This window comes from Phalacrocorax aristotelis, chromosome 1 (assembly GCF_949628215.1).
Source record: "Phalacrocorax aristotelis chromosome 1, bGulAri2.1, whole genome shotgun sequence".
Taxonomy (NCBI): Eukaryota; Metazoa; Chordata; class Aves; order Suliformes; family Phalacrocoracidae; genus Phalacrocorax; species Phalacrocorax aristotelis.
Window position 1 is genome coordinate 187,633,126 of NC_134276.1, and position 72,089 is coordinate 187,705,214.

At 37.5% G+C, this 72,089-nt stretch overlaps 1 long non-coding RNA gene across 1 annotated transcript; it reads right to left on the reverse strand.

The window, feature by feature from the left end:
- Window positions 1-8,786: 8,786 nt before the first annotated feature.
- On the reverse strand, window positions 8,787-31,016 carry LOC142051684 (uncharacterized). The gene is made up of 5 exons (XR_012658585.1): window positions 30,771-31,016; window positions 29,454-29,514; window positions 21,407-21,479; window positions 17,967-18,045; window positions 8,787-14,538 (listed from the first exon to the last, which is right to left on the reverse strand). It is a non-coding gene; the product is annotated as an uncharacterized LOC142051684 (long non-coding RNA).
- Between the last annotated feature and the right edge of the window lie 41,073 nt (window positions 31,017-72,089).

Genomic DNA, 72,089 nt, shown 5'->3' on the forward strand with positions numbered 1-72,089 from the left:
GGGCAGGAGTGGGAGAAGGCTCAGGGAAGGCTCTAGGGGAGGCTGGACCACAGAAGCTTAAATAAAAGGTCTGATTTACTCAACTACTGTAGTCAGACAGTGGCTAGAGCGCTCACCCCAAAAACAGAAGCATTAGTGTCACTCTCATTTCTGGCAGCAGAGATTTTAAACTAATTTCCTGAAAGTGCTAGACTGCATTGTGTTTTCAAGTGCAGACTCTCTTACTGATGTAATGTCATCCAAAGTACCAGCTACCATGGACGACCTCTTGTGTCAGTGGTTCTTTTCAGTATTATACTGATTTTTCCCCTTGTCAAAGGTATACAGTGAATTTACCCTAAATCTGTTAATAGTTCTGGGAACAAAACCAGTAATTTTCATGGATTCAGTTTTTCCTCAGGAAGTCAGCCAAATCTTAATTCTATTATTTTGTTTCTTAGCAATGGCATATGATCAAGATGTATCTTGTAGTACATTTGACTTGAGAAGACTCAGAAACCTACCTCTAGTAACTGTTTTTGGATTCTCACTTCAAATGAATGGAAAGCAGTTGAAATAACTCTACTGACAACAATGATCCATGAACCCACTTCTAGAAGGAAAGATAAGGTTTTATTTTTCTGCTCATTTTTCCTTAGACACAAAAATAGGTTAAGCATATTTGAATTATTCATAGATTAATGAGTAAACAATCAAACTATATAAAGGGATAAATAATGGACTTTTTCTGAAGGTTTATATGGCTGATATGTGTATGATGAGTATCTTGCTTACAAAAAAATTCAAGAGAAAGTCTGAGCAATTTTTGAAGCTTATTAAGCACTCTAAAAATATTAAGCACTCTATAAATAGCCTGAATCATCTATATTTTCTGCTAATTCTTTCTTTGTTTTCTTTATTTCTTACAGACAACTTCACTTAGTGACTGAAAACAGTAAAAGAAACATGCCCAAAGTAAAGAAAAATGTTATAGCTGATTTCTTTTAAGATAGTGCAATTTCTGTCTTAACGCTACAAATTTTTACAGGAAAATAACAGTTGTCTCAATCTGAATTCATATCCACTGGTATAAAGTGGCACTTTTCTGTGTACAGAAACTTATTCTTGTTTCAGGATTAAGAAAAACTTACTCTTTTCTGTAATGATTACATTGACTGGGTGGGGAGAAATTTGTCTTTTTCTATTTTTGTCAATCTGAAGCTTTTATGTCAGAAGAATGTAAACAAATGTCAGACAATGAGGGGTTGTGGAAAATAAAAAGACAGTTTTATGACAGCTTTCATTTTCTTTCAACCTTTCATTATATTTCCATGTATCTACTATTTCATAGAATCATCGAATCATAGAATTAGTGGCTCTGTTGAGATGGACATGGCAGTGCTGGTGGACAAGTTGACCGTTAGCCAGAAATGTGCCCTTGTTGCCAAGAAGGCCAACAGTATCCTGGGATGCATTGAAAAGAGTGCAGCCAGCAGATCAAGAGAGGTTATCCTTCCCCTCTACTCTGCCCTAGTGAGACCACATTTGGAGTACTGTGCCCAGTTTTGGGCCACCCAGTTTAAGAAGGATGTGGAACTGCTTGAGCAAATCCAGTGGAGAGCTTCAAGGATGATCAGGGGACTGGAGCATCTCCCTTATGAGGAAAGGTTGAGAGACCTGGGTTTGTTCAGCCTGGGGAAGACTGAGGGAGGAGATTTCATCAATACCTATAAATATCTGAAGGGTGGGTGTCAGGATGATGGGACTAGGCTCTTTTCAGTAGTGCCCAATAACAGGAAAAGGGGCAATGGACACAAGTTGGAACACAGCAAGATCCAGCTAAACATGAGAAAAAACTTCTTTCCTGTGAGGGTGCCAGAGCAGTGGAACAGGCTGCCCAGGGAGGTTGTGGAGTCTCCTTCCCTGGAGACATTCAAAACCAATCTGGATGCTGCCCTGTGCCCCCTGCTCTGGGTGTCCCTGCTCAAGCAGGGGGGTTGGACAAGATGATCTCCAGAGGTCCCTTCCAACCCCTACCATTCTGTGATTCTGTGAATGGTTTGGTTTGGAAGGGACCTTTAAAGATCATCTAGTTCCAACTCCACTACTGTGAATGAAGACATCTTTCACTAGACCAGGTTGTTCAAAGCTCCATCCAACCTGGCCTTGACCACTGCCAGAAATGAGGCATCCACAGTTTCTCTGGGAAACCTGTTCCAGTGTCTCACCATCCACATTGTAAAAAATTTCTTCTTTATACCTAATCCAGATCTACTTTCTTTTAGTTTAAAACCATTATTACCCCTTGTCCTACACTACAGACCCTCGTAACAAGTTTGTCCCCATCTTTCTGATAAGCCCCCTTTAAGTACTGAAAGGCGACAATAAGGTCTCTCTAGAGCCTTCTCTTCTCCAGGCTGAACTATCCCAACTCTCTCATCCTGTCTCTATAGTAGAGGTGCTCCATCACTCTGACCATTTTTGTGGACCTCCTGTGGACTTGCTCTAACAGGCCCACGTCTGTCTTGTGCCACAAAGACTTGTGGCACTTTGTGTCTTGGTCACAAAGCTGGATGTAGCTTTTGGTGTCACCCTGGATACAATCGGCTTTCTGGGCTGTAAGAGCATGTTGCAGGCTCATATCTATTTTTTCATCTGTCAATATCCCCAAGTCCTTCTCTGCAATGCTGCTTTCAATCTAGTCATCACACCTCCATACTGATACTGGTAATTTCCCTGACCCAGGTGCAGGACCTTGCGCTTGGCCTTATGGAACTTCATGAGGTTCACATGGGCCCACTTCTCAAGCCTGTCATGGTCCCTCTGGATGGCATCCCTTCACTCTAGCAGATCAGCTGCACTACCCAGCTTGGTGTCATCCACAGATTTGCTGAGGGTGCAGTGCCTATGTAATAAAGATATTGGACAGTACTGGTCCTGATATGGACTCCTAAAGGACACTATGTGTTACTGATCTCCATTTGGATATAAAGCAGTTGACCACTGCCCTCTGGATGCAGCCATCCAGTCAATTTCTCATCCATTGATTAGTCCATCTATCAGATCTATATCTCTCCAGTTTAGAGACAAGGATGGTATTTGGGACAGTGTCAAAGGCCTTACAGAAGTCAAGATAGATAACATCAGTTGCTACTCTCTTTATCCACTGATGCAGTCACTCCATCATAGAAGGTTGCCAGATTAGTCAGGCTCAATTTGCCCTTAGTGCAGTCATGTTGGTGGTCTCTAATCTCCTCCCTGTCATCCATATGCCTTGACATAGTTTACAGGAGGATCTGTTCCGTTATTTTACTGGACAAAGAGGTGAGGCTGACTGGTTGGTAAGTTTTGGGGTCCTCCTTTTTACCCTGTTTGAAAATAAGCATTATGTTTCCTTTTTTTCAGTCACTGGGGACTTTGCCTGACTGCCATGACTTTTAAAATATGATGGAAAGTGGCTTAGTGACTACATCTGCCAGTTCCCTCAGGACTCTGGGATGTATTTAATCAGGTCCCATGGACTTGCATATATTCAGGTTCCGCAGATGGTCTCAGACTTGATCTTCTGCTATGATGGCTGGGACTTCATTTCTCCAGTCCCTGCCTTGAGATTCAGGGACTCCAGTGATGTGGGAAGAGCAATTGCCAGTGAAAGCAAAAATGTTGTTGAGTACGTCAGCCTTCTCCATGTCAGCTGTTACCAGATCCCTTGTTGCCAGGTCAGCCAATCTGCCAGAGAAGATTATCCTTCCTCTTCTAAATATGTGGATCGCATCTCTCCGAAATAATCTGTAATCATCTAAGAACTTCCCATGAATGTAGAAGCCAAACCCCTGGTGACAACACCAGCCACATAGCCAGGTGTTGATCTGCATGATGTGTTGACTTCTGCCCACACCTCTGGCTCTGACTCGCAAGATAGAAGGCAAGATAACCTGGGCCCCTGTCTCCTTCACCTGTGCCCCCAGGGCGCTGGGTCCTGCTTGTTATTGCCCATGTTATGCTGTACCATGTCACTGATGCCCACATGGAGGACAAGGAAGGGGTAGTAGTCTCTGCTTTTTACCAGTTGTGGCAGTTTCTCTGTGATATCCTGGACCTTGGATCCTGACAAGCAGCAAACTTCTCTTGACTGTTTATCAGGCCAGAAGAAGGATGCCTTAGTGCCTCTCAGCAGAGTCACACACTACTAGCACTTGTTGCTTCCTTTGCACCTTTGGTTTGTCCCTGTGAGTCTTGCTCATTGGCTTAATCCACTACCAACACTTCATATCTGTTGCTGCTGAAGTGATACCCTGGTGCCGTGAGTTACCAGTGACCATGGCATCTCATTCTCCAAGGCGCTGTCTGTTCGCTGTTGACATTCTTTGTCTGGTGGTCCTTGGAGGTCAGTGCCATGGGGCCTTAATATTTCTTATTGCAGTGCCTTGAACGCCCTAATTCTTGTTCCCTCTCCCTAATACAAAGTAACCTGCTGAATTCCTCCTGCAGCTCTTCCATCCACTGCCTGAGTGACTCCACCACAGCACACCTTGCACAGGTGGAGCTTCCACCCTCCTTCACCCTGGTGTGTGGGGCATGGACTTTACAGGTCTCCACCAGGAGAGCAGCTTAGTCCCAGGCTAGCCTGGCTAGGTAGATGGTTCCCAGCTGCTGCAGAGCACACGCCCTCACGTGGTCTCTGCCACCATGCTTTTGAATATCTCAAAGCACTGCTTAATAAATCCTTCTAATGCCTTGAAGACCTCAAGCTACTAGGTAGGTTTGCACAACCAACAGCTAGCTGGGCAGTAGCCTAAGTCTGTGGGTGAGCAGAGCAGGCAGCAGTCAACAACTGGCAGAGAGTGCTGCCCTTCTTGCGCCCTCCCACACAAACTTCTGCACCATTCCCCTCAGGCTCTGCTCCCTGTTTGCTCTCCCTGGTCACAGTGCTCCCTAGGAGCTACTTATGTGTGGCTTCCTGGGGTTTGAAGTGTCCATAGGAACTGCCAGTACCATTCAGCTGCCTCTCATCCCTCTCATGAGACCAATTGCCTGTTATCTGGTCCATCCTTACACATAGCCCAAGGGTGCTTGGGGGGGCCAGTAACCTCTCAGACACTCCTAAGGGACTCTTCTCAGCACAAGGCAACAACTGCTGCTGCTCGCATTGGCTTCCCCATACGATAACCTGTGTGTTACACAGGTTGTTAACATTAATGCACCTGATAGACTCCCTATACTGAAATTAACATGTTCTATTTTGACATCAATTGTGGGCATGCTTGAAAATGTCTGTTATGGTTTTTTTCTGACTTTACAGTAGTCTCTTACTTGTTGGAAACCTGAAGTCATATTCTTATGAGTCTCTGTCCCAGGTACTGTGTCACAAATGGAAAGGATGCTCTTTTCACCAAGAGAAACTATTTATAAAATAATTGATATATTTTAACAACATTTTTTCTTCAGTAATATGTAGGGACACTAAACCATGGACTGTGTTGAACTAGACTGAGTAAGCACAGAAAAGAAAGACAATTCATAACCAAACACATGGCTATGTTGCATCTGTAGTGTCTGAAATTGGAGTATATCTTTACACACCTCTCAGGGCTAAGAGTAATGCCTTTTAATGTGGTTCATTTGTATATGATGGAGACTTGACCCAGCTCTGTGTCCCCAGGGCAACCATTAGGCAGACAGTAAATCCCAGCCAACATAAGTTCGGCTACTTTTGCTCTGCAGCTTGGTTTTCTATGTTTTAGTATTAATTCTTTTCTTGCCATTGAGTTATTTTCAAATCAAGGTTAGAGAGAGAGTGTTAATGTGGATTTTGTATGTACTGAAGCATCTGAATCAACATTAAAATGAGGTCACATCTGGGTTCTCACACAAATAATGAGGTTTATCTTATTTGACAGCCTTTCTGGCTCTTGTTCATGTTCTGGCCTTATTATGAAATGTGTAATGTTTTGTGACTGCGTTTTTTAACAAAAGCAGGTGCAAAGTATATGAATCTGCTTGAAAGATAAAATTTTACCATTTCTGATCAACAGATGGAAGCTGATGATTAAAATGGAGTCACTTTTCAATGTTAATTGATCTGAGATCACACTGTATAACAGACGTCAGCTTTAAAAAAGCTTTACACTGAAGTAGATTTTGGACACTGCATTTTTCATTACTATATAATTGAAATTATAAATTACTGCCTAAAAATGCACAACAGTTCCCAAAAGAGCATGATAAATTTAGTATCTTACACTCAAACCTTGTGAGAATGAAACAAGTGTTTGTCACATTTTTCTAAAACATTGCTTGGTTCCTTTCCCATTTTCCTCATGGAGGAAAGAGGAGATGGAGTAAGCAGAGGATATTTAGTTTGTATATACTTTCATATCCCATCACTGTGCATATCTAGCTGAGTTTTCTTTAAGATAGTTATTCTCACCTCTTTAGGAAAACGTTCTGAAGAATAATATTCAATGGAAAATTTTTGATTGTGGAAAGACTAAACCATGAACTAAGGTTATGAAAAAATATGAATATGATACTATATTTTAAACATGTCAAAGGTCTCTGTATCTGAGAAGAATCTTTGAGGTGCTGAGGGAGCTATAGAATCCAACTACTAACCTGTTACTTCTTTTTTATTTTTCTGAAATGAAATCTTGTATCCTATCTTTGTAAAATAGAAAGTTATGCTCAGGTTTAAAGTTTAAGGCAGTTTAAATGCTGTAGATAACACAACATATGATAATTCATGTGCTATTACTGCATGGAAAAAATCTCTAAGTGGATTATACCTTCTTCCCTTTCAGATGATACCATCCTTAGTGGATGCAAAGGACTGAACATTAGTTTGTGGCTTAGCATAATTTTATTAAGGAATACTGTTATGAAATTGTGTCCTCAACTAACCTGGAACAGTGTTATTTTTGTTGTAATTACACTTTCACTTTCTTTCCATTGACATCAGATAGGAGGAATGATTTTCTTAAGGTGGCTATCTTGAACATCTGGACAACTGAATGACTTGGCATACAAAACCTGTTACACATGAAATGAGATCTAAAAGGCCCTCTCATAGAAGCTGGGCCAAAATCCTACTTCTAGATATTTAACTGTGAAACACAGAGAAAATTTATAATGAGGATGCTTGAAAACTTAAATGAAACTTCCTGCTTACAACATATAAGACAGAACTTCTACTAATATAATTTTTTAGTTCCACTGTACTTAATGGAACTACGTTGATTTATACCATCTCTGAAGAACAAAGTACTGAGAAACTAAGAGATTTATTCTGAATGTGAGGGTTGGTAAAGTGGCTGAAATGTTCTACACCATGACACATACCTTTGGTACCCAAAAAGAAAAAATTAAACATTAAAAATATTTCAAGAGTAAAAAAACTGTATCCAGCCATGAATCTCACCTTAATATTTCTATTTTTTTTCCTAAACCATACCATGAAAATCAGCAAATTTGAGTATAAGGGAATAAATTTGAATATAAGGGGAAAAAAATACCAAAAAAAAAAGAGAGGTTATTTTACTGTACAGAATAAGTAGTCATAACAACTGTTATATGTTAATTGATTATTTCAATCAGAGAAATGTGAATATTTTTTCTATTTTAATGTAACTGTAAATATTTATAAATAGCAATTTGGTGAAAAATTACCATGACATTTTTCTCACTCACAGTATTGTGCTTCATGTCATATCAAAACCTGTTAAATTATATTTTACTGAGATCCCAGAGAAATTTAAAAACAAAATCTGGTAATGGAATTGCCATAGTAATTTTTCAACACTTTTTAAGTAGAGCTGCTTATCTGAAAAAGAATGTCATCGAGAAGGCAAGTTAGCTAAGAGAACTGCAAAGCTGAATAGTTCCAAGGTGAAACCAAAAATGAGATGAGGTACTTATCGGATAAGAGGCACCTACATTTCTTATTATAAATGTATTGCACATCATTTCAAGTATAAATTTATAAAATAAGAATTCAGGGCCTGATTTTTAAGAGTGATCAATCTTTTTGTAGACACGCTGTGCAAAGGTACTTTGGCATCATGCAAAACCTTTAAACATTTGAACAGAAATACAGGAAAATTCCTACACCACAATTTTTAGCTCACCCAAGAGATTGAGCAAGCAGGATTCAGAAACCTTTTCTAGTTAATTTTTATGTGTATAAAGAACAATTTGATGTGGAGAAACACTACCAGTAGAATAACTAATAGTATGATTAGCTCACTCAAATAGATTGTGGAATGTGGAAGTTCTGAATTAGAGAGCACAAAACCTTGTTATTTTTTCTTGTGAATTCCAGAGGAATATCAGAACCATTGCCCTGTCCACTTTTGACCAAATTCTAGCCTGAAAACCTATCCATACGTTTATTTATTTGTATGTATACTTCTATGTGTATATGTAAACATAATTCCACACAAATATCCATTTTGTTCAATTAAAAAAAAAAAAAGATTCCATGAATCCTGCCCTATTTTTCTGAACCAAAAGCACCATTAAATCTAGAAATTTTTCTGAAGAAGAAATAAATAGAGGAATGGATGCTGATTCTTTGGACATATTCGTCCTTCCATTCTTCTTGTTTCTTGCCACGGGCTCTTTGTAACTTGAGCAATACCTGTAGGGTACATGCTTGCTTCCAGGAAGTTTACATTGATTAAGGTTTGAATGTGTTAAGCAACCTCTTCCATCAGTACTCTCGAGACCTAAATTGTTAATGTGGAAAAAAATCAATAACAAAACTAGTCTGAAATAAGTAGCATAATTGTATTTCATATGAAATTTGATTTACATCTTTGATGAAATAAGAATTTGAGAGGTTTAAATTAGACATGGATTTTTGTGTGTGTTGAAAATGACATCAAATATTCAAATTGACTGGAACACCTGGGGCTAAATCTACACAAGGACAGAAGTACCATGGTACTTAGCAAAGCAGCAAGTGTTTAAGCTAGATACAGAGCACTTTATAAAATATTTGGAGACAGTCACATAAATGAACTAACAGCAAACATAGTATTGAATGAATAGCCACTAACATAGATTGTAAAATATGCTAAGTGGAGGACTTTGGCTCAGCCTCTGACACTCTTGCAGATGTACATGAATCACTGTACAGAGCAGAGAGGGAGACATCATCTTGAGGCGAAGTTCCCATTTAGAAGACCTATCACCAGCGCAATACGTCAATGCACTAGACTTACTGCAGAAGTGCTGCTCAGTTACCCTGTGTGCTCAGAACAGTCTCACTTAATTACATGCCCTGAGTGCACCATGGAGTTATGTCTTCAGATGTAGAGTTGCCCTGCAAATAACTTAAGACGGACTGAGGAGAAACAGTTGTCTCTAATCAAGATACAAAAATCTTCTTAAATCATGTGTGTTTCGATAGCTTCATGTTAAGGAGCAAGGCAAGGAGGCAGAGGAGAAATGGGGATAACTGCCTCTCCTGGCTGCAAAGATTTGAAATCACATTTCTTCTGTGAATACTTTTATTACTGGACTCTAAGGTATTCTGAATACCTTCCTGAAGATATCTACATGTTACTTGCAATAGTTCAACACTCATTGGACCAGAGAAGATGGACATGACTTTATACTACATTTAAGAAAATCACTTGGGAATACTCTGGTTCTACATCTGGCCCCTGCTCCATTAAATACTTCAGATAAAAATACAGGCCTTTGGAATCAGGGATGGGATTTAAGTTTACCTCTCTTAGGCAAATGCTCTGTTGACTAGGCTAAAACAGTGCATGCTCATTCTTTGGTTTGTTGAATAAATATATGCATACTACCCTGGTTTATCTAAAAAAAGCAAGCTTAAATTGCTTCAGGTAGAGTGAGGAACTGAAAGGACGTACCCTACATGCTAAATCAACATCCTAGCCCTTGAGGTGCTGGTTAGTTAAAGTTTCTCTTTCCTAAAAAATGACTACTCCTTCTTTGATTTTGAATAAAAAAAGGAATCGTTTAAAACTAGCCGAAAGACACTAAAAAGGGTGCAAAACCACATTATTTCCCTAGTCTTTCTTAGTTCCTAGCTTAATGCACTGAACTGTGCAATGGCTTTTGTGGCTCCCATTCCTAAAACTCTTTGTGTATTTCATAAAGAAGCTACTGCCTAGTCTGGCTGTTGTAAAAGTTAGGTGCTGCAGAACTTTGTGATGTGATGTCTCTGTTCCCTTTATAGACCTACAAGTAAAATGGAATGACGTGTAAGCAGTGCAAGTATCCTAACATAGATGGATCTAAAGAGAAACTGAGCCAGAAGGTAGACATTCTCCAGTTCCTCTCAGACAGGAAATTAATTCCAGGCTCCCACAACCTACGAGAAGGTTTCCCTACTCAGGTTTTGGGTTATATGGGACTTTACTGCCTTTTGCTTCTGTGCTCTGCTGAAGATCTATTTCATTTCTTATTTGAATCTATGCACACTTAAAAATTAGCCCCACAGTTTTTTCTTTTACAGTGATGAAGGCTTAGTTATAAAGGTATGGAAAAGCAAAGTAGAACAATTTTCATGTATTTATATTCAACATAAATCAATTCCTAAACTAGCCACAAAATAGGCAATTGTGATCTAATTGCTACTGATTCATAAAATAAAAAATATAAAGTACAATCAGAATAATTTTAAAAATAATTGTGTCACACATATTTGTAATTCTAATCTCTTTAAACTGTAAAAAATTTTGGGCAGGAAAACTGAAGGTATGGGAAAGCTGAAAATAAAAGGGAATACTTAGTGCATGAAGGAACTCTTTAAGGCAGGTTAAAAGTTGAAAGCAGTGGAAAGAGCATGACTCAAATACTAGGGCTTCTTGTGTATTTCATTATGGAGCTGAGCAGACAGAAGTGAGATCAATTATTTCAATAGACTTTGGATCGTGGCATAGACAATTTTAAAATAAATTATTTGAATGAATTGCTCCTGAAATATTTATTTATCATTTATTCCTTTTCTGGAATAAGTAAGAGAACTTAATATGTATGGTTTCTTTAAGGTTTTGGGATAATATATTTGTGAATAATTTTTCCATTATTCACATTCCTCTACCAGTACAGTCTGAAATTTATCAAACTGACTGCATAAAGTACTTCTGCACAACTTGTCTGACTTCAAGAGTTAGTAAATGAATGACTTAGACTTTTTGGAGAAAAAATAATCCTGAAGTACACTCGATTTCTACTATGCTTCTGAAAGGAAAAAAATGAAATGGCTTTTTTCATCAGTGAAAATGGCAGCGTATGGGGGAGTGAGATTTTGCAGAGTAAGAATGAAGAGAATATCCTACAGAATACTTTTTAAAAGTAAAATAATATAGAATAAGGCTTTTTGAACTCACAGATCCCAATATTCTACTATAATAATGTATATTTATGGAAAGAAATGGAAGAGCATGTGGGTTATGGGTCAAGGTTTGCCTGTGCAAGAGAAACTGGCTGTATCCCCAAGCTAAGCTGAAAAAAGGTTAGAACTACATCAGTAGAAATGATTTTGAAAAATTGTTAGTTTTAATAAGCAAGACTGTGAGCTGAATGAGTGTTGAAATTCCCAGAATTATTCTTTCTATTTTTTATTTAATTTTATTTAATTTAATTTTATTTAATTTAATTTAATTTTATTTTATTTTATTTTTAATTCTAAGCTTTTCAAACAGGTCAAGCAACTGAGTTGTTTGATTATAGAAAAATGATTAGTCACCACACAAACCTCATACACCCAGATCAAGTCTTTGTGAGGATCATTCAGTCACCATAAACCAAGGTACTGAAAGCTTCCAGTATTTCAAGCCTGGAGAAAAAGTGTAATTCATTGGACAGAAATAGTTTCTGATAATAGTTTCAAACATGGATCCTTAATAAATAGACCACAAAATCATAACAAAAGAGAAATGCAGAGATGAGGTAGTTAATTTTCCTTTTTGTCTCCACAAGGGTCTGTCACTTGATATGATAAAACTTTTGCACTATCTGTTTTTTCAGTCACCACAAGGTGTGATAATAAAATCATACTCCTGGTGTAATCAGGACTTGCCTATTGTTGTCTTTAACAAGCTTTTGGTCAAGCATGTACCCTGGCCTGTCAAATCTTTTGCTGTAAGTAGAAAAATCACACATTTGCCTATTTGCTCTGTATTTTCTATCTTCTTAGTGATAGGACTGGAGGGAATGGCAGGAAGATGTGGCAGGGGAGGTTTAGGTTGGATATTAGGAAAAGGTTCTTCCCCCAGAGGGTGGCGGAGCACTGGAACAGGCTCCCCAGGGAGGCAGTCACGGCACCAAGCCTGACGCTATTCAAGAAGCACTTGGACAATGCCCTCAGAGACATGGTGTGAATTTTGGGGTTGTCCTGTGCAGGGACAGGAGTTGAACTTGATGATCCTTGTGGGTCTCTTCCAACTCAGGACATTCTATGATTCTATGATTCTACAGTGCCTTTCATACTGAAGGCTGTTGTATCTTGGCATAAATCCTTAGCTATGGAGGGATTGCAGTGTTGCCCATCAGTGGCATTGAGCATGTTACTGATGATTCAATGTGAAACTCTACATTCAAAGGAGAAACTAGACAGCATATTTCCTGCCAGAAGTCTAGTATCCTAATGCAGTCTGCTTTATGACCCAGCATACTTAAGCACATATTGATCCGGTGACTCCTGTATGCACATACTGTACTGCACTACTTTCCCCTCCCTTTGGCCTTATTAGGAGATTGATGTGTAATACTATGCACGTGTTTTTAGGGATCTATGCATAAACAACTCTCTATTGCACTATGTGCTCGTGCATGCTGCTGGAAATTAACAATGAGGTTCCTTCTACTAATTTCTTACATTCAAGACTGCAGCTATAAATGTTTTGGACATGTTTCTGCCTGATCTGATCAGGTTTGAATCCTGTCCTTTTTCTTCTTTGCAGGTTCTGTTTTGGGGCATGATACATGGCTTTCCTATCCAGTCACTTTCCATTTATGCGTTATGTCCTCATACCAAGCCAGTATACTGCACTAAGGTGTCATGTTGGGGTGTGTTATCATATATGTGTAACCAAATGTGACATAATGCAATGCTGAAGGGCAGCTAAAATAACTCCAGACCAGGAAATTGTTGTCACTCTGAATATCCATTCATGGAGGATGCTTAAGACCTGCAATAAATGCCCACTCTCATGTTAATTCCTGTCTTACATAAGGATAAAGAAACCAGAGAAAAATGGAGTTACATAAGTATCATCCTCAGGTGGTTATCCTTCCTTTTATGATTCCAAATGATCTGACTTTTTCTATACTTTATCTTGATCAGAATCTTCCAGCTTAGAAGGAAGTGAGCCAAAATCATATGACTGCTGTTTTGGAAATTCTCAAGTGTAAGCAGTTATAATTAAGTCTGGACCCAAAAGACTCGGGTTATGATCCACTGAAGACATCCTGTGGAATTTTAAGGAAGTTACGTGGGATGGAATTCATTTTACCTAAACAATGTTTTATTTACCTAAATTAAATATAATTAAACCTAAAAGCCTTAATCCCTTCTACTTTCAGAGAAAAGACACATACTCATGGTGCTTATCCTCCTTAGAACATCTGAAAGTATCTCCTTTCTCTCTGCTTAGCATAGAGAAAACCTAGATGATGAGAATATGTGCCTCAGATTCAGTTCCATTTCAGCTGCCTTATTATGAAGAAACTACCTTGAGTCTTTACACCTTTTTTAATGCCCATCTTTGAAATGGTTATAATAGTTATTCTTTACTTCAGTGGGGTGTTATCAGAGCATAACTGTGGCATTCTAAAATTCAAAGGTAATGAGATAATTATCTGTAATAGATAAACAATAAGCATGTTAGCATGAAAAAAACAAGAGTGCCAAGATATTTTCTACATGGGTTATGAGCTGGAAGAAAAGAGAACATTTTAGTCAGAAAGAGATATAAGAATGCATGTAGGTGCTTTTTCGTTCTGACCATCAATAAGATTATTAGAGGGTCAATTACAATAATTAAACCAGGTTTCTTTTTGTTTTATCAACTTTAATAGGAACTTTGTAAACTGTATGCACCCAGAGAGTACTCTGACAGATACCTGGCCAAAAACAAAAAAAAAAAAAAAAAAAAAAGAAAAAAAAAAAAAAGAGAGAAACCTTCATTACCATTCACCTGGCAGAGACATGAGAAAGACCACTCACTGGTCTTTCTGTCTGCGCATGCACAAAGAACAATCTTTCTTCCCACCACGAAAATTCTTACTTAAATTAATATCTTTGCATTGGGTGCTAGTAACAGAGAGCATCCTCTCTGCTGGCTGTCAATATGTGCATTTGAACCCCTCCTTCAAGTGGTTAGATGACAGGTGGGCAGGAACTGTCAGTCTGGTCAACACTCATGATTCCACTATAGTTTGTAGGGATAAAACACTGCAGAGAATTGGTTGAAGGCACTCCTACAGTTCTTGAATGCAGAACCGTATGGACCAGGCAGCGTGAACGTGTCTTTCCGAAAGAGACGAAGAAAGCATGTGCTGTTGTTATCTGTCCGTTACCTACATTGTGGAAAAATGATGGAAAAGATACTTTTATAGAGCATTTTACAGTGCTTACATAAGCAGTAAGTTCACTAAAAAAGTGTGTTCTCTGAATCACAAGCAGAGGAATAAGAGCTGTGTAGCAGATGCCATGATTTCCAAAAAGCTAGCATTATTTCATGGCTGTCTGATGAAAACCCTGCCATAAAATAATCTCTTTCCTAGTTTGTCAGCACATTTATTTGAATAATGGAATCATTAGAGTGAAGTGTAATTTATTGTCTGAGATATGCTTAAATGCATAATGTAATGTCTTCTGTGTTTTAACAGGAATATGTGTACTTACGCTAAAAGGAAGCCATTTTGGGGTAGTTTGATAACATTATCTTCTACCTTTCTAAGAAAAAACTTTATTAAAAATCATATTGAAAATTTTTCTTTTCCTGTAATATTGAAAGCTAAAGTCACACGTACTCCTGTCTGGGACTATGTCAGGTTGATCCAAAAGTTCCAGTTTGAAACCTCAAGGCAAATAAACTTCTAACTGAAAAGCTTGGCATTATTCAAAGAGACACTTAGGGCATTCTTACTCACAATGCTAAAGCATCTGTCAGGAAAGGCGCTGTCATTTGCCACCTGATCTAATTCTTTCTGACAACAGATGTGAGCTAACTACAAAAACTCAACATCTTTAATAAGCTGAACAAATTTCATTAACAAAGCATGAATGCTAACAAGATTATAAAATATAGTGTAGTTTATGCTCAACTTATAAGTAAAAGTGTGATTACATTTAATAGGTGAAAGGGCAGGTTAATTGGAGGTAAAAGTTACATTGTTGTTTATCAGTGTATTTGAAGTTTAACTACCATGAATGCATGACACCAACTGTTTATTAACCGTCCATAATTCGTATAGCAGTATGGTAGTTAGCACTCTTAAAATAATGAAAAAATGACACACTGTAAGGACTATCCATATGGATTTCCTTATCTGTTTCTGCAGATGAATTCAAATTTGAATTTAGAATACAGGTCAAAAGGAGCATTACTACAAGCTTCATAGAATGTTGCTTAAGGACATAGAATGTCACACAGGTGAGACTGAGATTTTCTTCCAAACTGTTCCAGACTATAACACCAGGTTTGGTTGAGGAAGAAGAATAAAGGCCCAGAAAAGCAAAAATGTATAGTATGCTTAGATCTATTTTATCATACCAGGCCTTCACTTCTGGAAACTCTAACATGCACTACAACTTTTTCAGTCTAAAAAAAACCACACCACACCTCTGTTTGTAAATCCTTAAAATTATAACACTGAGAAAATTATTTTTGCAGAAGACATTTTATATACAGCCAAGGTGAAGTATTTATTGACATCACCACTGACTGATAAAATCTAATATATGCTTCTGGTTCTAGGCAAAATTCTATGAAAAATCTCATATTACATGCATCCTTTATAAAAATATTAATTTTTTTGTTGTTGAAAGTGTTAGACTGTAGTTAAATGCTTAAGAATGAAATCCTTTTTAAGAAAAGAACCAGTATTTTTCACTCAGTTATTAAAATGTTACTACCGGGTATAAAGTGATTTGCTATACTTTTAAAACATTTTTATGATATATGCTTCTACATTTCTATACCTTTGAACTTAATTATCATGTACAATATACACAATTACAACTTTCATTATAAACCTCCTTAACTGTTAACACTGTAATAAATACTGTAGATTAACTGAGAATAGCTCTCGTGTCAACTTTTGCAATACTCAGTTATGTCGATAAGTTATGCCACAGAGTTGGTCTATACTTGATTAATTGCATTAAATTAATGGATCCACCAAAATTATGTCTACAAAAATTAAGTCTCTTTAAGAGTATAACTATGGTTTTGTGAGAACAATTGCATATACAATACGCACGTTGGACCAAAACCTAAGCAAAATACCTATAGTGTCATTTTTCAAATTGCCTTAAACGAACTGCATCCAGAAAGTGCTGAGTACCAAACTGTGGGAATCTGCAGGCCCTCTAAAGTATCTTAAGATTTCCTAATGATAACAAAAATAACGTGCCTCCTTAACAGTGTAAGTAAGGCTTGTTTGGTCCCCTTTGCTTCATGTTTATATTCCTTAAAACTTTTAAAAATAAAGCCTGAATATTTAGTGAGAATGTACAAGCACAAATCCACAATAGAATCAATATTTCTGAGCGTATATGTGGTGATTAAGGCATCTTATTTGTGCTGTATAAATTGTAAACATAAATGATAACCAAGCAAATGTATCTGCCCAGCCGTGAATGCATAACTTCAAAATCTGATCCCAATCATTCTTTAGCAAAAGTGCTGATTTCTCACAACTTCCTAGTCAGTAAATTGAAAGAACACAAGTTGCAAAAAATATAAAGAATGATGACAGCTGCAGAAGCCTGTTCTGGATCAGGATTGCCTCTGGCAGACTTCCAGTCAAAAATAAAATACTTTATCACTGTTTGGGTGGAATTAATTTAGAGAAGTATTTTTCTTAATTCTGTATTAATCTCTCTGATGAATACAGTGATAATTTGTTACTGAGAAATATGAGTTAAAAGTGACAATTTAACTTTCTTGGATTTTGTGACGTTGTAGAACATGACTAAAATTTTCTGAATAAAACCATTAAGGATACGATACAAAAAATATGGTATAAGAACAAGCAAATACTTTGCAGATACCAGCAATGCAGGTCAACAATGGAGTCTAAGTGACCAGTTCTGTCCAACAGACACACAACAAAGGTACAACATTTGGGAATTTGGGATAAGTCTACCCGAACCTTGGCAGTTCAAATACAACAGCTACCTGAAAATGTCATGTCTCTAAAGACTACTTTGCTTTGGGTATTTTTCTATACATTTATTATGCTGTTTAGTGACAAAGTGCACTGGTATTAAAGGGAACATTAACCTTACAAAGCTTGAATGAATATGGAAGCTACAGTATAGCTGTTCCCCATCAATTTATCTTTGAATGTGGAACACCAATGTCAACAAGGGTAATCCCAACCTCAGTCTGCAACGTAAAGTAAAGCTGTTAATATCATATCTGTCTTCAGAAGGAAAAAGGTGTCAGGTCTCAGTATCAAACAAAATACTTCATTCTGTTTCTTTTTCTTCAAGAGAAATGAGAATATATTCCTTATTTATTTGTATCCACTTAAAATATTGAACTCTTACCCTGATTTTTAATACTATTTTACTACAGTTGTCACTACAGTTTGATTTCCTGTTTACCAGCTCTCATTTTATTTCAGGCCACACATCTGTCAGATTTTCCTTTGTAATAAAGTAGAAATCCTCTCCTGTATATGCACTGAATGGGACTCATCCTTTCTTTATGACAGGGCTCCCACTACTCTTAAATCTCTGTTCGCAGCATCCTCTACTTCAGCTCTATTCTTACCATTGTCCTCTTGTCCTTAGTCTTGTGTTCACCGTGCCACCTAAGCATCTCTTCTTTGCTACAGGCATGAATGAGCATCCTGTGGTGAGAAAAGCAGCTGTAAGCTGGCATGCTTACTCTCAGTGGTAAGTTCAGAGCAAGGAACAAGGGATAAATTAAGCCATTTCCCACATTCAGCTATCTGCTTATTACTTTTAAGAACCAAAGTTGAAGTACAAGAACACCTATTCCTTCATCAAAGCCACAAAAATTAATTTTCATTTCCTAAATTAATAACAATATACACTATACTTGAAAATTAATCTAGTTGCTAAGGACTGAAAGAGCTGCTGTGCATTCCTGTAGGTTTTCTGTAAGTGTCTCTTCAACAGCACCTCATTTTTCAGTCATGCAGTCCACAGTAAAACACTGAGGAGGTTTACCAACTTTGTTAAGAAATGTCATTCTTTTTATACATAGATGTTTTGCCTTTGGTCTTCATATAAGACTTGGATTTTCTTCATGTTTTTTTCTGCCATTCTCTTTTCTACATTTGTTTTTAAAAGTGAATTAATACTTTCCCTGAGATACATAAAAAGTGTACCATGTTCCTAAAATTGTGTAGACCTTAAACAGATCTTCATTGCTTTTCAGTATCCTTCCTTCTTTTTGCCTAAGTATACTCAATCTGCCAACCTCCGTTTCTGGGTGTGAAGTCCTATGTCAGGTGAATTGTTTTATGGTCAACCTGGGAGAGTGTTTCAGTTCTTTCAAAGACCAGTCTAACATTAGCTACAGGTAACACATGACAGGAAGGGTATGTTTAAAGGAATTTGAGCACTGATTCAATTCATGAGATGAAGGTCCACCGACCTTAGAAATCAGAAGTTGAAGAATCCTTTTAAATTTTCTAGATATACTTGGGTTTGTTTATATTTCTTTGTTTCTTACTGAACTAAAGTACTAAGGTAATAGCGTTTTCTTAACAGTCACTTTCAGTGACAGTTCAGTGACTTCCTCTTGTGTTAAATACAGACCTTTCACTCTCACAGTCTGGTCCTCACTGACAGGTACAGAAGCTCATATGTGTCATCCAAACTGCATGCAGATATCTTTCGAAAAGTTCTTAACTCTTTTTGTCAGAGAGTCTCGGCTGACTCTCCATACAGTTTAAAATCATCCATATAGAGGTATCTCAAAAAAACAGTTTGCACAGTAAAGCTGAGACTTTTTTCCTCAAAGGATGACTAATGTTGAGTCACAAACGATTAAAAGCAAACATGAAAAAGAGCTCTCTTGGAACATTCCTTGATGGTTAAAAAGAATACACTGGGTTGAAAAATAATGATATCTGAATGGTGAATTTCTCTTCCACATAGTCACAGAGGAATCTATAAACTTATTTGCCTTGCAATTCCTTATCATTCCTTATTATTCCTATTTCAATATGAAAATGGAGTCAGATCAAAGGTCATCTTGTAGTTTATGCAGATTTTTATAAACTGTCTTTTAAAAAATTTTTTTTCAGGAATGAATAGTTGATATAATAAACTTGCCAATCAGTCATAGGATTTCTTGTTTTCAGCTCATCAAATATCTATGCATTGTTGGTCATATATCTCATCTGACCGACACAAGCTTGGGGCACTTGTAGTAGGTTGACAAATTAATAGCAAGTTTAGTGTCCAGCCACTCTTCTGTTCTGCTGTGCATATGCAGCAGGATGTTCTTTTAAAATTGGCTTCAAATGTTTTGCTAGGCACTAGAACAGAAAATATTCAAACTGCAAACAGTGGAATACAGTTACGCTTGATGTTAGCAAGACTTTTGTTTTCTTGAAAGTGCTTTTGACCTTCATTACAAAGTTTTCTGCTACTGAATATGATGTACAACATAAGCACCTTTAGTGATGCCTTTTTCCTGTGGTCAGCTGGCGTATCTATTTCTATTGACATTCCAGAGATGTCTTGAAATGACAATCTTCGATTAAAAATTAAGTGGAGTTTTCTGTTTGCCTTCCATTATCAGACCTCTTCATTTGAATTAGTTAGTTGCTTGTCAGTGATGTCATACAATGGTAATTGGTTTGAAGCTTGATTGACTTCCTTTATGTATTGCATTCTTATTATTTATATTTATTAGTATTCATTACTCTTGATATTAGTCATAATGTTTTCAAAACGCTGGCTGGTTGGATCAGGTTAGTGAAACTATGAATGCCACATAACTAACAACAGCAAAGTGCTTCAGTGACAAGTTTAGGAGTAAGTCAAATGTGAAAAAAAAAGTTATTCTAATCATCTCGGCAAATAGTTGGAACTAATAAATACACCTTGTGCAAAACAATATTTATATGAAAAATGACAAACATTATGTAGAGAGGAACTGACTTGTGATGTGGCAACTGTGACAGCAAATCTCTTGGCTTAATAAAGCTCACTTTCAGAAGTGTTTCTTGACATTCAACCTAACTTTTACCTCTTCTAAATGGATCCAGTTTTATTTTTCTATATCACACTTTACTAAACTGAATAATTCCTGTTCTTGTAAGCATGTATTGAAAGCATGGGACAGGCCTTGCAAAGAGCAGCTTGACTCCAGCTTGATTTCCTCTGTCCAGTATCAGTGAAAATTCAGGCAGTGAAGGGCCACTAGCATCTCTTACATTAATCCTTCAGTTGACAGAGACATGGGTTGTAGACAGGGAACCTTACAACCTCTCAGTTCTCTTGTGTTGGTGTGGTCTCCAAAGTTTAAGGGTATTATGTATTTCATAACTAAGTGGTACGGAGTAAGGTGGCTGGTTTAAGATGATGGGAACATTCCACACAAAGGGAAAGAGTGGTGTGTGGGGAACAGCTAAGTCTACTCAGATTTTAAACCATTATGTGCTTCTTTACTTGCTGTATCGCTTAATATTTCTTCCCCTAAATTTTGTGTTAAAGATCATGTTTTATATTCTTTGTACATTCATAAAATACTATATGAGGATGTATAAATAGAACAAAAACTACTCTAACAGAAAAAAAAATTAAAAAAACCTTTAAGCTAATGAAATGCTAATACTAATGAAAGATAAAATTTAGGCATACATAGAGGAGGAATATCTTTACTTTGGCATGAACAGAAAACTTAAAAAAAGAGTTATAAGAACCATCCTGGAAAAGCATAATATGTCTCATATTTCTTCATGTGGTTTTTGTTTTGTTTTAATAAATCAAATTTTAATTGCCTTTTTGAAAAGGAAGGGCAAGGGATGGTGGAAAGGTTATTTTCTCCTAAACCTATGGATTTTCTTACTAAACTTCTAAACAGTTCACAAAACTTCTAGAAGTTTCTAAGATATTCTAATATAGCTGGTTTTCCTAAGTCTTATTGCTTACATATGATTTTTATCAAGTGTTTTACACTATTTCTATACAAAAGAGCATTTTGCTTCTAGCTGAGAATCCATGATTTACCTGGGCATCAGTAGGAGAAACATGAGATATATCAGGCTGTTCTACTAAACATTGTCCTCGATGAATATGTGTTCTGTTGGACAGAAGAAAATGGAAAGAAGAAAACCTGACCATTGTATATGGTGGTCAATAAACATTTTATTAAAATGATGCAATATAAAAGGATTTTTTCTTAATCATTATAATTCTAAGGATTTCATCCCTAATCACGTTACGAAAAATAGCACAACACATGCAACTATAAGAATATGTAAAAAAGAAAGTTAGAACTGATAAAAAGACATAGATCAGGGTCCTTTACGTAAAACGATTGAGAAAATAAATGTTTTATTTTCACTAGTAAGATTTTTTTAAATTTAAAAATAGAATTATATTTATTTCAGAAATAACTTTAATAAAGTAGGGCTGTAATAAAGTGGGAAGTGTCTTTGCAAATGAAATGTTTGTTCTTAAACTTCAAATATGTTTCTTTTTTATTTATTATTACATACACAGAGCTATGAGGATATAATATCTTTATGCACTACATCTATATTAAAATATACAGCACCACCAATTATGGAAACCAGATTATTGATGTTGTTTCAGTAGTTAAATATGAATCTGGCCACTTTCTAACAAGAAAAATTATATGGCTATATTTAACTCCTCTGTTTCCCTCTAATAGAAAATGTGGAATTATTTCATAACAGCTGCAGCATTCACTTAAAAAAGTAAACACTAGCACATTTGCCATCTGGTTTGGTAGCTTTTTATGATAGTTAAGAGCTGTCATTCTCTGGAAACTCCAGATTTACCATCTGAAGCTGACGTTACAACTCTGATTAGCTTAACACTTGTTATCTATGCTGTAGAATAAGCTGGCCAACATTTCAAAGACAGTCGGTACTCCAGCAGTTATCGAGAAAGAGCTAAATTTAGAGTATGCTCCTGGGCTTGGCAATACGCTTTGTATCTCCCTTTTTCTGTCCCTCATTGCTGTAATACAGCTATGTACCACTATAGATAAGAAAAACACTACTACAAATATTATCAAAGTAATATTAAAAACTGGGCTTAGCAGGCCTTCAGACTAATTTCACCTCAGTATGAGAAAGATTTGCCATCACATTTGCCCAACTAGTGGACAATGAGGCTTGGGAAGCGGCTTGCACCCCTGTATGCATGGGAGTCCTCAAACTGGCAACCTGATGTGGCAGGATGACCTAATGGCCATGCTCTACATTATTAAAACTGAGGATTTTTTTGAATTAATGAAAATACATGCCTGTCTGAAATATCGTTTGCTGTTCATATTGAAGAAATATATTAACTGAGTTCAATGTTGTTAATATCATAGACTCCCTGCCTTTCTGTTCCCTAAGCATCTTTCATATCTCCTGCTGTGCTCGCGGTGTGCCTTATGCTTTTATTTTATACAGTGACTCCATTTCACAGTGTATATACCATTGCTTCTGGGAAAACATTTGTAATTAGGACAGTTTAATACCCATAATAAATATTTGTAGTATAAATTATTTGATGTATAATCCTGATCATTATAAAATTATTTTCTTCATGCATTTTTGACTGGCCTTAGTGACAGTCAGAAACACCAAAATATTCATGAAATATAGTATGCTATAAAACAGCATGTTACACCAAACTGTACATTTCTTAGAGTCGTGATCGTGGGCAACTGCCTTTAGATGACCCTGTCTGAGCAGGGGATTTGGACCAGATGACCTCCAGAGGTCCCTTCCAACCCCAACCATTCTGCAATTCCATTAATTAAACATTATAATGAATAGTCTAAGTAAAACAACCTTCTGTTCATTTGTTGACTGAATTCCACAACCAGTACGTAAAAGAGAAAAAATAGCTACATAGTGATATAATTACAAGAAACAGTGTTTCAATGAAAAATATTAAATTATTATATGCAGTAAATCAGACAGTTTTTGCTTCTGCAAGAGTTATATTCTTTTCACTCATAATCAAAGTTGATTTATTAAGCAAGATTTTTCTAGCCAAAAATGGACTACAATATTGCAACATTATTTCTGTGTTGGCATTGTGTCCATATTAAATATTCACATACTTTGAGTCTTTCATATATTGGATATTTGTGAAATGGTCTACACTTAAGTACTTGACTATCCACCACCAATTTCTGCTATTAATTTTTCCTGCTTCTTTTAAATTCCTTCTAAAACATACCATCTGATTTGTTTTGTTTTGGTTTTTTTCTTCTAGTGGAATATTCTATTTCGGTATCTAATTCAAAATAGTCATGTTATTTCTGTTCCTATTGCTTCTTCCTGGTGAAGTACTTCCTAGAACATTATTCTGCTGCATTTTCTTTAAACTCTCACCTCTTGCCCACTGGCAGCATGCTCAACCTTTTAATTCTTCTTGTAATTTAGGTCTTGGATGAGCAGCTTGTATTCTAACCCTTTAGCAGCCAGGATTGTGGTATGCCGTAGCAATTTTTCACAATAAACTTAAGACTAATCAGTAACACAGAACTGGCAACATCAGTACTGTCATTCTCTCAGCCTTGTACTTTTTCAGGCAGTGAGGGTTGCAGCTATTTCTGACAATTTGGGGAGCACTACTATATTGTGACAGCATTTTTTCTTTGTTTAGACAAAAATCTGGTTTATTACCTTTTTATTTTCCTTGTCTTGTAACATTTCTTCTTCACATCTTACTGAATATATATATTAATGCTGAATATTAGTTTATTCTGAATAGCTGAGCAGCTTATATGCAAATTAAACTATAATGCTTTTGCTTCAGAAATCCATGCTAGGGGGAACCAGAGTCTGCTAATGAGCACTGAGGGACCATTTGTAGCCTCCCAAGAAATTCAGGGCACTCTCCTGTTTAAACTTGTGAGTATAATCTTCATAAAGGGTTATGAGCTGTTGCATGTATTGGGGCAAATTAAACCTTAAAATAACCCTTTTAAAATCATTGGAATTACTCTAGGGATGCATGTAGTCTATTGTGTATTATTTAGTTGATTTCCCACTTAAAAGAAAACTTTTACTGTAATTCATTTAAATTTAATTGGATTCACAGCACAGATATGCAAAGGGAAAAGGATCTAAGGCCTTTATTCCTCTTTTTCTCCATAGCACATGGTTTAGTATACAGATCCCTGATAGGGCTGGTAACATATTTAGTTATTTACATTTTTGGTTTTATATAACATTTTTATGATGGGAAAGTTCTATTCTTACACAAACTCTTTGTATTTTGAATGGGAAAGATGCTCATTTTTTCAAAACTTCACTGAAGAAATGCACTTTTGGATCCAGGATCCACTTTTGTTGAACAAAAATGGATAGCAGGACATCCATTAGAAACACAGGAGAGGTAAGTCCATTTTCCCTGCCATATTATAAGATGTCATCTTCTTAAGTGTCTATATGTTGAACATGTATAAGCTTATACATATTCCTTTTCCAGGTTAAGTACAGGTGGTCCATGCACCTTGGTAAAGACCAGTGATAATTGTCTTTTTGGAAGGAATGGTGACGTGTCATGACACCAAGACCCAGTTTGTCCCTACTTACTCTCGCCCCCATTATCTAAGCTTTTGACACCCTTGGCAGCTCTGGGGGTTCTAGCTCCCTCCACCTTAGATAGACAGAGAAGAAAGGTCAGTTTATTTACAAATCATCATATCACATATTTACAATACATCAAACATTAAGATCTTACAATGGTTCTTACTTTACTAGCAAACATATACATAATGTCCACTGAAGAGAATAGTGCTGTATTTGATAATCAGTGAGCTAACTTTTCCTGCCAGGAACTGGAGTCCAAGTTCTTTCAATAATTCATAGTTGCCTTGATACCATTTTCCATGGCTGCCTAGCAGAAACCCCATAAATTTAATTATGTTAGAATTAGTCAGTTCCTGCATTTGTTCTTTTAGGTCTTGGTATTTATTAACTTCTTCCACTGCTGCGTCTGCCAAAGATGTTAAAGTTCTTTCATACCTAACCATGATGTTGACAACCAGGTCTTGGTCACCTTTAAGGAATACCAGGTCCAGTTTATATAATTCTGTTACTCTCTCAGCAGTAGCTCTTGGCCTCCTCAGCCAAGAATTCCCTTAAGTGATTGTGCCTTTTGATCCTGGCATCCTGTACCACTGGCCAATATCCAATATGTGCGCAAGACTTATTCTCTGCTTGACAGTGTTGATAAGATTTAATTTGACACTTCTGTCTATCCCTTGCTAGAATTTCTCTCATCGGGTAGATATTGGCTCTCAAGTGTAATGCAGTGATGAGCTTTCTGTGGGGAATGCCCCAATAAAACTCTAACAAGTTGTTATCCCTCTCAAAGTTGGAAATACCACAGCCCTGGGAAACCAGCTTGGTCCAGTTTTCAAATTCTTGTTTCCTCCAGTTACAGGGCCTCAGAAAGATGAATTTTGGAGTGGGTATCTCCCATTCTGAGACTGGTTCCTCACCACTGGGCTCCTCGGTTATCACCGTAACGGTTCTCAGGTCCCAGATAGCTGGAAATTTTCCCTTATCTCCTCCTGCTGCAACCCACAGTTTTTCAAATTCTTTCTCAAGTCCAACATGTCAAGCCACTGGTCATATTATCTCTTCTGAAGACTGCATAATTCTATGTAGCCTTTGGACCTGCACTCTGGGAATCAGTCCCAAGAGTCTGGTAATACCTATGCTTACATCCCAAGTGCTGGAATATAGGAGACCATCACATGTACTTACTGGGAGATGCAGCTATTCCTTGATGTCCACTTGAATTGCTAAGTCAAGGGCTTCCAGGTACATGGCTGTCACATCAGCCTGGTCTGCCGAGTAGATCAGTCATGGGATACCATATCCTTTCAAGAAGTTGACCTTCTGAAATGGCTTTAAAGCAGACCCATTGTAACCAATCCTTTACTTCCTCCAGTAGTTCTGGTTTTGATATTCCTGTCCATGGGTCTACACGTAGGCCCAGGTATTTCTCAGAACTCCTGGGTTCAATCATATTAAGGGGACTACTATTAATTGTCTGTGCTGGACAGTCATTGATGGTACATGAATCTTTTGTTGGCTGAATGTAAAGACTGTGACACTTCTCTCTCTGGGTCTTGAGGCCAGTAAGATCACAAAAGACCTCCAATATTTCGATATTTTTCTGCATCCCTCCCCATGAACCACTTAACAAAACCATATTTGTTATATTCTTCAGTGTTGGAACCCAATTCCTTCTTCCTCGAACTTACACAGCAGGGAGTCCATAGATAAGTTAAGTAATACTAAGGACATTGGATTGACCTGTTTTACACCAATTCAAATCCTAATGGGATATGACAACTCCTTCTTCAGATTGATCCAGGTGTTAATATAAGCAGGTAACCAGGGCAATAATATGACTATCCACACCCTTCTGCTTAAGAGCTGAAATGAAGTGAGAATCGCTCATGCTGTCAAAGACTTTTGTGAATGTGTCTTTTTCAGTCTCGCTAACTAGAACTTTCATTTACAAAAATTTTGAATTACTTTCAGGCCACAGAGAGACCTTATAACCAAATGATTATAGGTTCACCAAGAAAAATAGAAATTCAAGTTCAAGTCGAACCTACTACAGCATGACCATTTTGCTCCCTTGGATATATTCAGTCAGCCTAGCCATGTGTGAAAGACCTCTGAGCAAAGCAACACTTTGAGCTTGAACTGCTTTGCCTGGTCCTTAAAATAAGCACCACAAACCACACCAAAATAGCTTCTAAAGGCTCTGTTCAGTTTCCTAAATAGGGGCACCTAGTGTTATTTGAGATTCCCCAGGGACTTGAAACATCCGCAGAGTGCCATAGAAAATATAAAACAAGTATTTACTGGCTTTCACAGACAACAAAGATCTAAAATTTAAGAAGATATTAGCCTAAACATTAGTATGTTCATCACTTTTGATAAGGCACCTGAAGAGTCTTTGTTGGTCAGGCAGCCATCAGTAAGAAAGGCCTCCACTGGGACAGATCTGTAGTGCTGCTGAGTTGCCTTTTTCCACCAGCTCTTTTGACAGTGATGACTTAACACAATGATTTCCATCTTGGCTGAATATTCTCCCTGTTTCTTTTTCCCTTTAGGATTTTATACCTTTGTATGTTACATAAAGTTCACATAGTTTGTTTATAAATAAATTATATTTAGGTATCAGGAATGAACCGCTTCATTGTAAAAAAAGACTGGAAATTTCAGCAGATAGCCTGGTTGGCCAAACAGGGAGTTTCTTGAACTGAACTACAGAAAGGGAGCATACAAAAGGTATAATCAAGAACAGCTAAAGAAGGGGGAGGAGCATAGGAGTATTGCTTGGGTATTTAGAGACAAAAATCAGTACAAAATTCAGCTGAAACGAAGACGTTTGTAGGACCAGAAGGGTAAAATAAAAAGGTTCTACAGGTATGCTACCTGCAAAAAGTAGTCCAGGAAAAGGAGACAACTTAAGGAAAGACAATATGGAAGAGGCTCAAATATTTGACCCCTTTTTTGTTTAGTTTTCACAAGTAAGTTGTATTCTCTAGTTATACTCTTATTTCACAGCAATTAAGCAAGGCCATAAGGTAATCATTTGGTATGCAGAAGATAGAGGGCAGAGCCCCAGTTTTCCCTGAACAATTCCCTTCATTGCCTAGAGCATAGCTTTTGGGTCCCTTTCATGTCCTCAGCTGAGGAAACTGCTCCTCTGTTTATTAATTGCCTTTGTTTCCCATGTTCCCACTTAGAAGCTAAAGAGGTGTCCAGACAGACATTGCAAACAGACAGGAAACTGGTACTCCCTAACCAGCAGTCAGTGAAACACCAAGACTGCAGACCTTCTTTGACAAGAACTTGCCCATGAAGGAAAAGATTGTTAGTTGTGGCAGCACCTAGAAGCTGTAAAAAGTAACTGAAAGCTCATTTATAATAAAAGCAAAACACAGGAAAAAAATAATCAGACAAATAATGAATGAGTTGCACAGAAACTTCAAGGTACAGTATGGGGAAGGGGTGGAGAAAAGCTGTGGAAAAACAAACTGAAAACCCACCCCACAAGAAAACTTCACCTAAATCGGTAAATACATTAATAAACCACAAAGAAACTGCTGAACACCATCAGGAAAAAATTATCCCCACTCACCCCCCACTGCATCATCTACTGAAAAGCAGGGGGAAAAAAATCAGGAAAAGCTTCCCAAAACCCCAGAGACAACCTCTCCTGCCACCGGAAACCTTTGGTTATTTTGCTGAGCTTAAGACAAAAATTAGTTTCTTTTGACTATATTTCAAGGTATTTTTTTACCAGGATAGCCCCTATAACATTTCACTCTTAAGAAGAACGGATATCTTCTTTGTTCATTGCTTCAAAGGATATCTCACCTGTACATCATAAGCAGAGTATCTTTGTGTAGCTGGCATTTCATTATTGTACCAAGTACTTATTCTTTTCACTTTTATCTGTGGTAAATAATTGTTCAAGACTGCTATTGACCTTTTGACATTGGTTATGCTTCTTCTAAAATACTAAATCTGCTTCTGAATTGAGCCTCAGTCATTCCAGACCAGCTGTGTAGAAGAGTGGTGCTGACACTGCAAGCTGTCATCTTACACCGTTGGTCAACACAGAACAAAGAATCACACTGGGGTTTGCACATACACAAACAACAAAGCCGAAGTGTCAATAGTCAATGGAGTAAGGGTAGGTCATGTAGGCAAACTGTCCCTGGGGCTCCCTTATATTTCACATTAAAGGGCTGCCTAGGCTCTTCAAACAAAGCCTGTGATGGATCTTAGGTTGAACTTTGGGTCAGCTGTTTCATTAAAGAGCTGCAACTTTACCTACAAAAGTTTTGGAAATGGATTTGAAGTTGAAAGACCCAATGATTCTGCAGTCATGCATAAGTAAAACTGACACTCAAAACTCAACTTTCATACAGGTATATAGATATACAGATATATGTAGATGTGTGTGTATATACACATATGTATTTGTAGCTGAATATAAAAATATTTATATGCATATGTATTTATATATATAGACACACCTGCATCTTTATCTTTCAAACGTTGTGATCACAGCAACATTAGGGAGAGTCCTTGTGGTACCTGGGAAGATAATCATGGTTGTGGTTTTAGTCCCATCAGAATGCTGTTACTTAAGAAAATAATAATTGTCACTTATGCTTCAAAATTTTCTGAAAGAAGTGTTCTCTGAATAATTTATATTCGCTCTTCAAAGTCTTTACTAGAAAACCTGTTTTGGTTTTTGTTTAAATTTATAGTCCTTGTGCTAGATTTTTCTTTCCTGTAGCATAGCATATTAACTAGATTGCTGACCAAATTGTTTATGAAAAATGTTAGCTTGGGACCAGGTGTCTGACAGAAAATGCAGTGGTAATTTAATGTAAAGAACAAACAACAAGAAATTTAAAGAGAAATGGCTAAAATACATATTGAAGTCTTCCCACTCTTTTTGGGTAGTTGAAGAAATCTTGTTATGGATAAGAATTTTCTACATTTTTATGTACTCTAAAATTTCCTTCTACTCACTGAGGAATATATGTGCATGGTACACAGATGTATTATTAATATGGTGATCTATTTTTTTAACATTTATATTTCAAAATGCCTTTTCTACTACACTGTAGTAATTCCAAATTTTCTCTGACCATGGCTCTGTTTAGTGAGATTTTAACTCAGAATGAATGTTGATTGCACTTTGTAGCCTGTTTATTTTATAAAATAAAATTACTGACAGTCACATCAGTAGACTTGGAACTTTATATACGTGAATGTACTCTATAGCCTCATCCTCTGGTATTTATATATACAGCTATGTGTGCTGTTAATCTTCCCTTTAATTACATTTACTATTTAGATGACAATAAAATGCATTTCAGGAATACATAATCATATCCATTTTCCTTATGATAAATTATTTAGCTTATGTTGCACATGTTAAAGGAAGAGTAATCATTGCCCACCAGCACCTTTTATATTTTTGTAGCACTTCGAGCTGGGACACGTGTTTTGTTGCAGAAAAGATTACAACAATATCTATGTTTGTACTGTCAGTGACCGTAGTGAGAAAAATTCTGCTAAAACTGAACATTCATGATGACTAAAGAGCAGGAGATAAAAATTCATTTTATATAAGGTTTTTTTTTTCTTTTTAACTCACCAGTGCAATTCTTAATTATCTCATGATCTTTTTAACAAACTTGCTTGCAAGAGTCAACCGCTTGAGCAGTGAGTGTTTCTGTGAAATCAAGAGGCCTATCTGGTAACAGAGTTCAGCAAATAACATTCCTGTGATCTGTATTCCTTCTTCTGAAAAAAGTTGAAAAAATGAGAAAACTTACCCCCAGATCAGACTGTCTTTGAGAGGTACCTCACAGGGATGTTGCACATTCTGCTCAAAGGAGAGCTGGGTAGACACAGTGCACGACATCCATAATCCAGGCAGTGCAGGGCTAACATCTGGGGGAATACATATTGCCCTCACTGTGGAGCCACGACTCTGCCAGGGCCTCTCCTTTTGCTTGGTGTTCATTCAGGGCTGCTTTGCTGCAATGCTGCAATGCTGCCTGCCATGTTGAGACTCCTGACCCAGGTGCCACAACCCACACACAATCTTTGTTTATTCTGTCAGTTGGATACAAAATCTATTATCTTGAAAACAGGAGAGGAAAGTAACAAGTGGGCTGGTTTTCTCCTTTTCTAAATGAGATCATCTTATTTATGTGCATTTGTACAGAAGACAAAGGAAGGCAGAAAATTAAGACAGGCTTTCCCTTCAACATAATGTCTGAGTGTATTTCACTGATTTCCTTTTTTTCCATTGGTTTCCTATCAGTTTGGAAAATTAGATTGCGAAGAATTATGGCCCTACGTGGGCTGAGGAGAAAAATAAGTTTTCTATTACTTCCTGTTAGATGTACTGACCCTCATTTTATGGAAGTACAAAGTGAAACTCTCATTTCACTTGAAAGGAGGTGCTGGTGGATGCCAGCCATACCTACATCACAGCTGTATGCTTTCTTCCCTGGCTGCATACCCAAAGACATCAAAGCGCTTTTTTAATTGTTGGCCAGCCAGGATAGCTCTAGAGGAACTGAAAATTAGGCTTAGTACTGAGAAAGATTTACCCCCTTATATATTTTGCAAATGTACTCTGAAAAGAGAAAGAATAGGCAGTGAATCAATGAGTTTCTAAAGCTATAGCCCTTTAACAAAAATTGCATGTATTTCTGCTTATGTATCATGAACAACTTGAATAATTTAATTTTCTTACCAGAACCTCAGCTGTTCTGGTAATTAACCTCATTCTTAGCTGGGGTTAGCAAGATTATCCAGTGAAGTTTTCACATTTCCTTTGCTACTCTTATTTACACTAGTTAAGAATATCACCCAAAGCTTACTTATGTAATTATATCTTTCAGTGTTTCACTGATCATTTTGCATTCTGGATTTTTAGTGAAGAGAATGGAAATGAATTGCTTTAGGAATTTTGTAATTAAAATATTCTGTTTAACTTGTGAAGTGTTAAATGATAAAGAACGTCTTATTAAAATTATTTTAACAAGTATGTATTATTTTAATATCTATTTTTGCAGCAAAATAGAATTGTTAGCCCAAGGTCCAAATAAATTTGGTAGGATTCTTTCAGTTATATTTCTCTGATTTCAGATCATCTGCCAAACCTGATCCTGCAGATGGATCACTAAGTTCAGAGCCTACTTCATGTTACCTGTCTGCTCAATGAGCTAAATGGCAAACTGACCTTAATACTTATTTATAATGCATGGGGTTTAGCTCTGTTCCAGGAACAGTGGTAATTATATTTAAGAAGTTTTATAGATAAAAAAAAGTACCACTTTTTTTTCCTGATGTAAAGAAATTTTTATTCATAACAGAAAGGAATAAGAAAATATACAATGATCAAAATCCCACACTTCACATAAGTATATTTTATGATGCTTTTTGTAAAAACCAAGTAATCATTCAGTTAGAATAATTCAAATTTATCTGAAAACTAGTATTTAAAAGTTTTCATCCTTAAAACAAGATTTAAATTATAAGACAGCCTTAGCTTTATTTTGTATTAGTGCTTTCTGAGTACCTTACTGCTCTCTAGGTGATTTTCTTTCTAAAATATAGCTTAAGACTTTCAATATTAGGGCTGATGACACTCTCGCAAAAATCCTGTGATAGTTGTTTTGTACCATTTGTTTTTTTCCTCATTACTGACTGCTACAGACAAAATAAACAATCTTCAAGCTCTAGAGTGGCAAAGTACTACAAAGGGAGAGAGGACCTGCTATAATACAGACTTTTTGAAGTATTTCAGAGAATCATGAGAAAGAACATTGTGGTTTAGTTCTGTTAAGTAAAAAAATATTGCATTTTCATTTATTTTACAAAGCCAAAATGCATTCATATATTCTTTCCTTATAACTGGGATCCCCTGCTTTGCAGTGCAAAGTTTAATTTATACTGAAGCCTAAAGTATCTTCGAGCTCAGTCTGCACCCACACAATACTGTCCACACAGATATGAAAAAAAATCAATGTTCATGAGAATTGCTTTACTCAAAGACTTTTGGTTAAATAAGAGTAATATGTTCACCAACATTTTTTTAAATACTTTTTGGCTGGTTTTTGAAGATGAGTTTTTCCTGTTTTCTTTCTGAAGGCATTAGACCAAATAAAAATAATGACATATATGTTGACATACAGTATTAAATTGTTTACTTTTAATAGAAGTTATTCAGTTCATTTAAGATTTTCATTTTAAGGTTAGTTTTGTAAACATTTTTATTCTTACTAGCAGTTTCCCATGAAAATATCACTTTTGACATGAAATCTTTCTATGCAAAAAATTTCCAGTAAGATTTTCATAATTCTTTACTGAAAAGCATGGATAAGCAGCTTACTGTGGTTCACTAGGGTCTTTTTGCCAGTTTTGCTCTTTTAAGCAGCAAAAAGAAAACTGCAGACTAAACTATACCAACTTTTTAATTCTTGCTTGTGAGACATTTTTCAATCCCTGCAAAGACGTTTTGTTCCATATAAAGTAAGTAAAAGTGGAAGAGTTAACTTCCTCAGTATTGAGAGACTTTAATTGTATTAACTGCTGACAAGACTATAACATTTTTAAATAACATAAAATCAGCTCATTGATTGACAGAGCACACATACAATAAAATAAATGTAAGAAAAATGCAAAGTAGAGGAAGTAATAACATTCAAGCAAGTTAAAAGGAATTTTTTTTCTGAATAATCATCAAAAATGCAGGCAACTAGAAGGCTAAAAAGCAAATAAAGTACTATGGAATATATCTTAATGGAATTTTTTTTTAATCTCTTAGTTATTTTCATTTACAACAGCAGAGTTAGCCCTAAGACTTTCTCTCCCAAGAGAAAAAGAATAGATATATTTTAGTTTATGTCAGTTAGTCTCACTTTGTCTTCACAGGAGGTAATGGGTACTACATGGCAAATAACTTTTAATATTTGTTTCAGAAACAGATTTAACTCCAATATAGTTCTGAAGCATGTGCCTTGTGCGCATAAGCATATCAGACCCCCAGAAGTATGAGGCTACCTTGAAATCATTGAGTACAGGAATAATTTTGCTTTTCTTATTTCCTTTCTCTTTTTTCAGCCTCTAAAATTCTGAAATCTGGAAAGGTATTTGTAAATGAAAGCAAAACTAAAGCTCATTATGATAAGAAATCTGTAGGTCATAAATAAAATGCCAGGGGCTGCCAGACTAATGAAAAATGGAGGAGTTGAAAGTTCTGATTTAAAGCAGTCAAAGGAACAATATATTTTGTCATTTTTAATCAAGAAAAGCTGCCTCTTCAAACTGGGTTCTTAAGAAGGCTTCCCCCTGTCAATATTGTACACTAATCCAAAGGCTATTTACAGTCTACCTCTGCTCAATAAAATGTTGAAGTTGCATTTTTCTATACATAGCACTGAAGTTTACATTCAAGATGATCAGCTCAGCAGGCTGAGAGTGGTGCGGGCTGCAACATCTTGGGAATGGCAATATCCATGCTTTTCCTTAGTTTATCTTGCTTTCTGTATACACTTCAGCACACAGACCAGGGCTGAATTCATGTAAATGGACTTGTGCAGGTAATTTCCCAAGCAACATAAGAATAGGGTTTTGTTAGGGGAACACTTTCATTTACTGACGATAATATGATTTGTGTATCCCCTTTGTCTATCTTTGGGCCTCATTTAATATAACAGACAATATTACACATTGACATAATAAAATGGAATGTGGAGATTAGATTCGTGAACAAGAGCTGAACAGTTTGGTAGAAAGAAATGATGTTGTACTGTACTGTGAGGAGATACTGACTCAGGCCATGGATGTTGTGTGGCTGGATGACTGCAGAAGCCCATGCCAAGTCATTTGATTTAATGTAGCTTTTCAGCTTCCAGTTTTGAAGACAGCTAAAAGAAGCCCACAGACCAATGGAGACAAAATGGAAGAGTATAGCCTTAAACTATGGAGAGTACTTTCAATATTTGTGTAATAGCCAGCTGAACAGAAGACAGTCAGTACAAGCTAGCAGTGTAGATGATTCTTTTGCTAAGAAAAAGGAGAATTCTTTACCCCTAGTGTTTGAGGGACTCTGACCCTGAGGAAGTAATGAAACTTGAAATTTCAAGAGCCTAGTCTGTTTATATAACTCTTAATTTTAGTTGTCCTGGCTTAGGTAAATCATATTTCTACTAGTTCAGTTGCATTTGGAAAGGACAAGAATGACTAGGAAGTGTAGAAAATGCCTACCCCATTCTCATAAATCAATATAAACAATTTGGTAAAAAGCAAGGATTGGCAGTTTACATCAGGTCACTGGAACCTTGCTGACCTTTTTCAAATTTTAGCAGTTTCAAGAATCATTTTCGTTAAAATAAAGCAATATTCTAGATTTTGCTCACGTGACACTTCATGGCCATGAATGGAGAAGTGGGATTAAAATGGTTTCCATACTGAGTCAGCCTTAAAATAAATGGGAACATTTCAACAAATTGATTTGGGGTTGCCAATAATTCTCTCTAATCCATTCTATTTTTGTAGCTATATTTATTTGAATAAGACCTTTTCCAGCACAGATTTTGTTCTGACTTTATCCTTCTTGATCCTTCCACACACTGTATTGATTAGCATGGCTTTTTCATCCTCTGCTTTGCACTTCTGTTTTTGTGCATCTTGTTGCCTTAACATATACTTTCAACAGTACTTCAAATTAGTTTATCTCTTGCATTTGACCTTGTATCCAAAAAGTTATCATTTACATTATTATTAGTTTTGGAGACACTGCTCAAAGGAATACATTGACTAGAAATAATTAACTGTCATTTTTGTTTCTCATGAATCTACATTTTCTTTTTTACGATGTTATTTTAAGGTATTTTCAGAAGCTAGTGATATTTTCATATATTCTCTTGGTTTACAGAGCCTAGCATTTGGCACAACTTGATGCAAAAGGAAAGCTATTTGACTTCTTAAGTTTCCAAACAAAATTGTACATCACTTTTACTCTGTGTAAGGATAGTTTACAAATCTCTGGGGTGTGCTCTTTTGTGTATGTGCTCTTGAAAATTGTTGCTATCTTGATTGTGATTTGTCATATAAGATCCTACTGTTTCTGCTTTCTTAACCCTGCTACTTCAATTAAATGAGTAGCAACAGCAGCAGGAGGATGTCACCTACTACACCCATCAGGCTTTCCTTAGCTTACTAGTGGAGGAAGAAAAGAAAGGCAGAAATAATTGGTTTTGTTCCAGACTCTTGAATGAATGTCATTCTGTGGACAAAGAGCCTTCTGCATAGTCTCTTCAAGCTTGATCCTTTCGTGGTGCATGCCTTTTATTCGTCTAGATAACACCAGGTCTTTCCTATATCATGACTCCTTGGGTGTTTCCCTAGCTTCTTTTCCAGTTATTATATGCCCATCTCTCACATTTATGTCCGTTTTTCTCCCCAGTCCTTTTACCTCTGGTTCTGTCGGTGCCTTCATTTCGCCATTTCCTTTTCTCCTGCTGGTCTGTTCAGCAGACAGCTTATTTGCTGTCAGGTGCATTCTGCCCCTACAATCTGATTTGTCTTCAGAGCTGCCTTTGCAACTCCATATTTTCCCTGCTCCACTGCATTCTGATCCATTCTCAAATCTTGTTCAGTTCTCATCACTCCCACCTGATTACTGTCAGTCACTGCTGAAACTGATGTTCAGATTTCCCACTTACCTTATTGTGTATAAGGTCCCTGGGGTCAAAAAGCCCCAGTTTCTGCTTCCTTACCCAGTCTCTTTTCTACATAGCCATTTGCCACATCTCCAAGTACTTTTATAGCATACTTCTGGTCTTCTCACACGTCTTTCCAACTGCCTTTTTGTCATTGTCTGTCTGCTCTTCAGGTATGGTCTTGTCCCCTCTGATCTGATTTCCACTTAACAATGGGGTTTATTTTTTTGGTTTGTTCCAAATATTAGCCACACTGGAAGACCACAGAAAAAAATCACCACCTTATTGCAGTAAGAATAAATCAACATATTTTGCTAAGCCTCATTCTTTGGAATAGTTGTTTCAGCTGAAACTTTCACACAAAGATAATTTTCAGAAGAAAATTGAAGACAATATTACATGTGTTTGGCAAAGCTATAAGCAAACCAATTTTTTTTTTTTTAACTATGTAAAAGCAGACTTACATGGAGAAGTTATAATTTCTTCCCCACCTGCTCAGTCATAGATTTCCCAGGGGTTCTTTACCCCAACAGTGTGGGGCTCCTGACTTCAGATCTGTCATCACACACTGGAAAATTATGAGTTTCTAGCAGGACACTGTAAGATCTCTTGCGTCCCACAGCACATCATGACAGATGTGGAAATCTGGAGAAGAAACCACAGTAACATGGAAAGGGAGTCATTGTAGTAATAGTATGGTTATGCCTGCACTGTCAGTTGCAGGAAAAGAAAGGATAGATCTGGATATAATAAAGTTTGAGTGTTAACAGTAAATAGTAAATATGAAGGGAATATTTATTATTTTCATTGATTCATTTTTCTCTTCATAGAGAAGGTTTTTATACTAATGTCACTGTGTCATCTCCCATGGAATCTGTACACAGTGTGATACTTCAATATATGTCTTTGGTCAAGTTTGTTTTGCAGTACTTGATTTTATTTTATTTCAGAAGTTTGATTTGAATTTGTTTGTTATCACCTTGTACTACACTAACAGAGGTTAGGAGACATAGTTTTTCACAAACTCCTGGTTCATTAGAGAAAAGCAGACTGGTTTTTGTTTCTGCAATTTCATTTAAACCTGTACAGTTTCTGTGGATAAACTGGCAATATGGTAATACCTGTGTATGAATACTATACAAGCAAAAGTTTTTCTTTCCAACATCCTCATCTGTTACTCATTTTCTTTTTGCAACTGAATGCTTCACTGCTGGTACACGAAACACCTTCTCTGCATCTCTGGTGGACTGGAAAAGCCTTCTACTCCTTTTAGTTTAATTTTCCTTTCCCTTTTCAAATATAAACTGGAAATAAACTTTTCTTCTTTCCTATACTTATATTTTTATTCCTGTAAGCTTGACAGTGGATACTGTTCTCTTCTTACCTCAGAGAAGCTGTATGACCTTTTGGGTTTTGGGTTGGGTTGAGGTTTGGGGTTTTTTTGTCAGATCTTTTTCTACAAAACACAAAGAATGAAAAGAAACAGTCACTGTAATAAAAATATTAAAATTTTAAATACAGTGACCAGAGACTTTTCTTAACAGATGTGTTACTATAGCTGGGAGTTTGATTAACTACTCTCTTTTTTTAATTCATCTGCCTCCATATTTCAGAAAAATAATTTGCAAGGTTCTATTGACTCTCCCCACAGTGTCCATGAACACTCTGTCCATGAGAAAATTATTCTCTGCTTGATTTTCAGCTCTGTTTTTGTTTATCCCTCAGAAGCAAGCTTCACACACAACAGAATGGCAGATAGAGCATGTGGCAGACAGCTAATGACTCATAATGACAGAATCATAAACAAGCTAATGCATGCTAGGGAGGGTTTTTTTCTTCCTGAATACCCTACCAGAGGCATGCCCTTCCCTGTCCTTTTTCCTTTGTTGGGGTTATGTGTAGAAAGTGGAAGAAAGATGCTTTCACAGTTACTTAGTTTTTGAAACGTGTCCTTTAATTTTAAATGAGCATGATACCTGACTTATTTGATCAAGAAAACAAAACTGTGCTTTTGAGGTGTGAAGCCTCCCCTCCATCTGGAGTTTTGGTTGGTGGTGGAATAAACCAGCAGGAGAAATGGATCTCAGCCCTGCACAGACAGATCTGTGACAACCACAGACTCCCTTTGAATCTCTTTTGGAAGGAAAAGCATAGCTGCAAGAACACCTCACAGCTGTTGCACAAATGCACTTTATAGAACAATCCGCAGATAACAAGACCAAATAATTCAAACATCTATAGATACTCTGAACCAGCACTGCTCTGCATAGTGGATGGAAGAACTGTTGAATATGTTTGTTTTCCATGTACTGACTATATTATTCTATATCATGCAGTATTAAATAATTTGTGGCTGACAACCAGACAGGAAGGTTGCCTATTTGCTTTGTTGTGTCTGCTGCAATCTGGAGTCCTCAGGGGGAAGGAAAGATTGCACCTCCCTGGGGTGTGATCACTTTGGTACAAGCTGAACAGGCACTGGAAAGCAGCACCAGAGGAAAAAGTATGCCCAGCACAGGTAGAGTCATGAGCAAGAAAGATTTGTTTTCTTTTATCTTAATCTGTCTCCTCAGCAGAAGTGGTTGTTCTGTCTTTAAAAACCTACTTTATTCCTTTGTGTTTGTGTTGTACTAAAACATAAGTCTAGATATTGAGAACATGATTTTATTAGTTTTAGTGTGTTTACTTTAACGAAAAGCTGCAGGTATATCCACCTTAAAGCTTTGACTCATTCAGGGTCCTCTCAAAGAATGTTGCCTGGGTACCGAGAGCAGAGGAGCTTTTAATCAGTGATACAGGGACTTGTTTTTTTCTGATAAAGTGTTAGATACTGATAACTGGATCGTTGGGTTTTCTTGGCATGTTGTTTCCTTCAGTAGAGCTAATATCAGTAGCTGTTGTTCAGATGAACAGATGGAAGCTTGAAGATGACTTTTGCAAATAAAGCCCTCAATAAATTAATAACATTGAGACTTAACATCAAGTAACATAAATTCATGAGATCTGAGGTTAAAACATCCATAGTCATACAAAAATATAGAGTAATAAAGAGACTTAAATGGCACAAAGGATTAGTATAACTATGTCCAAATACTTTTTTATCTCTTTGAACAAGAGCTATTTTACAATACACAGCCAGCTTTCCAATTCTTTATATGTTGAGTATACAAGGGAAAACCAGATGCTTTATCATGTTCTTTCGCTGAGAGCCAAAGCTTTACAGAATTAAGCATTCAATGTCATCAAAATAACCTTTGAGCTACTATTTTTTTTTCCCCTGAATAGAGCAGTTGATCCTGCCTAAATAGTAACAGTTCTGTCTTCCTTCATTGGTGTTCTGACTGCAAATAAAAGATGCTGAACTTCTTAGAAAAAGCCTTGAAGATGAAAATGTGCTAAGCTAGTGGAAAAAAACAATCTGGAGGAATAAGAAAATGGAATCAGGGCTACAGACAAGGGGAAAGAAAGGTTGTGGTTTATGGTTAAATGCACAGGGAAGTCAAGATCATTGGAGATGAATGTGAAAGACAGTAGAGGAAGAGGGAGGAGTTGTATGGGGGATACAGGACTGTAACAGAAAATGGGAGAAGAAACAACTGTGCACAGTGCTATTCAGCAAAGAAAGAATGTGTGGGCAGAAATTAAAAGTGGAAAAGCAAGCAGAAACAGGAGACAAATATCCTAAAACCTACACCCAACATTATGATCTAGACATAAAGCATGAGAAAAAGATCAGGGTCAGTAAACAACTGCAGCTGAAGAGGCAAGGAAAAGTACCAAAATACTTGGAGGCCACAAGACAGGAAGGAGCAAGACAGAACATGGTGGTATTGGGCATATCATGGCCAGTTTTAGACACATCAAGGAAGAAGAAGAGGAAGGACAGAGATATGGGGTTGAGGTTCTGAGTGGTGATGGAAGGGAGGAGGTAATAAGATGTGTGTGGATCAGACAAGCAATGATGAAAGAGGGAGTATTGCAGTTGTGACAGATGTCACCAGAAGTATGAAAATGATGTCAGACTTGTTTATGGAAGTGGAAATGTGTGTGCATGGGGTGGGGAGAAAGGAGATAGACCTGGGAAAGGAAGAAAGCAAAGCTGGAAGCAGTAAAGTTAGGCAGTAAGAAGGAAGGAAATACAAGGATACAATGCATAAAAGGGTTGTGGTGACTGGCAGGTGACATGGGACAGAAAACCAAAGGAAGTATGTGAAAAGTGCTGTGAAAATACAGCTGCAGGGCTTTACCACACAAACTTGCATTATGTCAACATACCACGGACGGGGAAAAAGATGACAAGTTAAGCTGGAGAACAGGAACACGTGCAGTGAGTGCCCTGCTGCTCCCTCAGTGGTAACACCACTGTCTGGATCCACACAACTCAGGACACAAACAAAAATCCTATTCCACCATCACTGCTACCAATATGCTTACTCTCAGAGCGCATTTCATGGTTGAATGGCCTTATTTGCCTTAGAAAAACCAATATAGAAGTCAATAAGTACAGTAAGACTTTTTCTGCCAGTGATGGACAGATTTTTTCTCAGTGTCAGTTTGCATTTATAAAAGAATAGGAGACATTAAGCCTCTGTCTACTTGTTTTTCTGTAAAGAGAAGAATTATGTACTTGAAAAGGACATCTTAGAACACCACACATTTGCACTTCCATCTGTGTTTTGAAGTAAGTATTTGCAAGCCTCACTCTTCCACCTTCCCTACCTCTGTCACTTTCTGCTCCATCATATTAGCATTTTAACTATGTACATTGACCTAAAAAAAAAAAATGCAGCTTTTGTGCTGCTCTTTAATTTACACAGATCAGACAGGTGCAGGCATTAAACTGCAGTATATGTTCTCACACAGTTTTCTTTCCTATGACACAGTCTACACTTGCATCGAAACATTATAAATGAAGCCCCCAATAAACCAGAAAACCGTCCTTGGAGTTGGCAGTGGTATTCTCTCCCAGGGCTTACTTGATTAGTGCCAATGTCTGGGTATGTCTGGGTGTACCTATATAAAAGCCTATATATCATAGCCTCTACAATATCTTTTTTAAGAGAGAATTAGCATAGCTCTGGCCTAATATTGTTTACAAATCAACACACTGCGAGACTAAATATCGTATTATCTTGATTACACTGTAGGATCTAAAGTCAGAAAAATAAGCACCAAATAAGATGCTTAAAGGTAAAATATTATTGCTTTATCCTCACTTTATTTAAAACTCCTTTTGCACAGTGGCTCAGGTGAAACACAGTGTAAAGTCAGATCTAAATAGTGCATGTTCAGCATGTGGAAGGATCAGAGCCACCCACATTACCCTACTGAAATCCTGAATAAAAATGTTTTGCACCATTAAGCTAAACACACAACATTAAATAAATATAAAGACAAAAAAAAAATTAGACCTGTATAGCTATTCAATTTCTGTCTGCTATTACACTGAAAATTTTAATAGTGTCTCTTAGGAAACAGTCCCACAGTTTTTCCATTTATAAGCATAAAACTACTTTAGCAAATTGGTTGCTTATTCAGAATTTAAGGCTGCAGAGGCAGCAGGGATTGGTGTGCCTGGGGAGGTGGTTCTGTGGGATATTAGTCAAGTCTGTTACTACCTGTGAAAATAGCACTATGTGGAGTGAGGCAGGGAGACTGCCTTTTCTATACTTTTGGTGTATGCATCCATACCTCTAGCAAACAGAGATGAAAGAAACCTGCTCTCTCCCACAGAATAATAGGATCTGAAAAATGTTCAGAACAAAAGCTTCGAAGGAATGGCAAGTTCAGGCTTTGTAGTACTTGTTTCCTTGCAAACATGCATATACTGTCATTATCTACCTGTATGTATGGTTGAATGATTCATACATATAAACTGTTTCAGATATGGAAACATCTGGGTGTCCTTAGTTCTACCTAAGTACTTATTAGGAAGTCCTAAAGCAAATCATGTGTGAGTTTGAGCACAGTCACTTTGTAAGAACTATTAACGCTATTACCACTAAGTTATACAACCAAAGATGAAAAAAAGCCACACACACACAAAAGAACAAACCCAAGTCCCTCAGTGGATTTAGATTATTTCCTCAGAAAAAAACTGAAGTCTTTGAATAGCCTAATACTCCTATACCATTTGGGGCAAAACTTCATCTAGTTCAAGGATAAAAGAGCTCATCGGAACACATGGAAGTTTTCCATTGGTTTTAATTGGCCTTGGATTGGGTCCAAAGAATGAATTTCCTTGTCCTGGGCTATTGATGTACAGCTGTTCATAAATGCTAAATTCAGTCAAAAAAGCTATGCTTAAACAAGGATGTTGTGGAATCCATCTGGAAGCCAGGTGTAAACCAATTTCTTTGTCTGCTTTTCCCTCCATATCTGCAACTGGTCATGGTGTCTTAGCTCTTTTTTTCTTTTTCATATCTTACTGACTCTACGTTTGTAGGAGGGCTGAAGGAAAACAGGTACAGTTCATGGAAAAACGGGTTTCAGCGTTTGTTTTCATTCTACACTGGAGCAAAAGACTTCTGGACATTTTAAAATTTTTAATGGGAAGAGGGATCAAGTCTGTCTCAGAGTAGCTAGTAACTTCATAGTTGGGGAATCACTTGTCTGCTGGCTTGCATCTTTCTCTGATACTGAACAGAGATCTAAACCCACATTTTCTGTAAAGCACTCATCAAATGCCTGTTTTCAGTAGGTTTTGTTCTTGACCAGAGCTCTGATCTTTGACTTCAGAAGCCTGATGAAAGAATTTATCAACACTGCAAATAGTTTTCCAAGAAATGTTCCTATTTCAATCAACTGTAATTTCCAGTTTCATCTAGTATGGGCAAGAAAAAAGAAAAAAGGGAGTTTTCCCACAAGACATGATGCAGAAGCAAAGAAGGCTTTGCTAGAGGTAGAATATAAGTAGTATTGCATTACAGAATCACAGAATCACAGAATAATAGGGGTTGGAAGGGACATCTGGAGATCATCTTATCCAACCCCCCTGCTTAGGCAGGGACGCCCAGAGCAGGGGGCACAGGGCAACATCCAGATTGGTTTTGAATGTCTCCAGGGAAGGAGACTCCACAACCTCCCTGGGCAGCCTGTTCCACTGCTCTGGCACCCTCACAGGAAAGTTTTTTCTCATGTTTAGCTGGATCTTGCTGTGTTCCAACTTGTGCCCATCGCCCCTTGTCCTGTCATTGGGCACTACTGAAAAGAGTCTAGTCCCATCATCCTGACACCCTCGCTTTAGATATTTATAGGTATTAATGAAATCCCCCCTCAGCCTTCTCTTCCCCAGGCTGAATAAACCCAGGTCTATCAGCCGTTCCTCATAAGGGAGATGCTCCAGTCCCCTGATCATCCTTGTAACTCCTCTTTGGACTCCCTCCAGTAGTTTTTTGTCTTTCCTGAACTGGGGCCCAGAATTAGATGCAGTACTCCAGATGTGGCCTCACTAGGGCAAAGAAGAGGGGGAAGATAACCTGCATCTACCTGCTGGCCACAGTCCTTTCAATGCAGCCCAGGATACTGTTGGCCTTCTTGGCCACAAAGGCACATTGCTGGCTCATGGTCAGCTTGTTGTCCACCAGCACTCCCAGGTCCTTCTCAGCAGAGCTGCTTTCCAGCAGGTCAACAACCAACCTGTACTGGTGCATGGGGTTGTTCCTTCGCAGGTGCAGGATCTTGCACTTCCTCTTGTTGAATTTCATGAGGTTCCCCTCAGCCCAGCTCTCCAGCCTGTCCAGGTCTCGCTGGATGGCAGCACAGCCTTCAGGTGTATCAGCTGGTCCTCCCAGCTTGGTATCGTCAGCAAACTTGCTGAGGGTACGCTCTGTCCCTTCGTTCAGGTCATTGATGAATATATTGAACAGGACTGGACTCAGCACAGAACCCTGGGGAACACCGTCAGTCAAAGGCCTCCAACCAGACTCTGCCCTGTTGATCATGACTTTCTGAGCTCTGCTGCTCAGCCAGTTCTCTGTCCACCTCACTGTCCACTCATCTAACCCACACTACCCAGACAGTCATGCCATCCTAGAAAGCTATCAGATTGGTCAAGCATCATTTCCCCTTGGTGAATCCATGGTGACTACTTCTGATAACCTTATTTTCCTCTACAAGCTTGGAGATTTAGAATTAGAATTAATAATTATTATTAAGGTCAGAAAAGACCTCTAGGATCATCAAGTTCATCCACCAACCCAACACCACCATGCCTCCTAAACCATGCCCTGAAATGCAATGTCTACACATTTTTTTAACACCTCCAGGGATGGGGACCACACCACCTCTCCAGGTAGCCTGTTCCAATGCCTTACCACTCTTTCAGTAAAGAATTTTTTTTCCTAGTATCCAATCTAAACCACCTCTGGTGCAGCTGAGGCCCTATCCTCTCGTCCTGCCACTAGTAACTTGGGATAAGAGACCAACACCCACCTCACTACAACCTCCTTTCAGGTAGTTGTAGAGAGCAATAAGGTCTCCCCTCAGCTTCCTCTTCTCCAGGCTAAACAACCTCAGTTCTCTCAGCCACTCCTCATAAGACTTGTTCACGAGACCATTCACCAGCTTCGTTGCCCTCTTTTGGACACGCTCCAGCCCCTCAATGTCCATTTTGTACTGAATGGCTCAAAACTGAACACAGTATTTGAGGTGTGGCCTCACCAGTGCCAAGTACAGGGGCACGATCACCTCCCTGCTCCTGCTGGCCACACTCTTCCTGATACAAGCCAGGATGCTGTTGGCCCTCTTGGCCACCTGGGCACGCTGCTGGCTCATGCTCAGCCAACTGTCAACCAACATCCCCAGGTCCTTTTCTGCTGGGCAGCTTTCCAGCCACTCTTCCTCAAGCCTGCAGCATTGCATGGGGTTGTTGTGCAAGACCCTGCACTTGGCCTTGTTAAACCTCATGCAATTGACCTTGGCCCATGGATCCAGCCTGTCCAGATCCCTCTGCAGAGCCTTCCTACCCTCCCTTCCTACACTCCCGCCCTATTTTGTGTCATCTGCAAACTTACTGAGGGTGCACTTGATCCCTTCATCCAGATCACTGATAAAGCTATTAAGCAAGACTGGACCCACTACTGAGCCCTGGGGAACACCACTTATGACCGGTCACCAACTGGATGACTTCTGGGATGAACTGCTCCATCACCTTTCCAGGGACAGAAGTGAGGCTGACTGGCCTATAGTTTCCCAGGTCCTCCTTCTTGCCCTTTTTGAAAATTGGAGTGACATTTGCTTTCCTCCAGTCCTTGGGCACCTCTCATGTCCTCCATGGCCTTTCAAAGATGATGTAGAGTGGCTTAGTGACAGCATTTCCAGCTCCCTCAGTACTCATGGGTGCATCCCATCAGGGCCCATGGATTTCTGAGGATTCAGTTTGCCTACATGATCTCTAACCCAACCCTCCTCAACCATGAAGAAGTCTTCCTTTCTTCAGATTTTCTTTTTCTCCTCTGGGGGCTGAGATACCTGAGAGCCAGCCTTAGCAGTAAAGACTGAAGCAAAGCTGACATTCAGTAACTCCACCTTCTCTGCATCCTGCATCACCAGGGCACCCACCTTGTTCAGCAGCGGGCCCACAGTTTCTCAGTCTTTCTTTTACTAATGAAAGGTTTTGATATTTAGGTTTTTATTTGCATTTTTGAAGTCCAAGATCTTACCAGTAAAGCTCAAGATTTTAATAGTATTCATACTTCAAGACACTGAGATATTGAAAGAATGTTAAAAGTTACTTTATATTCTTCATTTGCTCTTCTAATAAAATTTATAGTTGCATAGCAAGATATTTCAACTTCAAAATACTTGCTTGAACTTTTACTAAACTTTTCATGAACTTTTCTACTGATCCACCTCAAAGGCAACTTTCTCGTTTTCTTATTGCCTTGTTTTCAGCAGCCTCCTCTCCAATTTAGTTTTGCCTTTCCCTGGTTCAGCCCTACACCACTTGCCCACATGTTTGGTTGTTCTTAAATATACCTCCATCACTTTTAAACTGTTGTCCAAAAGGATAAATTTCAGGTTCTGAATATTTCCTCTTTGTATATGAACTTGTCAGATAGCTCTAATCTTTTCACAGCTTTTATCTCTAACTGTGTTTGTTCCTTCTCTTTCTGCTTGTCTATTTTATCATCACCTTTTCACTGTGAAGGGCTGTCACTCTATACAGCATACCAGGGGTGCCTTAGCAGTGCTGAAAGAAGATGGTTTCAAACACATCTAATCTCACATTCAGTACTATTCTTTAGATTATTCTTCTTGTTGTCACTATATGCTAAACCCCAAAGGACTGAATCTTTAGCCGGTGCAAAGTGGACATTGAAATTAATGTAGTTTTATGAATTATACTAGCGGTAGTACCATCTCTGTGTCATTGCCATTTTGCTGAATAGAGATAAAAGCCCAATATTCATAACTGATGGAAAATGGTATCTAAGCATATAGCTTAGTTAGTGCAGAATGGAGTCATCAATAATTTTTATCTTCTGAGAGACTGACCGTCACCTGACAGAAAGTGGGCAGTGTAGAGGATTTAGGGCTTTCACTATGATTGTTCGTTGAAAACTTATTCCTGTGGAGTGTCCTGAGTAAAGAGGACACATGTTGATGGGGCATGTTGAGATATGGATTAGTAACTCTGCTCTATGAAGGTAACTGAAGAAGCTGCAAATCTTCAGAGTTTGAGAATCAGGGGAGATAGGATTATAGCTGAAAGGCACATTCTGCTCAGTAGGAAGACGGCAAAAGAATGAAGTATTTTTGCAGTTGTTGTGCTAGAAACAGGCTACAAAGTGACTGAATTTCCAGAAATTCAAAGCTGCTCCAGAATAAACTATATTTTGTGCTGAGCAAGTCTTTCACTCTCTACATATTGTGACCTTTGAAAGGGCAGAAGCTAAAAGGGACAAAATTTGAGAATATCTATTTTTCTCATTACAGCTGCAGCACTATCACAAGGCATATTGTGGGTGACACAGACAAGAAATTAATAGCATGTTTGTACAGCATGGACTTTCATACTCCTGTATTGAGTCTCTCTCTGACTCTCTTATGCCTGATGAGAAAAATCTCTTCAATAGATCAGCTACTAAACTTCATAACCATGCAAAAATTGACAGTAAAAATGTCAACAGCATTTTCTTTGGGTACTCTAAAAACAAAAGGAAAATAGGAAGGAAAATACTCTATGCTTTCTTGGAATTGTTGACCTAGTGTAACAAAGAACATTCAAGCAGTGCAGCCACACGCTTGATACTGATTAAAATAAAGCAGAAGTGAGCCTAGGTACTGACTGGATTTTGCACCTTATGACTGACAGTTTCCTATAATATTAATCACTCAGCTTGTTGCCTCTTGTGTTTGAATAAGTCGCTGGCAATGCTATGAAGAAATGTGCAAATAATACCTTACAAATGTTCCCATCAAAAGTATCCAAACTTTTTCAACAGTGAGTGCAATGGTTAGAAATAAACCGAGTGTTAGAAACTCATAAACTCCAAAAGCTGTAACTCAATGTAAGAGTAAGAATAAACTGAGTTTACTCAGTGTGGAATTGTTATCAACATTGTTTTCCTTTCCAGAGGATTTTTTTTCTCTAAGGCTTTTTAACCATCAAACTAAAAGCTTCAAATTGGAAATTTGGTTATCTTTGAATGAACATGGTTGGATCTGAAGATACTTTTCAAACAAAATCCACAAAAATACCCCCAGGCCACTTGAAGCAGTCATATTCTGTATCTTTAGAACTCAGTATTCTTGGAACATACCTAAATCCTCATAAAAAATGGAATATGATAGGGGAATTTCAAGGTGTAGGAGCACAGCCACTAGAACTACCACGTCGCTATTCTACAAAATTTTAATCTTAGACTGCCACAACACTTTGAGACTTTTAGAACCTCTGAGTTTTATTAGCCATAGTCGAGTGTCTGTCCTTCCATTTCCCATGGATTCTTCTGAGATGCACCTGAGTGATTAGGCATCCTGGAGAAAAGAAAAAGGATCAGAGAAAGAAAATTTGCCCTCCAGAAGAAGGTGCAATGTAAGATCCATGGCATTATGGATCTGTGCCATGAAGTGTGAAGGACCTGAGGAACTGAGATGGTTCAAGGGAGATATAAATGAACAAATGGGCTTCCAGGATATGAATTAATTTTGATGTCCTGTAATACTTTACACCTAAAGAAATAACAATGTTCAGAAACATCCATGTCCACACATAGAAAACCTGTTAATATATTATCTGAGAAATAATTGGATCTGGGCAGGACAGGACTAAAATCACATATGTATCTTAGAAACAAGTATCTGAACATCTTTTAGTCCTTAAAGTATGCTTGGTCCGGATATCCTTTCCCCAAGGAATAGGCAATGTTTCATGCTTGATTTTGTAAAGTGAATGAGAGAGGAGGAGATTGTAGCCTAAAACAAGCTTGCTGAACTATACTTATTATAAATTTAATTTCATTTCATTTCACATTCACCAAGTCAGTGAAAAGTGACTGTTTTAAGAAGGTATGAATCATACTCCATATCTAGCTATCCATCTCTTGAACTGTGGGCAGAGCCAAGATGCTCCCTCTAGTGTGGATGGGATGTTTAACTTTTAGACAAGCTAAAGTTAAGTGACATGACTCAAACCCATAGGTGATTTACCCTTGGCCATAAAGGAAGTTTGAAACTGAACTCTGGCCCGCAGGCATAAAAACGTTTGCTAAACATAAGATCATTTCTCTTCCTAACAGTGTAGGTAAGAAAACTCAAGAAACTGTTATCTCTGGCACTACCTGAAGTTTGAGAGCTTAACCTGAAGTTAACATCTATCTTACCATAAATGTTGCATAGGATTTTGCATGGGTTTTTTTTAAAGCCAGAAAAAAAGAAAGACCAAGCATAAAAAGTTGGAGCTGTACTCTGAAGCTTTTCTAGCTTTTACAGCTCCTTAAGAAGAAAGATCCTTAGGAGGAATCCAGTCTTTAAAGTTCCTAACAAATTTGGTGGTAACCCTCCCAAAGCCTTTGTAGAGTAGAGCATTCATGTTATATTTTGCACTACAAAGGTGAGAGAGACCAGAACACTGTATACTATATCTTTCTCTGTGATTGCCTCATATATTTTTAGTCCCATATAACCATATGGTTCATTATTCATTTGCTATACTTGTGGAAAAAAAATAATAATTAAAAAAAGTTTTCTTGGGCCAATTTCCATTATAGGAATATACTTGAGATAAGTCACATACATGCAAGTCCCTTTCTTTCATGGTGTGATACATTGACTCCAAGGATTTGTGCAAATCTCCAGTGGAGAGAAACTTTCATCACAAATTTAACAACTAGAGCAAGGACATGTGTTCTGGATAATTAAACAGAGAATTCTGTACATTTTTGAGATATGTTATCTTTCTATGAAAAAATGAAAAACAAGCAAGCTTTGTTTGTTTTGCTGGCTGTTTTAAATATCTATTTTCCTAAATATCAGTTACTTCTTTTTCTATCCACTTGTACCTAAAAAATGTGGAAAAATGTTTTTCATTACCTTTCTGCATGAAATTTCTTGCATATACTATGTGCTTAAAATCAAACAGATTATTTTTCCAGAATGGTCCATTTTTAAGCTTATATTAAATTAATCTTCAAAAGCAAATAAATAATTTTTGTCAGAGACAAGATCTTTAATGATGAAACTTAGAATGTGCTATAACTGCTAAATTAATTTAAAGCAGAAAGAGTTATGCTGTTTCAGCTATAACTATTGCAGTCTTTCTTGCTGTACAGCAATTAACAATTGACAAATCTTTCCTGAAGGCAGTTAAATGTCTTTATTTCTATCTTAGAGTTGAGGAGATAAGTCCAAAGATGCACAGCAAATTGCACAGTGAGAAAAAGTACTAAAATATTATGGTGCCATGTCCTGGTTTTAATCACTAGACTATCCCTAAGAAGGAAACCATTAAGCAGCAATATTCATTTTTCCTTTTGACATACTTTGAAGATGGAAAAGGGGGCCAAATCCAGAATGCAGGGGCAGTGGAGGCATTTTGCAAAGGACAGTGGATCACGGGCTTAAGAACCCCCTGGAGGGGGTGGTTCTATGCAGAGGTAAATGAGCGTCCAAATGGCTTTGTTTGCACTCCTGAGCTCAGATGTGCCAGAACTGATTGGTTTTACCAGCAACCCAGCTCATTCTCATCCTGTGGCAGCTAAGATTGTTGATACAAATGTGCTTTCAGCATCTTCAGTTCTAATCCAAAGAGATTGTTGTGAATTTTTCACTATACTTTGCAAAGTCCAGGGAGGAGGTGTTGAGGTGCTGGGAGTTCTTGAAACTCAGATATTGATCCTCAGATATTCAGCATGTGTCTATAACTCTCACTTAGCATTTGTACATTCGTTTTTGAAACAGATTTGCCTGAGAGGTAAACAAGAGAATTTTAAAATACAACATCCGTCTGAAAGGTCAGTTTAACACTTTTGCCCCTGCTTAGACTTCAACTTTATGATGAATGAGCCTACCTGTAATTTGACAGTTCAGTGAGATTTATTGAAATACAACTCTTTATCAAAATCTGTCATGTGATCACCCCAAGGGGTTTGAGGACTAATTGGGTAAATCCCTCTACAAGTAAATCTGTTAGCGTTACCTTATTGGTTTGATCCCTGTAATCACCAATACTGGGCCTGACTCTCCCTCACAGCTAAGGTAAAGTATTTAAACAGTAACCCATGCCAATGGAATGAAATAGGCTTTCTTTTCTTTTAAAGGCCCTTAAGTTTAAAAAAATCCCAAAAAATAAACCAACCTTTTGCTTTGAAAACAATTTGTTTTGCACATTGATTCATATAATTTTCTTTACGTCTTAGAAGTGATTCCAGCATCGCTGCAGGATACATTGTGAATGAGCAGTGGTGGATATATTTGTCTCAAATGAGTCATCTATTTTCTTTGCCTCACACTGGCAGAAGGCTGTTCTGTCTTGACTTGCTTTGTACTAGGTCTTACTCTTTCCCTGGATTCCTCAGTAGGAAAAGATGCATGATAAAAGTGAATCAGACCTACAAAGTCATGTCATCCTGTGGACAGACAATCACTTGTAGCAGGGTTTTGTGCTGCTTCTGCCCTGGTAGCTGCATCTATAGAGTTTTAATTTAATATAGAGATACTAGGGAAAAAAACTGCTAGAATTCACTGGATCTTTCTCATTTCTCTCTTTTCAGAAAAAACCTGAATGCCTAAAAAAAACCATAATCTTTTCATTCCAGGGAAAGCCAAACCTCTGTCTTATACTGGCAGCATTCATCAGGAGAAAACCGTTTAATCTGTTGTGCTGCGAATGACTTTTCACTGTCGTCTTCTTAAAGATCCCGGTTGCGATCTTTTCTTTCCTCATTAAAATGATACCATCTCCTTTCCTAAGTGTGACCTGTTTCAATCTTGCAAATGTTGCTAGTATTGATCTGTCTTGGAGATAATAAGGCTTTTGCATCCAATCCTGTGAGATTCAGAAAGCGTCCTGCAAAGTTTGATCTTCAGCTGGAGTTGAGTGAGTTCTGCCTGTACCGCTGTTTCTCCCAAGTGTTTTTGTCAATTGCTGCTTTCAGACATTTTCAGTGCTTTTAAGAAGTGCCTCTAGTTTATTGGTACTTTATTCCTAATTATATGACCAAGCTGTATACCTTTGCTTTTAAAGTACATATATTGGCATCCTGTCAGGAAGCACATTGATATTTATACTTAAACTGTTTGGTTTAATGTATGACTTGGCCTTGGCTCCTGTTATCTAGAAGAAATATTGATTCCTTCCGAACCCCATTTTATTCTGCAGTCTTCAGATACAAGCTTGTTAACTGCCCCATATCTTAGATCAACAACTTCAACAGAGTTTGCCTTAAGGGAAAATGGAGGGTGTTATAATCCCCATGTCTTGAATTTTGTGCCTTTGTAGGTTACAGAAGCCTTGTTGGTAGTACTAGCTGTTTCTAAATTGCTGTAAAGGTAGCTCGGTTCACTGACTTATACTGAATTCTATTAAGAAGAAAACAAAGCAAATCTCTGCATTACCTTGGATAATTGCCGTATGTTTTCTCTTATTGTTACCGCATTACTAATTACAGTTAAGAGGGCCTGGGATCTATGCAGGGGTGTCAGATTGACTCAGGGCACCACAAACATGCATGTGAACCTAGTGTGTTGTGTGTGTGTGCCTTCACTAATGAACTTCAGTCCTGATCAGGCAAAGAGGAGGAGGGAACTTGGCTGTCTGTGTTTATATTTTATATGAGTTCTGTACATAGGTGCAGTGGAAAGCAGCTCTGTGTCTATGTTTTATGTGAGCCATGTATGCAGGTGCTGTTGGAGGCAGCACTGTGTCTGTGGCCATCTGTGGCCACAGCTGGCACCATTATTGTCCTCTCTGTGTGTGTCTGGGGTAGCTGCTCAGCCTCACTACCGGTTCAACCTGCAAATGGGAAAGCAGCAGCTACATCCGTCAGCCTGGGCAGAGACATTGGGTCCTTGGGTGCCCCAGGCTGGGCTCCAGTGTCTGGTCAACAGTAGACCCTGGCCCCACAGCTGATGGAAGTGGTAGCCCATCCCTTAAAGGGAACCATACAGAAACAATATCCTATCCTTGTGTATTGGTTTAGTAATGAAAAAACTCTCCAGCTATTGCTAATGCTGCTGTTAGCAATGAACTGCAGAACTTTCTGAATTTGTGGATTTATTTTGCATGTTTGAATTCCCTATTTTAGTGTCATTTTAATGTAAATCATATATAATCATATAAAAAATAGATCCTGAAAGCTCAGGTGATATACAGGGTCTTGTAAGTGTACGTGCATATTTACATTATTCTAAACAGGTCCATGAATATACATCATAGTGTCATAAACTCCAAGATATTAGCCAAAGATTTATTATTTTCCATGTTTCCACTCCTGTGGCAGATCCACCTTCTTACTGAAGGGGATTGTTGAATGTCAAGGTTGTTAAACCAGTAGCACTATAAAATAGTCAGACTTTTAGCTGTGCTTTAAAAATAAATATGTTACATACTCACATTCATGGATGCATAGAGGTCTTGATTTTTAAAGGGTTTCTCTTGAATCATCATTATTTTAATGCTTTCGTGGATATGGCAATTTATTTTTTAATACATTGATCCTGTCAAAGCATGCTAATTTCTCTGTAGTTTCCAGATGACTGTCGTTTCAGAGAAGAAGTAAAAAGAATAACAGGCAAATTTTCTCTTAAAATGCCACTTAACAAGAAGATATTGTCATTGTGTGAAAAGGTATCTGTACAGGACAGGATAAGTGTGAAGGTGAGAGACAATTGGAAATCCCTGGCAGTTATTTCTCTGCTGACCATTACCTGTTTCTACTCTGTCTTGTTTGCTTTTTGCAAGAATTATTATATTCTAGTTTCTTTTTCTCAACTAGGATTTTCTACAGCTTAATTAAAAGGTTATTAAAATGACAGGAATGTATGAAGATCAGATTCTGGCCATGTTTGTCCAGTAATATGTGTACTGTAAAGAACATTTCCAATATAGAAGCAATGAACAAGGGTGAACCATTTCATTGGCCATTATGAGATCACCAATATTTTAGTCATATTTATTATACTGTTCTGTTTTAGAATAAAAATAGTTACTACCAGAGGACAGGATAAACAATTTACACTGAAACATCCATATTAAGAGTAATGTTTATTTATGCAAAATGAATTTTACCTGTGAATTAAAAATTGACATTTTAAAGCTTAATCTTTATGCCTTTTTAAAGGTTAAATACTTAGGCTGGGGTTTGGGACAGTTGGTTTCTGCAAAATGACCACTGAAATTTCTATGTGTAGTTAATAGAGGCAAATGATATATGTTATAAATATAGTCCTGAACATGGATAATTTGGAGGGAATTCTCTGGGGACTTGGGTAAAGTCAGAATTTTCTCTGTCTACACCTGAATTGCAGGAGTTATGGGAAAAGGTTGGCATCAGAAGGAAAACAGTCTTCCCCATTCTGAAAATCTGTGGGAAATTTAAGTCCTGGGGACCCAGAACTCTCTAGCTGTCAGGGTTAAGGGCCTACAGAGGCAGGCAACCCTGGAGAGCCAGAAGATTGTTTGATGAGGTTGCCAAAGTTCTAGGTTAAGTAAGATTTAGATTCTCTGGATCCTGTCCTAGTTTCCATCAACCTTTTTTGCCTTTCTATTTTATAGTAATTTCATAGATGGTCTTTAGTAGTCCTGTTCTGCATTCAGACACGTAGATGCAACATCTACAGAATTTTGATCATATTTAAATAAAAATACACCCTTGTTAAATGTCTTCAGGTGCCCTGTGCCATGTCAGTTTGATAATAGTCTGATATAGTATTGAAAATTGGGAATGTATGTTAGAATCTGAAGCAGATAAAGAGTAAGAACAGGAAAGCAAGGCAGCAAATATATTCTGAAAGCTGGCTGGGAAGATTAAGCAGGAAGATTGGGGAAATGAACAGAAAGTGGATAAAATAGTATGCTTCTAGATGTGAGAAAAATACTTATGGTGGCAACCCAGTACGTGAGAGTACAAGAAAAGCTATTTCTGAAATACCTGTGGGATTACAGATGAAGGGAGCATTAGCTGGAAATATCCTAGCATTGTATTATGACGAAATACAATATTTAAGAGAGGTAAACTAAGTAATTAGGTGTGTATAGAATAGAGTTAGAATAGTTAAAATAGAGCTTCCAGTTTTTCCTTTTAGAAGGAAAATCTCAGTAAAATGATTGCTGCTTCATTTCACCTTTAATTTTTAACTTTCATTTTACTTTTAATTTTTACCTCAGTTTGCCAAACTTGTTACAGTTACAAGGAAACATTCCAAAAGAGTTTAGATATACTTTATTTCAAAGCCTATCTTTCTATTTTGGGGTTTCTTTTATCTGCAAAATAAAATCACTGAGCTTGAAGAACAAGAGCATAATGGCAGAATACTCTACAAAATCTAGGTGAGCCAAGCATGATGGACCCTTCTTCATTTCTACATTCTGCACAGCACACTTGATTCCAGGACATGTGGCAAGACTACAGCCACGTACTAAGAGAACTGAGTGTATGATTCTGTAAAATTACACTTATTTTCCCAAGATTTTCATCAGTGAAAGCTATGCTTAGTGGAAGGTTTTGTCATAGAGATTGGATTTCAAGCACCAGGCTGTGCAAAGACCTTGATTGCATATTAGCTCCAAAAGTGGAAGGAGAAAACTTGCAGAGAGAGCTAGCTTTAAAATAGCTATGTCTGTCACTAGGCCTAGAAGTATGCTGTTAATATTGGGTCTGTAGTAACAAAGTTCTTTCAGCCTTTCTTTAAACCTTGGTGGTGGTAGAATGGAAACGGGAAGACTGACATGATTATTCTGAAAACCAGAACATCAAAACAATTCATGGTTCTACATGTCCAAGAAGTCATGGGATCTTCCTCCTTTGCATTGCATGTGCGAGTTTGTGAACTGGTAACTAAGTATTGTCATAGAAGTCTTTCCTACAACAGGCATCAGAAAGAAGCCAAAGCAATGAAGGCAATGTCTTTCATAAGGATAAATGCATGGATTTATAATGTTAAACTTTTTGCCGTTGAGATACATGCTTAGTATTTCTGCCTGTTTCTAGGAGTTTAAGTTATTCATTTCTGCTAGCTAAAGGAAGAACGTGAGCATTGGTATTTTAAAAAAAAAGTCAGCTCTTAGTGTTCTTATTATTCATATTTATTGTTAGAAAATATATTTTATGGTTTTTTGAATGAGCCAGAAACATTGGTATTGAGTAACTAACTTGGTGAACTGGGTACAAAAAAAGATGCCTGTTAAAATGAGGATGGGGGGTAGTTCTCATTATATAATTCCTTGTTTGTAAACCAGAAATGAAGCATGGCTTGCTGCCCAAAGGGAAGCTTGTAATACTACAGAGATTAGAAATACCAGCTGATGCACTTCATGGAGTATCTGTGAAGAAGCAACTAAGCTGACTTTCTCTACCACAAAGACTTGATGAAAATCTGCTATGAGAAAATCAAAATTTGGCTTAGAGTTTTTATATCTCTCTTCTATTTTGTAGCATAAACCTGTGGCCTGATCTTTGTTATTCCAACAAACCTATTTTAAAATTATCTTGTTTGAAAAAGAAATTCAGGGTACTGGTTTGATTTTAAATACATGTTTTAATAAAATACAAAGTAAGCAGAGGTGAGACATTAGTTCTAAGGATAAATTCTGTTAGAGTAAAAGTAATAAATATATTCATAATGACTTTAGTGATGTGGAATCAACTACAGTTGACTAAATTGATATTACTTTGTTTTTATTTTTCAGCAATTTGTAGATTTAAAGCAGTCTTTTCAATCTGTAACTGGAAATAAAAGAATCATTAGTGATAAACTGCATATAGAATGAGGTGTTAGTCTACAGAAGCAAGCTTGTCAACACTGTCTATGAAAGCAACATAGGTCAAGTATTCTTTCCCCTCTTTTCTTCCACAGGGAGGTGTCTAACTTTCTTACACAGGAAAGTGTTCTGACTCATTTTGTTGGAGCAATTTACTTTATTGGAAAAATGTCATTAAAAGGGAGTTTGAGGGAAAAAGATATGATCTTGTGAAGACAAGAGATACAGTGTCCTCCATGGTGCACCAAAATTTTGTTGCACCTGTTGTACAGGGTAAACAGAGTGACCTTTGAGGGAATGGTATCTGCAAGAATGAGCCACCTTGCTAAGAGGATTGGAGTTGGTAACTGCAGGTGAGTTTCTGGTCTCAGTCAAAAAACTACTGATTTATTTCAGCCAGAATTTCAGCCAGTGGTATTCCACTCAAGTATTTGCAAATTTTCTTCTCAAACTGTCTCTCAGGCAGAGATACAATCTGAAACCTCTAGGCTAAGTGATTATTTGGGGATGAGGGACTGCTCTATCTTGAGGCTATGAAAAGGGGGAAAGATATAACTGTCATTGGGTAATTACCAGTACAGCTACAGACTTTCTGTCACTTCAGATTTTAGGCTAAGTAGGACAGAAAGGTTCCAATCCCCTTTAAGATCCTTCTCAGCCCAGCAATTTTTCAGGTACAGAGGTTTTGTAGGTGTGTTGTAGCCTCACATAATAAAGCATATTAGAGTTTTGTACATGTTAACTAAAAATAATACTGCTAGATATTATTAACCTGTCAGCACTTTCCCTCTGAGATTCAGAAATGTCTTTTTGCTGCTGTGCTACCAACTACTCAAATGAGTAGATAAAACTGCTACAAGTTGTTCAAATACTTAAATTTAATTGGCAAGATATATTATCGGCAAGAGAAAATATCGTAAATACATAGAAATAGAATGATTTTTTTATTACTTAACCATGCACAGTCATTTATTTGAGGGATAAAAATGTAGGACATGTAATGACAATAGCATTTTGAAGCAAGGCATTTTCAAGAGGAGAGAAAATGAAAGGTGTAGTCAAAAAAAAAGAGAAAGAAAACAATGACACATTGTATAAAATGTGGAAAGAACGTTCTGAGAAACTGGCAAAAAAAAGAGAAATAGAAAGAGAGGAGATAAGGTGTAGGACTGCTCTGTATTTCACTTTTACTGACTGCTTATATGTCAATAAAAGATAGGGTTTAATTTTCACCTTTGGATTCCAGGTGATACTATTTTCCCCCAACACACAGCCGATCTATAGCAGCATATGGCTCATCTGATGTCTTTAAATGACATTAAAAATCACATTTTTTTGATAGCGTTCTTAATTTTTTCCCATAGCCTCAGCCCCTTGATCATTCTTTTCAGAGTTTGTTTAATTTAGCTCAAGGCAACCTTTAAAAGAATGATAGTGTTACTGCCTTTAGCTGAGCGTCTTTGAGCCCAAATGACATTGAAGTACTCTTCAAACTGTGTTTACACAGTGTTGAAATTACAGTATAGGTCAACCTTCTGGAGTTGATTATGGCAACTTCCTCAACGGTTTGGATAAAAAGGAATGCTATGTGTCCCTTGCAACCAGCTATCCCCACCATTTGATCACCTTTTCAGTAATATGCAGTTTGGACCTGTGCCAGCCAGGGTGCATGATAAGTAGGAAGCCTTCCTGGAAATAATCTCTCAAGCCTTACAGGGTGAGCAGGGTAACTCTGCTAAGACGTTCTAGTTTCTGTAGGCAGAAGTCTTTATTGTGCCCAGACATGATGCTTGGTACAGTCGATGTCCAGGCCAGCTGAATGACTAGGTACTTATTTGCACCCTGCTCAGTCATACAGGCTTTGTTTTTGAAGTTAAGATGGAGGACTGAGTTTGTGCTTCTGATGCCACAAAACAACTCACAAGAAGAGAGGAAAACTGTAACTCCTGAAAGATGTAAGCTACTGTGTTACAAGGCAGCCCATGCCACGAAGAAACTGCCCAAATAAACCCTAAATCCTCCCTCTTTTTTTTCACCTAGTTATTTATAGCTGACCTGACAATTAAAATGTGAGCTGACAATATCTGCTACTATGACACTAAGATATTCAGTTTAGTATAAATGAGGGGTCACTGTAAAGGGTTGTGGAAAGGTCACACAAGCAATAAAATGACAGAAACAATTCAATATAAATAAGTGGGAAAAAAATACTAACTTTATTGCTGTTTTGTACACAACGACGGGCAAGTCACATGCTAGGAATGATTAGAAAAGGAAAAGGAAACAAGATAAAACAATCACTATGTCACTGTATAAATTCATTGAGGGATTATACCTTGAACCTTCTCTCTGAAATAAAAAAAGGCATAGAAAAAGTAAAAAAGGTACAGAGAAGAGCAGGAAAGACAACTGTAATTAGGGATTAACAGCCTTCAGTCTACAGAAGAGAAAATGGAGAGGACTGCTAGTAGCAGTATTTAAAAACAGAAGGGGTTTGAGGCAATCAGCTTCAGCTGTTTGCTCTCTCGTGCAATACTGAATAAGGAGCTCCAGTGAAACTAGCAGGTCACAGACAAAACACAAACTTCTTTCTAGGTAGCTAAATTGGAAATTCTTTGCCACAGGATGATGTAGAGGCCAAATGATTATATGAGTTCAAACAGAACTCATATACAGAACAGAAAAACCCTACCGACACTTATTAAACACCACCAAGCCATCTGTGGCCCAAAGAGCTGCCAAACAGTAAATCATGGGAAGTGAAGTGAGTGTTTTGGGGACTTATGACTATAGTACTTCATTTTTCATATTTGCTTTTCTAAGTGTTTGGTACTAGCAAATGTTGGAACAGGTTGACCTTTGATTTGACCCGATATGGTCTTTATTATATTTGTACGTTCTAACTATTACTTTTATCAACTGGAGATCAAGGTCTTTCCATGGTCATAGAGAAACAATAAGGAGTTTAACAGTAAGGACCGCTTAGGCTGTGTAGTTGACAAACCGAAATCACATCAGAAGAAATTAAAGCACTTTGTCCTATTTGAGTTTACAAATATATCCAGTTCTTAAACATGCCTCTTATACTCTGAATAGCTGAGGTCTAATTCAACTGGAAAAGTTTTTTGCAAGTACTCCTGAATTTCTACAGTGATTAAAACATAGATTGACATATTTTAAAAAAAATTCTACATGTCAGTATGCTTTTAAAATCCTTTATCTCATGGATAGTTTAATGGTCAGCAATACTGGAAAAATTGAATACATCACGATACAATGAACTAAACATAAAGAAGGCAAAGGTGAAATACTTTCCCAGATGAATACAGCTGTTGGATAATGTCCATTTATGATGCTGCTCCGTGGTTCATCAAATTCTTCACAAACAAAACCTGTAGTTCCTGCCTAGTTAAAAATTACTAGAACATATTAATCTACTAACATTCATCTCCTAAACTGTGGTTTAGGATTTTTCCCTCCAAAACTGGATAGACTACTGTAACAGTAATGCACATCTTTCAGATTTACAAATTATCATAAAATGAACAATAAATCTCCTACAAAATGTTAATAAAGGTGCTGTAAACACCTACAAATCCCATCAAAACTCATTTAAATTTTCATAAATATTTTGATGCTCCCTTGAACTGTATGACCCTGGTTTAGTTGTAGCAATAAATAACAAAGTACTGAGCAAACGTCCACCTCGAAAGACCTTCAGAAGATACTTTCAGATTATATTTTTCATTAGTCTCATAAATATGCAGTGTATATATGGCTAATTACGAATTAAAAGTTAGCATTTCTACATCAGCAATACTGAAACCATGTATAAGAGAAAAAGAGAAGAAAAATGTCTTCAACTGAGGAAATGTAGGCAGCTTCAATTATTAATTCAGTCCAGATTTTGGCCAGGTTATTGTATGAGTAGCAACTTTATGATTCTCTTATGGCTTCTCATTACACCTAGCTACCTAAAAAAATGGTGCCATTTAGATTTTACTTACATTTTAGACTAAACACATTTAGTTTATTGAATATTAGCCATCGTTGCCCAAGGGTTTCTACTGAATGGTCAATATTCTGTGAAATTGACTTTGAAAATACTAAAATGTTCAATTTTTTTTGTATAGTACTTGCTTTGAAGGCAAATAGATTATTTGCCCAACTGCAATATTTGCTTATTTCTTTTAAAAGGTAGAATAAATGTGGATATTCATTCTAAACAACTATTTTCTTAAGTTTTAAAAATAATTCACAACAAAATTATTACAGAAAACATGAAAAGATTTTTTTTCTTTTGACCACATTTCAGATAAAACTGGGGAGGTTAAAATGTAAAAGAACATATCTGGTACATGTTGATATCCTTACTTCATTTCACAAGGAGATACACATTTTTATAAAGGTTTATTTGATTTATATGGTGAGACATGGGCAGCAGGGGCTGCAGAACAGCCTCTGTGAGGAGAAGCCGGGGCTGCCCCATGCCAGACACGGCCGGTTCCAGCCAGCTCCAACCCACCTGCCCCAGGGCACAGCTGGGCCCTGCAGCCACAATGGTGGTGGGGCCTCAGGGAAAACAGACTTAAGTACAGGTGAAAATGCTTGACAGAGAGGAGGGAACAAAAATGAGTGAGAAATGGCCCTGCAGACACCCAGGTCAGTGAAGGAGGAGTAGGAGGAGATGCTCCAGGCACCTGAGCAGAGGTTCCCCTGCAGACTGTGGTGAAGATCATGGTGAAGCTGGTTGTCCCTCTGCAGCCCATGGAGGTCCATGCAGGAGCAGGGTCCTGGCTCTGGCCTCTGGGGATCCATGCTGGAGCAGTCTGCTCCTGAAGGACTGCACCCCATGGGAGGGACCCCATGCTGGAGCAGGGGAACAGTGAGGAGGAAGGTGTGGCAGAGATAAAGGGTTATGGACTGACTGCAACCCCCATTCCCCATCCCCCTGTGCCGGCTCAAGGTGGGAGAAGGTGGAGGAGTTAGGAATGAAGGAGTGAGGTTCATCCTGGGAAGAAGGGGGCAGTGGGGGAAAGGTTTTTGTTTTGTTGTGTTTTGTTTTGTTCTAGTTTTAGGTTGCTCATCATCCTACTCTATTTTTAATTGGCAATAAACTAATTTTCCCCAAGGTGAATCTGTTTTGCCTATGACAGTAATTAATAAATAATCTCCCTGTCTTCATCTTGACCCACGTGCTTTTCCATTTTATTTTCCCCCACATCCTTTTGAGGAGTGGGAGTGAGAGTGGCTGGATGAGGGTCTGGCAGCCAGCCAAGGCCATCCCACCACAAAAGCGTAACCACAAATTGGAAACTTAAGCCTTTATTTTCCAGGAAGATATAATTTGCAGCAGAATACTTCTAGAGAAAATTTTTATACAGATGTAGGAGCAAATATAGTGTGATTTTAATTTCACTTTTCAGAGGCTTATATTGAGTTTTTGCAAGAAACCTCTAGTAAAATACTTGAAGCACTGAGAATATGTAAATGTGAAATATCGTTCTGGAAGTAAGTGTGAGAATGCCCAGCTTTCCTGTATTCCCATTGTGTAAAGTACCCAAGTGAGTTTTTCATTTAATTCTTGCTATCCTGTGAAGATTGCTAAGAAGCATGTGAGTGTGCGGGTGCATTCTGTATCATAACAGGCCTGATATATCTAAAAAAACTCAAGGGAGAGTTATGAGCTTTTGCTCTGCATCTTTTCAAAGAGATTTAATTAAAAAGAAATATTACATGAATGCTGAGGCAGGACCTGGACTTGTCAAGTACACAATACTGCACATTCAGCGATTAAATGTAGGCAAAGGGAACTTTTCTATTACTGATTGCATATATACATATGATTTTTACCGTACTAGTAAAATAATAAAATAATTGTCTAAAGTAACCTGAATGTCATGAACAATGCTACAACTAGCAGCACAACAGAAAATCAAATACTGAAATTAAAAATTTCTATTTGCACTACTAATGTTTTCCACATGCAAATATTGGTATAAAAAGCAGACAAGACAATATATGCATTATACTTATGTAGACATGGATTGCAAATAAACTTAGATATTATTAGAAAATTCTAAGATGGACTATTTATTGAATGTATTAGCCAGTATACAGTGGGTGTGAAGACTGTAGTGATTACAAAGCACGTACTTTTATTGCTATGAAATACCATGTAGCTGTTTTAAGCAGAGTGAGATATTATAATATGTCCCATTGTACCTAATACATTTTTTTTTCTATAGTAGCTATCTTGATTAAATAAGTGACTGGAAATAGGAAGGAAAAGTATCTAACACTATCTTAAAATGTTCCTTACTGATAGCCATGCAAGATGACCTATGCTTTAATACCATTTCATTCAGCAGTCATGAAATGGTTGAGTGCAAAGTAGCAGTGCTTTAAATAGTAGCAAAATCTATTAATATAAGGATGCATTGAAAATTAGGCCAAGGAAAAGACTGCTTTGGGAGGTTAGAAAAGAATCATAGATTTTCCAGTACTAGTGTTTTAAAATCTGCTGTTTTATTGAGTGGTGTCACTTGCCCTAGTCAAAACGGTGTTCGTTTTGGATGTAAGTAATACTAAGTCATCGAGCAGGCCCTCTGCATATGGACAAAATTTACATAGCATTGTCAAACCTGTCAAATGAAATAATATTTTTCCTATAGCTATGAAAAAATGTGTGTTGACAAAACTCGTCTTTCAAAATTAATCATACCAACCTTTGTTCATAATCTAAAGAAAGGAATTTAAGCCTGAACAAGAACAGGGCCATTATTTACCCAAAATGTGATATATTCACCTGAGGATGCTTTAGCTCTGTCAGTCTCTCTGTATTTTAAAGGGAAGGTATGGGCGTGGCACCTGGAAATTGCTTTAGCTAGCAACTACGGCAGCTCAGGCCATGGCATCAAAGAATTCAGCAGATTAAAGAAACACAGTATCATGAATACGTTCTCTGACTGTTAGCACAAAGCAAAGCCTGTGATGCTGCACTATCACTGCATTTGCTATTTGTGATACTATGTTGAGGATGTGCCAAACTACAGGAGGCACCAAACAAGTGCAAAAATATTTGTACAAAAAGAAATAAAATTTGTGCAATGTTTCCTGTATTTACAGGATGACCAATAGCTGTAGAGCACTACATTTTTATTCTAAAATGTCAACATAAATGAGCAGTATATACCCTTAAGTAATTAAATTCTTCAGGAGTAATGAAAAGAATACATTAGTGTAAAACACTCAGTACTAAGGATTTTTCTACAAAGGTATAAATATGCAAAATTTCTCCTCTTGAGGCAAGTGACTGGCTTTACAACATTACAAAGGCACTTAGAAAATCCCCTTATAAATGAGTGAACAAACCTCCAGTCTTTTTCCAGACAGTGTAAATATTTGACGTTCATTGAAATATTGTTTGATTAAGTAACATAGGATTGGACTGCATTTCATTGACTGTTTCATGCAAAGAGAAGTTAAAGAGATGTTAAACACTGATGCAAGCTGAGATCACCAAAGACATGACTCTGCAACTGACTGAAGAAATTAAACTATCTAATCTTAAATGCAAATCAGCCATTTTATGGATTCAATAGTAATATTAAATTAAAGATACACAAAAGTTCAACACTAGTTTGCAGATAACCATGATTCATCTTCACGTGTGATGAGTAACAACTTCCATATTATTTACTGAACTTATTTTACATACTGTATTATCGCAGAAAGAATTTTTAATGGAGACTTTTTCTGATCTATGACTAGCAGATTAATTTATTCACAGTACAGAGCCTAGTTGTCAATCTTTGTTTTTGTTTCTAGTGATAAATTATTTAGTTCAAGCAAATAATTGACACTGTTCATGCTTGAAATCAGGGCATAAACTACATCTAGAGATCTTAGAGAACCGTAATAAATCACTATATTATCTCTATAAATCTCCACTAATGATCTGATATGTAGTGATGGCAGGTCATTCATACAGATTAGAAATAAAAACTGAGTCCAGTCAAGGACTCATAAAATCCATAATCTTTATTTAGGGCATCAAAATCATAATAGATTACAGTATTTCATCTATACATATTTAAATCATAGCATCACTGCCCAAAATGTAATAGTTAAAATAGAAGTAACTTCTTACACAATGAGCTCATATCAGCATTTTTGACCCTCTATTATTAAAATTTATTATTCATTATTTCTTTGATTAGAAAGAAAATGATAAATAAATTATTTAATGATGGACTTCTTTGGAAGTTGTTATACCACTGGACAGGAGTGACTAAAATTGCTGCAAATGATATCTTTAAGAACTGATGAGAAAATGGAAAGCATTGAAAAGCACAAGGCATGGACAAGGAAGTGGGAGGAAAATCAATGGATCAGTCTCTGCTCTGATTTATACCCTTTGCAAACACACAGTGCTGGATTTCAATGCTTATAAATCATTATGTCTCTACTGGAACCAATGGAACGATCCATGTTTAGGCTATTGGAAAATCTTTCCAACACCTAGAACTAGAGAGGGTCAAAAACTAGTGGACAGAGACAAGAATTTTGCCCTGTCTTTTTTGTTGAAGGCTTTAGACATTAAAGTACTGCCTGAAAAAAAATAAATGCCTGTCTTTATTTGTATTCCTTTTCATTGATGACCATCAGCAGATGTAAATGAAAGGCCTTTTTACTCCCAGTCATTTAATATGAGCTTACGTGTAAACTGTAGTATATTTACTTAAAGTAGAAATATAAATTACTTGCTTAATACCATTTGCTCACCGATTACACCAATTCTGTTCTGTCAGCAGTGTCCTTCATTCAATATGTACCTGCCAATACATAATGTCACCCCTTTTCTTAAAAACTGGAAGGATTAAAAATAAAAGAGGAAAACAAGAAGTTATCAATACAGGGTAGCAGTTCAGAGCTGCTCCCGTCAATAAAAGACTTTGTCCCTTAGGTTCATTGACGGTTTACATCTTTTCTGTTACTTTGCAACATAAACACCTCTCCCGCCATAAAGGTTGGAAAGGTTTCTTTTCTTCTGTCTATATCTCTGTGGTGTAAATATGGAAAATAACATTTTTCCAGATTCTGACTGAATAGCAATTTGTTCTGGAGAACTGTGATCAAGCTACAAACTAAAGTGAGGGCAGCATTTTATTTGCAGGATGTGGTAGTCCACAAAAAGAATGCTGATGCTTAGCACTGTGGCACCCTAAGGGAAGAGACCTGTACGGCAGGTCGGAAGGAGAACCTGTGATTTCTAAGGCAATTCAAATCCAGGGTTCAGAGGTGGCTCTAGGGGAAGTACACAATGAGACTTTTTAGACTAGGTACAGTAACAAAAGAAGTTCATACCCTCAGGGAAAGATACTGAACCTATCAGGGGGTAGTAAAAAAATCCTCATGTGGAGATTCCTAGCTTCATTTAGTTTTCTTTTTGTAAAACTTGATCAAAAGCCAGCAGGTAACATTTTTTGTGACAATAGCGTTGTACATTCTGGTCTCCCTTCCTAGGGACCAGTATTTTATTTAGGGAAGATTAAGGGCCGAATAAACAAGCAGTGTTATGGGCTGCTCCTTGTTTTAGGGCATTCAGACAAAATGTCCCCCCTGAACTACACTAAGGGAACAGCAAAAGAAAATACAAGTGTTACAGATATCAAAGGAGTAGTAATGTAAATGCAGCTGGCCAACCCTGACTAGTGGCTGAACTAAGATGACAGCAGCATGAGAAATGGCAGAAGTGAAAAACTATATCTAAAGAGAGGCATTACTGTACAGAACTGCTGACCAAGGTGGAATTTTCCAGGGCAACCACATCATGAATAACAAATAAGTGTAAAAAGTCAGCAAAACTGAGACCCCTGGGGAAAGAGTAAATAGGACTAGCTGGCTTATTTTGGAGGGGATAACAGTGGGAAAGATGAAGAAACTGGAACGTGAAAAGAGCTGAACAGGTACTAAATCATGTGATTGGGGCTGATCAGGAATATGTGTCACCCAGCCCAGTGCTTGATCACCACAGTTTGGAGAAGGACACTGGAACTGCTCTTCCCACTATTACTCATGCCTGACTTACTTCCATGACCAGGAGCAACACGGTGATTTTACCTATCATCAATAAGCGAATACCAGGAGATATCTTCCTAACATCAACAAGGTGATGCCTGGAGGGGCCTTTTCCTCTCCTTAGCACTCTTAACTAAGTGTCCCATTACAATGGTTGTTTTCTTTTTTAATGACTCAATGGCTTAGATCATAGAGGTGAAGAATCCCCCTCCCTTCATCATTCTCATGCTGCCTTTACTCTGGGAAGGCTGTTCATCCTCAGTGCAAAAGCAGTAATTCAAACCTTTTAATATGGAGAAAACTAACTGCTAGGTAACAAGGTTTCTCTTCCAAAAGTCTCTATGTATTTTGTGATGAAAATGGCAGTGATCAATGAGCTGTGTTCTCCATTTAAAGACCTCCCTGACAATTTCTAAATCATGACAGAGTTATTTGAAATGCATTGTACTGACTTGTCTTCTAATGTAGGCTATGTTTGCATTTGTTTTTAATGGAGGTATCCTTTATTCTCAGCAACAAGAGAGGATCAAACCCACTCTTTTTGCTCTTGCAGATAAAACCCTGTGGTTCAAGCAGAGGAGTTGACGAGAAAATTCTGGAGGAAAAATAAAGCAAAATGCATGTTTAAATATGGTAATGATGTAGCAAAGGGACTTTAATTGGATGAATCCAACAGTTTAGCTTGGAATGTGTAAAGCCAATAGTTGAATGTTATTTTTTTAACCTGTCATTTTAAAATATGCTTGTTCACACTCTGACATATTGTAGCATCTGAAAAAAGCTGGGTGTATTTTAGATTAAGAGCATGCATCTTTAATTATGCTCTTTTTAGTTAATAGTTTTGAGAATTTTGCTGTATTAAAAAGCTTTAGCCCATCAAAAAGGTTTTCCTGAGCTTCTCTGATTCTACATCATAGCCAACACCAATGTCACACCAGTCCCTAGGGGGTTCTCAGATGCATATACCCTAAACTTCCTCCCACAGAGATTTAAAGAATTACTGCTAGTTCTTACATTCAAGCTTTGTTGTCCATGTAAAATATTCAGCTCTGTACTACTCTGTGTGGCTGTACATTAGTTGACAGCCAGCAGGGCTAGGTTTTCAGATTAAATAGTATTAGCTCTGATTAAAAGAAGCGGTATCCAAAAGAAGCAATTGCTATCAAAGTTGGGCTTCAGATAAATTTCTCTGTATAACTATTTTTCATACCATGATGATCATGCTTTATTGCTACAGCTCTCCGTTATCAAGTGATAATAAACTCAAAGCTACTAAAAAAAAAAAAAAGGTTATTCCTTGTAGCACACCAGTCATCAAAGACAGAGCGACTCATTTGCATTTTCCTAATGGTGCTAGGCGCAATAAAGGTCAGAAGTTGCATACAACATGTTTATTCAGATCTGCTATTCTCACCATTTCTTGATATACCCACATATATTCTGAGACTTTAAGAATAAGCTATTTGCTCACCAGGTTTACACATGGAGGCATGGCAAAAAATCACACATACCAGGTGGTAGGCTGAGTTTGCTAATTGTAGTTGGACTTCGGGATCTCAGCCTTTAAGAATGGCCTTGGCAAGCCAGAACAGATAGAGAACAGGGGATTAGGTTTGTTGTATGATTTGGGATAGAAGGGTTTTCAGGTCCTCCAATTCAAACACCTGATGAAAGTGGGTCTAACTCTGAAGCTACATCAGGCTGCTTAGGGCATGTCTTGATGAGTTTTTGAGATCTCCAGTGATGCAGAATCTGTAATATTCATGGGTATATTTTTTCAATGCTTCTAGTGCAATGATTACCACTTGTCTTTTTTTTCTAATATCTTGCCAAAAATTCTGTTGCAGCAGTTTGTGACTGTTCCTCTCATCCTTTCAACATGCAGCTGTGGTAACAGTCTGGCACCATATTCTTTACAGACCCTCTTAGGCCACCGAAGACAGCAATAAAGCCTGCTCTTTTCCTTCTCTTCTTCAGGTGAACAAACCAAGCTTCCTCAGCTTTTCCTTTTATGTTGGCTTTTGAGGGACACCACTTTTAACAGGCTGCCAGTTAATCTTACAACTGTGGCTTCTGTTCACAGGTCAACCCAGATTTTCTGTGACCTTTAAGACTGTCCATTCAGTCCATATCTTCCTAATTCAGCTACAAGGATGCCATGGGAATTCAAGTATTCTACCCTCGCCCAAAGAACCAGTCATCATGAAAGGTATGCATGCTGATTAGGCACAATTTTACCCTTGGCACCTCTGTCCTGGCTGTTCCCTGTCACCTTCTTCTTTATGCATGTGGACATGTTTTCCAAGAGGATTCAATTCATAGACTTCCCTGGTACTAGGGTGAGGCTGACCTACTTGTGTGTTCCCCTAGTTTCTCTTCTTGCCTTTTGAAGATGGAAATGATATTTCCATCTTTTCCCAGACAAATATCCAGTCACCAGGAACCTCCTCATCAGGGACCTTCTCCAATTAATATCACTTCTCAAAGGTGATAGAGTGGTGCTGCAATGACATTGGCTGTCTTGGATATTAAACAACTTTTCCCTTCCCTTTCTTTCCCTGCCCTTCCATTCCCTTCCCACCCCACCCCACACCCCACCTCCATTTCTAGAGTCTTCTAAAACAGTGGAGAGGAAATTCAGTTTTATACTTAAAAAGATGGAAAAAAGCCATAGAATTTTCTAGCCTAGTTGCTGAAATATAGATTTTTTTATTATCACCACATATGTTAGATAAGGTTTTCCACAACTGACCTCTTTTAACTCTGTACAATACAGATGGAAAACTTAAAGGTCAGCTACTTAGAAAATAAAGGCATTTGTTCACTTGTACAAGGTATGTTTGCAGTCTATGTCATCATTAATTGTACCACTATTATCCTAAACAGATGTCTATTTTTATGTGCATATGTTTGAAGACCATAGAAACTATTATTTCTAAAACATTGACCGCTGATATAATGATTCTCTTCTGTTCAAAAATGTGTGCACTATAATGAGCTGTAGAACCAAGGCATGCAGTAGACCTGCATAATTGGATCCTATCTTGATAATTTGGCATACAGTGCTAGTGACAAAAGATGTGATCATAATTGTCTGCTTAACAGACACGCTGGATGAAATGGATGGGTACTTGTGCTAGAATAAATATTGTGCATATCATAGTGTGAAAAAACAGTAGGTGATGAGATTTTTGTTGTATTTTACAGTAGCAGTTTCATGCTGCAGTAATTCTACTGTACTGCATACTGTACTGTAATGCATTAATCAAAAAAAAAACCCAACCCCAAATTGTTCTAGCCTGCTGTTAAATGATGCCAGGACAATGGAAAGATTCAAAACCAGTGTGCAATGTGATATATGGTGCCATGGATATAAGGAAGAAATTTTTTACAATGAGGGTGGTGAAACACTGGAACAGGTTGCGCAGAGAGGTTGTGGACGCCCCACCCCTGGAAACATTCAAGGTCAGGTTGGATGGGGCTCTGAGCAACCTGATCTAGCTGATGTCCCTGCTCACTGCAGGAGGTTGGACTAGATGATCTTTAAATGTCCCTTCCAACCGAAACCATTCTATGATTCTACGATCCATATATGAAAGCTTTCAATAGGTTTTAGCTGATGTAGGTAAAAAAATAACTTTTCATATTCTTCATATTCAATTCAAGTGGCTATATGTTTTAACTTGTCTTGTAAATGAATATGCTAACATGACAAATACCAATCCTGTCTCTATTGATGTCAATGGAAGAAATTCACTTGACTGTATTGCCAGTGATTTCACTTTACATATATTCTATTAAGAAATAAATCAGCTGCACACTAGGTTGATAAACAAGAGAAGTACGACCAAGCACAATGAACAGAGGCCACAAGCTCTGAAACTTCTATGTGACATTTTCTGTGAGATGGCAAACACAGCGTTATTTTTTTTGTGGAGGATATATATTAATCAAAGAGATTATAATTTTCTCACTGAAAAACAGTACAACTTTTGTACAATTCAGTATTTCATTTTCTGAAAAAAGAAAGCAAACGTGAGTCCCAAAAGCAAAATTACAGTTCGTTAAACTCTTGAAAAGTCCAGTGCATATCGCAGTTCTCAGCTTTTTCTCAATGAGGTATGGAGTGGTTAGAAGGAAGACATCCTGCACAGTTTTTTGTCTTTGAGAAATCAAATCTGCAAACTTTCAAATGCAGAAAGTATCCAGTTTATGGCTGGACCATAATATGGAAACACTACAGAAGTATGGGATTCCCAAGCAGACATGTCTGGAGGATGCATGCTCACAGCCTGCCTGCCTCTACTGTCTGACAGATGACTAAGCCAGTGTAAGTGAAATCAGGTGCTTTGGACCAAATTTCTAGTTTACAGAGCAGGAAAGCCAGTCCTTTACTCAGGAATTGTAAGACATGATGTTCCCTCCCTTTTATGACTCACATGAGTCTGACAGACCAGATAGCTGACAAGGAAGAATGTAGGGTTGATTGCCTATCTGTTGCACTTACTGGCAAAGCTTACTAAGCCCAGATTCGGTGTTTTGTTATCAAGCCTCTGTTGAGAGCAACACATAATTTGGGCAACGTTTATTGGGATGAAATTTAACAAGTCCAAATGCTGGATTCTGCACCTTGGACAGAGTAATGCTGGCCACAAGGCTAAACTGGGAGAGGAGCGGCTGGAGAGCAGCCCTGCAGAAAGGGATCTGGGGGTGCTGGTTGACAGCAGGCTCAGTGGGAGCCAGCAGTGTGCCCTGGCAGCCAAGAGGGCAAACCGCATCCTGGGGTGCCTCAAACACAGCATAACCAGCTGATCAAGAGAGGTGATTATCCCACTGTATTCAGCACTAGTGTGGCCTCACTTTGAGTGCTGTGTGCAGTTCTGGGCCCCACAGTTTAAGAAGGATGT